The sequence below is a fragment of the Schistocerca cancellata genome, chromosome 2, assembly GCF_023864275.1.
Source record: "Schistocerca cancellata isolate TAMUIC-IGC-003103 chromosome 2, iqSchCanc2.1, whole genome shotgun sequence".
In the NCBI taxonomy this organism is placed as follows: Eukaryota; Metazoa; Arthropoda; class Insecta; order Orthoptera; family Acrididae; genus Schistocerca; species Schistocerca cancellata.
This window is the reverse complement of record NC_064627.1, coordinates 1,081,694,640-1,081,766,728: the sequence shown is the minus strand read 5'-3', so window position 1 is coordinate 1,081,766,728 and position 72,089 is coordinate 1,081,694,640. Positions and strand designations below refer to the sequence as shown.

General features: G+C 42.7%; 1 pseudogene; it reads left to right on the top strand.

The window, feature by feature from the left end:
* Positions 1-36,899: 36,899 nt before the first annotated feature.
* On the top strand, positions 36,900-37,016 carry LOC126163444 (5S ribosomal RNA; annotated as a pseudogene).
* The last annotated feature ends 35,073 nt before the right edge of the window (positions 37,017-72,089 follow it).

The following is a 72,089-nucleotide window of genomic DNA, read 5'->3' as shown; positions in this document are numbered from 1 at the left end:
ATGACGCAGTTGGTACTTCCCTAACTGGAGAAATCACATATGAAATACGATTAGTTTTTAAATTCTGTTTAAAAGTTTGTTAATTAAGCAGTACTAAAATGGTGCAGTTTATGAAAAGCTTCTTCCATGATTAGATGTGAGTTTCTAATTTTTAAGTGTTTTTTGCGGAGCCTCACCTGGGGACCACACACGAGAGACCAGTGCAAACGTATTAGCAAACAATTCAAGAATAGCAACGATTGTTGCCACGCCCTTAGGGCTTTCGCTGTAAAGACGCACTCCCCGTCACAACACAACTATTTCACTACACCACCATTCAAAATTCAGGACTCCCCATCACCTTCCAAATAATCTATATATTTGATTTATAGCTGACGTGAAAGGTAACAATAAGGTGTTGCTATGGACCAGAACATCCCTAAAGGCAAACAAAATTTTTCTGCAATTATTTCAGCAAATAATAATGATTGTTATAACTATAATTTCCTTTACTTACCACTGAAGATGTCTAGGCCAAATAGGTAACAAATGTTTCTGTCAAAATAAAAGTAAAATGCGGTAGTAAAACACGAACCACCTACAGCCTCTCGAAGTAATTAACACCTGTTGATAGCCCATATGTTGGCAAGTGTGGACACCATGTTTCGAATTCGGAGGATTTTTATTCGACGGCTGAAGTCTTTGAGATTGAATCCTTCGGAATTACTTGTAAGTTTGGGCCATCCTGGAATCACATGGAGAGAAGCATAGATTTGTAGCCTTTATGCCTTATTTTGGTGGCATATCATTTAAGATTGGAGAAATTTTAAGGAGTTTTAACATCAAGGGTGTGTTCCATCTACGTTTCAAGATTAGTGCAAATCTTGGCTCTGTCAGGTGATTTTGAAGCTAGGAAGCCTGGTATACACAAAATTCCATTCGATTCCCACTGTTAGGTACAGATGTGCGATACATTGCCGTCACGAAATACTAACAGAGCCTTAAAAATCGTGGTAGCACAACACTGTTGAAACGAGGGATACAGAATGCAATTTAGAGAGACTCATAATTGCAAGTACTTCCGGTTTCTGGGACAGTGTAAAGGGGAGATTGAAATTAGGCTGGCAGAGTATTTGATTAATAACGACAAGGGTTTTCTTCTTAGCAGGACATGGGACCCTTTACTATCTCACATCAAAACACAACGACCTTTGGTGGGGCCGTCCCGAGTATTTGATGGTAGCCTCTGAGAGCGATACACCGTTGGCACCGGTTCCATACAAGAGGCGGCAACAGCAGTGTAGTCTACATCTACATCTACATCCATACTCCGCAAGCCACCTGACGGTGTGTGGCAGAGGGTACCTTGAGTACCTCTATTGGTTCTCCCTTCTATTCCCGTCTCGTATTGTTCGTGGAAAGAAGGATTGTCGGTATGCCTCTGTGTGGGCTCTAATCTTTCTGATTTTATCCTCATGGTCTCTTCGCGAGATATACGTAGGAGCGATCAATATACTGCTTGACTCCTCGGTGTAGGTATGTTCTCGAAACTTCAACAAAAGCCCGTACCGAGCTACTGAGCGTAGTCTTGGGGGCAGAAGCTGTGGTTGGCGGCGCATGCGCCGTAACGGTAGGGAGACCTATATAGGACGACGATTTGCGGCCTTGGAGTCAGGTATCAACACGACTCAACAGCAGAAGCGTTCACTTGAACATGGCGAACAGATGTATCGCCGAAACATTTAATCATGTTGATTTTAGAGCCCGGGATCAAATCCTAGCAGCCCTACCAACAATTATGACCCCGGGAAAGCTTATAAAGTCATAATTTAAAATATTACTCAAACACTTACATTCTAAGCACAACAATATAAAATGCACAAAGGTGTTTCGGAGTAATTCCGTAAATTTTTTAGACCTACACATAGGGATTCAGACTTTCAAGATTTAAAGGAATCCCGCCACCAAGGACATTGCAATACTAGCTAATTCTCAACACGGGATGACACATAAACACGCTGCCTTTTGTTCAATAATGCATCGCCAGATGCCGATTCCAGTTAGTAATTGCAATTTTCCATCTGAACTAATTACAGTTAAACAAATAACGTCTTACAGTGGTGACTCTTCTGCATCGGTGAACTTCATATTTAATAAAAAACTTCTTTAACCCATGCTGGGCCCACCACCTCAAGATCTCACTAAATGGTGTGCGGTTTCATATTTCAAAAACATATAGGTAATTCAAAACATCAGTTTATGTGCACGACATGTGGCCGTCCTCCGCTGCAAAGCATAAAAATATTTGTTTTGTAAATAAAATCTCCCTTATCTTGCTGCTCCGAGTTTTATTTCTCATAGGCGCTTTTGGCTTTCTTGACTTAACAGCATGATGCCTTAAAGTGAGATATTCCTAAACGCGTCTGGAACAGATAAAACACAGTCCGCAAGAAAAGGCGGTTTTTATTTACAAAACAAGTACTATTGAACACCATCACCATCACCATCATCATTTAAGACTGATTATGCCTTTCAGCGTTCAGTCTGGAGCATAGCCCCCCTTATACAGTTCCCCCATGATCCCCTATTCAGTGCTAACATTGGTGCCTCTTCTGATGTTAAACCTATTACTTCAAAATCATTCTTAACCGAATCCAGGTACCTTCTCCTCGGTCTGCCCCGACTCCTCCTACGCTCTACTGCTGAATCCATGAGTCTCTTGGGTAACCTTGCTTCTCCCATGCGTGTAACATGACCCCACCCTCTAAGCCTGTTCGCCGTGACTGCTACATCTATAGAGTTCATTCCCAGTTTTTCTTTGATTTCCTCATTGTGGACACCCTCCTGCCATTGTTCCCATCTACTAGTACCTGCAATCATCCTAGCTACTTTCATATCCGTAACCTCAACCTTGTTGATAAGGTAACCTGAATCCACCCAGCTTTCGTTCCCATACAACAAAGTTGGTCGAAAGATTGAACGGTGCACAGATAACTTAGTCTTGGTACTGACTTCCTTCATGCAGAAGAGAGTAGATCGTAGCTGAGCGCTCACTGCATTAGCTTTGCTACACCTCGCTTCCAGTTCTTTCAATAAGTTGCCATCCTGTGAGAATATGCATCCACCTGTTCTAACTTTGTTCCTCCTATTTGGCACTCAATCCGTTTATATTTCTTTCCCACTGCCATTACTTTCGTTTTGGAGATGCTAATCTTCATACCATAGTCCTTACATTTCTGATCTAGCTCTGAAACATTACTTTGCAAACTTTCAATCGAATCTGCCATCACAACTAAGTCATCCGCATATACAAAACTGCTTATTTTGTGTTCACATATCTTAATCTCACCCAGCCAGTCTATTGTTTTCAACATATGATCCATAAATAATATGAACAACCAAAATATCCACGGGTATGCTGCCGGTCTATAGTGTCCAACGGGCACAATATTTCGGCGATCAAACATGTCGCCATCATCAGGTGAACTGACGGACTGAGCTCCTGTGAACGTGCCGGCACGGAGATCCGTACGCTATGGCTGCTCAGAGGGAACTGGGTTCGGTCGCGGCGGCGGCCGATTTAAATACCCTCCGCCCGCGGCGCGCTCCCTCCGCCGTCCGCGCCCAGCGCCACGGTCGCGCGGTGGAACAGATTGCGACGGCGTCTGAGATGACGTCGGTGTGATGGCTCTGTCCGCCGTGGTCGTCACAACTATACGTCTGCTCGATTTACTCTTGATTAACCCGATCGCTGGTTCCCAAGCCTTGCTAAGATTATAGCCACAGTCCCGGTTTATGAGGTCGTCATTGGTGCGAATTTCGATGGCCTCTCTAACAACGCTGTCCCAGTATCTCGACGTCTGTACCAGAATCCTCGTGCGGTCATACTCCATGGCGTGATTTTCCGACAAACAATGTTCAGCGACCGCCGACTTGCTCGGATACATCAGTCGAGTGTGCCTCTGGTGTTCACGGCATCGATCCTCGACGGTACGCATCGTCTGACCAATATACGACTTGCCACATTGACACGGAATCTGGTACACGCCGGCCTTCCTCAAACCGAGGTCATCTTTGGCGCTCCCCACTAGTGCACGAGTTTTATTTGGAGGACAAAACACAGTTCCGACCCGGTGTTTCTTCAGAATGCGGGCGATTTTCCCCGAGAGTGCGCCTGTGTGTGGAATAAATGCAGTGCCTACCTCCTCCCTCGTGACTTCATCCATCTCAACAGGTTGTGCTGCAGTGGTTGGGCGGAGAGCACGTTGAATCTGCCACTCTGAGTACCCATTTTTTCGAAATACAGTTCTCAGATGTTCCAATTCCTGGGGTAGACTCTCTGCGTCAGAGATAGTGCGCGCCCTATGTAGTAGAGTTTTAAGTACCCCATTCCTCTGTGAAGGGTGGTGGCAGCTGTCTGCATGCAAATACAGATCAGTGTGCGTAGCCTTCCGATACACCCCATGACCTAGGGTGCCGTCAGCCCTTCTCTTGACCAAGACGTATGACCGCACGAGGATTCTGGTACAGACGTCGAGATACTGGGACAGCGTTGTTAGAGAGGCTATCGAAATTCGCACCAATGACGACCTCATAAACCGGGACTGTGGCTATAATCTTAGCAAGGCTTGGGAACCAGCGATCGGGTTAATCAAGAGTAAATCGAGCAGACGTATAGTTGTGACGACCACGGCGGACAGAGCCATCACACCGACGTCATCTCAGACGCCGTCGCAATCTGTTCCACCGCGCGACCGTGGCGCTGGGCGCGGACGGCGGAGGGAGCGCGCCGCGGGCGGAGGGTATTTAAATCGGCCGCCGCCGCGACCGAACCCAGTTCCCTCTGAGCAGCCATAGCGTACGGATCTCCGTGCCGGCATGTTCACAGGAGCTCAGTCCGTCAGTTCACCTGATGATGGCGACATGTTTGATCGCCGAAATATTGTGCCCGTTGGACACTATAGACCGGCAGCATACCCGTGGATATTTTGATTATCAAATACGCCGGGAGAAACTCAAGAATCACAATATGAACAACAGTGGAGACAGGTTGCAGCCTTGTCTTACCCCTGAAACTACTCTGAACCATGAACTCAATTTACCTTCAACTCTAACTGCTGCCTCACTATCCATGTAAAGACCTTTAATTGCTTGCAAAAGTTTGCCTCCTATTCCATAATCTTGTAGAACAGACAATAACTTCCTCCTAGGAACCCGGTCATATGCCTTTTCTAGATCTATAAAGCAAGGATACAATTCCCTGTTCCACTCATAACACTTCTCCATTATTTGCCGTAAGCTAAAGATCTGGTCCTGACAACCTCTAAGAGGCCTAAACCCACACTGATTTTCATCCAATTGGTCCTCAACTAATACTCGCACTTTCCTTTCAACAATACCTGAGAAGATTTTACCCACAACGCTGATTAACGAGATACCTCTGTAGTTGTTACAATCTTTTCTGTTTCCATGTTTAAAGATTGGTGTGATTACTGCTTTTGTCCAATCTGATGGAACCTGTCCCGACTCCCAGGCCACTTCAATTATCCTGTGTAGCCATTTAAGACCTGACATTCCACTGTATTTGATGAGTTCCGACTTAATTTCATCCACCCCAGCCGCTTTATTGCACTGCAATCTATTGACCATTTTTTCCACTTCCTCAAATGTGATCCTATTTCCATCGTCATTCCTATCCCATTCTACCTCGAAATCTGAAACATTACTGATCGCATTTTCACCTACATTGAGCAACTCTTCAAAATATTCCCTCCATCTGCCCAAGGCATCCACAGGATTCACCAGCAGTTTTCCTGACCTGTCCAAAATACTTGTCATTTCTTTCTTACCTTCCTTTCGAAGACTGCTAATTACACTCCAGAATGGTTTTCCAGCAGCTTGACCCATAGTCTCCAACCTGTTTCCAAAGTCTTCCCACGATTTCTTCTTGGATGCTGCAATTATCTGTTTGGCTTTGTTTCTTTCTTCAACATAACTTTCTCTGTCTACCTGGGTTCTGGTATGTAGCCATTTTTCATACGCCTTCTTTTTCCTTTTACAGGCTGCCTTGACTGTATCATTCCACCAAGCTGTTTGCTTCATCCTACTTTTACACACTACTGTTCCAAGACATTCTTTAGCCACTTCTAGTACTGTGTCCCTGTACCTTGTCCATTCCTTTTCCAATGACTGTAATTGACTACATTCAACTAACTGGTACCTTTCTGTACTATTGAACAGTGTTTGCATAATCGTATGAGCAGCACATCAACTTTGGAAGAGAGTGGAATATTCAAAAGCACTAGTAATGGTAAAAAATTCGATATAGGGCAGTGTGACGGTGATGTCTGCCCGCTCGAAGGAACAATATAGAGGTTGGCGACTCAAAAAACGAGCCTCTACCTTTACAGACCACTTGGTTAAGTAAGACCCAAGTTACAACGTGCTACAAAAATTCCTACAAGTCGTCCACAGACGGAAGAGAATGAACTACCTTGAAGTAACGGAAATTGTAAGATGCGGTCAAAAAGTATCCGTTCGGAGGCCGTACAGTTCCAATTGGGGAAGAATGGCGGTGGGAATTGAGGATATCATACCACCGACGCACGAGGTTGAAGATACCCATCTAGTAGAATACCGTGTTCCGCTGCATGGAGAAGTCCGTAACTGCCTGCTGTATATCCTCGTACGACAGGAATCGTCGACCCTTCAGGGCCTTTTTTAAGGGACAGAAGTTGTGATAATCGCATGTGGAGAGGTCAGGACTTAGGCTCGGTGCTCGAGTGTCTCCCTTTTTAGTTGGTGTTACACCATTTGCGGTTATTGGGACATGCGTCTTGTGTCGAATACCGACGAGCATAGAATAAGGCGTACCATTCCCCAAAGATGGTTTTCGACAGAAGTGGTGCCCCACACACATTCTTCATTCTCCGCTGTATGTCTGGTGGTGTTTGTCCTTTAGTAGCCAAGAAAAGAATAACAGCACGTTGGTCGTATTTCGTCGCCATCCTGAACCTCAGAAAACCACGAATGCCCCACTAATCCCTGCCAACATGTCGGTGCTCACATACCCACAGCGGAATCACGGTCAATAACGCCATCAAACGGAAACTTTGATCGACCATTATAATGGGCAAAAAAATGGTTCAAATGGCTCTGAGCACTATGGGACTTAACATCTATGGTCATCAGTCCCCTAGAACTTAGAACTACTTAAACCTAACTGACCTAAAGACATCACACAACACCCAGTCATCACGAGGCAGAGACAATCCCTGACTCCTCCAGGAATCGAACCCGGGAACCCGGGCGAGGGAAGCGAGAATGCTACCGCACGACCACGAGCTGCGGACTATAATGGACATATTGATACGTAATACCGAATGATCAGACACAGTTCCTATATTCACGACTTCTAATTGCACTTACTAAAAATGCAAATAAATGCATCCAGCCGGCCGGAGTGGCCGAGCGGTTCTAATCACTACAGTCTGGAAGCACGCGACCGCTACGGTCGCAGGTTCGAATGTGTGTGATGTCCTTGGGATAGTTAGATTTAAGTAATTCTAAGTTCTAGGGGACTGATGACCTCAGAAGTTAAGTCCCATAGTGCTCAGAGCCATTTCAACCATTTTAACCAAATTCATCCAGACCTCTGAGTAAATTTCTCCAACCACTTGCATGCCCCATGTTTTATTTTGTTTCGCTGATTTAGCGTATAACTTTAAATGCTATAATTGTGGTTATTTCAGTTTCTAGTTTAGTTCCACGAGTTGTCTCACTTGAAATATTATACTTGATTGTAATATTACGGTTGTTCTACTTTATCTCGTTCTTTCATCCCCTTGAAATCTATAATTAAAGTTTACTGTATTTTGCTCAATTTGTGTTTCATCACTGAACAATTGAAATTAGTGATGTAGATCTTTAGCTCAATGCATCATAATTTTAACTAACATAACATGTATTACTTAACATTTTTACCGAAAAATGTCTCTCACATTAACAGTTGTCACTTTCGACAGCCAACTGTTACAATTTTTGTATGGAATTGGTTTAGTATCTTTGACAGCACAAAATTCGCAGACTCACTTACTTATCTTTGTATCTCCTGATCGCATAACATCTGAAAAACGGTTAATTAAATATAAATATCGTGGAATACTACACAAGTTCGGGTAGTTTCTTCATAGCAGTGGACGTAAACAATAAGAACTACAGGATATGATTGAAATGGATGTTGCCCCACAGTCTGGGTACACATGTGGTGTGTCTAATATGGGTTCAGGATAATGGCTGAGTGTGGGATACCAGACAAGCTGATAAAGCTAACTAAAATGTATGTGATGGAATCAAAATGTTGAGTGAAAGGGGAATTCTCAGAAACAACGAAGGTAAAAACAGTGATACAGGGAGATATAGCATCACCAACCCTGTTCAATTTGGAACTCAACAACACCTTGAGGAGAGCAACACAAGAATGTGCAGGAGTCATCATAGGGGAAAAGGATAAATGTTATTCCTTTCGCGGATGATGTTGTGCTGGTAGGAAATGGAAACTGTACTGATGCAAGACGCTAAGAAAGTAGGTCTACATACAAATGAAAATAAAACAAAGTTCATGGTAATAGAAAGAAGAGCTCAGTTAGGACTAAACCATCTCTCAATCAGGAACCTTACAATACTGAAGACATAAATTCACGTATCTCGGTGTCAACATCACTCAACAAAAACTTATAGACCAAGAGATCATAACGAGAATTCAAGTCTGGGGAAGATGTCTAGGAGTTATACATAACACCGTAAGATCTAAGCTACTACCAAGGCAGGAAAAATAACAATACATCAATCCATAGTCAAACCAACAGCATGCTGCGCAAGCGTGACGTAGTCGCTTATAATAAAAAAAAAAAAAAACTGAGGAAAGTACATGGACGAGCGACAGAAAACGAACAGTGGACATTAAGGAAAAAACAGAGAACTCAGACGATTACATACATTGACTGACATCGTAGCGAGTGTGAAAACTAAAAGACTCAGGTGGTGAGGAGAAGAGAGAACAACACGATAATAACGGCTGTAATGGATGGAGGAACCAAAGGAAGGAGACCACTCCGACGACTGAGAACGGTATGGAAGGGTAACACCATGGGAGACATGCAGATACTGGGTGTGGGAGATGAAGATGCAGCTGACAGGGAGGTGTGGAAGGTTCGACTGAGTGAGGCCAAGATCGGGCTACAGTTTGTGTGGCCAGTATAAGTGTCTATGTACACAAAAATTCACAAATTATTTGGAATACACAGTTGTGCCAAATACGCCAGGGTGGAGCAGAGATCACCAGGATTTTCCCTCGCAGAGCTGTTCAGATTGTCATGTTAACTAGCGATTGAATTCGGAGTTTTCGAGTAGTGCACCACTCCCGTTTGTCTCTGGTACTGTTGTTGAGACGACGAGAAGGTGGAATGACAGCTGGAGCAAACAGAGCGGTGGGGTACGTCAGGAGAAATCCAACACGACTGGAAACTGTGAAAGACAGTGCACTCCGCCCAGTGCAGCGAGGAGCGCGACTCGAAACCAGTAGTAAACAGAGATCAGATATGAGCTCTGCGTAGTTGATTTAGTGACCAGGGGGTCATATGAAGTCCTCTCAGACCCCGTCATCTACATATGACCGGAGACTCCACTCGCAGTCTCTGCCATTGCCGTTTAACTACGAACTCCTGACTTGAATCCGTTGCCAGGTAAAAGTGGTGTGTACCAGCTTAGAAAGAAAAGTGAGTAGACGTGATCAGAAGTGTAATCGAAGACTCGCTTCATTGCTGCTACATAAGCAAAAGTTCGGCATAACGAATGTCATATGCCAATACAATGGATGACTGGTCAGCAGTTAATATTGCTCTGTTTATAACTAAATTTATATAGATGTGAATGTGTTTAATTGTATATATACAAGGTTTTAAGGGCATAAGTGGAGATATTGTGATCATTCGTACCTTAATATGTACCCACTTCAGTGTGTTGTATTTTCTCTTTGTGTCACGGTATTCCCGCAAACACGTCACATAATTTACTCCCTGATATTTTCTGCGGAGCTGTAACTGCACTAAGTGGCTTACGCCTGTCGGTACCAACCAACCGTTTTATGTCTAGGTACCCATACTTCAACACCTTACCTGCTTTCCAGAGGCTTGCTCTTTCCACATGTTCTTGGAGGTACTAACCAACCTAAAACACTACTGCTAAGAGCTAAAATTATTAGCCTGCAGATGAAGTAAATGTTGCTGTAATGTTCAGTACACTGTCCTCAATTACCAGTAAGAACATCTCCACTTATACCTCTAACTCCCGGTATATGTAATGTGTGTATAGATATGCATGTCTGGATACTTTTATGTATGCGTGTATATATGTATATGTATGTGTGTATATATGTGAATCTATGAAACATTGTCGAATATTTCAGTAAAATTGTTTTGTTATCTGTTCAAATGGTTCAAATGGCTCTAAGCACTATGGGACTTAACATCTGAGATCATCAGTCCCAGACTTAGAACTACTTAAACCTAACTAAACTAAGGACATCACACACATCCATGCCCGAGGCTGGATTCGAACCTGCGACCGTAGTGGTCGCGCGGTTCCAGACTGTAGCGCCTAGAACCGCTCGATCACAGCGGCCGGCGTTATCTGTTCAGGTACTGTGTAATGATTACATTGATATTTACTCCCTTTGAAACATCACTGAGTCTCTGATGACAGTGCAAGAATAAAGGACATGAGGATGAAATGTATTCCATGGTGATTATTTGCCAAAATAAATCTACAGAATAGATGCAGAGATGAATGCTAAGCAATAAAGCTCGCCTTTAGCGAATAAGTGGAAGTTGGCAAGAACAAAAGAATACATTAAAGCGCACTTTTAGGTCGCATTTACTTTACGGTGTGTAGCCTCCCCTTCCTAATCGGCCTACAGCTGCATTGCGATATGACATTGTGATCGCTTATGCCTAATGAAATTTTACAGTGAGTAAGGCTATAGTTAACGAGGCAAAATAGCACCGGTTTGTTGGAGGAAAATGTATAACAGACCCTCCTGAAGGCAGAATCTGTTCTAAACCTCAGCTAAATACTGTTGATAATTTTGAAATGGGTAAAATATAGTGCAATTACTCACGAATCACATAGGGAAGAAAAGGGTAGCACGTCATATTTACTACAAAATTTACTGATAATACAAAGAAAACACTGATTAACTAAGAAGGGGATATCTGAAGGGTCGCCAGCCCTCTAGGGCAATGAATCTCCGGAATCTTAAGAAAGGTAATGGCAAAGAAATTTAAGCAATAGTCACTGGCGTGGCAACAGAAGTTTGTCACGCTTTTCCACAGCACAACAGTTCACGGGGGAAAAAAAAGAATCAGAAAGTGAGTTTGCATTTACTTATCCCGAAATACTAAATTTTGAAAGTAAAGCCAAATGAAGTTACTGGTTGCATAAATGACTGACCTAACTTAAACATTATTATGTGCAAAAATGACTTTCAGTGACCTGAGTGTAATGTAATGCAAAATTTAGAAAAACGAAAGCAATTTACTTTTGGTTATTGAAAGATTGAATTGAATTTATATTAAGCAAATGAGAAACTGTGATTCTTGAGTTTCTCCCGGAGTATTTGATAATCAAAACATCCACGGGTGTACTGCCGGTTTACAGTGTCCAACGGGCACAATATTTCGGCGATCATAAATGTCGCCATCATCCGGTGAACTGCCGGACTGAGCTCCGGTGAACGTGTCGGCACGGAGATCCGTACGCTATGGCTGCTCAGAAGGAACTGGGTTCGGTCGTGGTGGCGGCCGATTTAAATACCTTCCGCCCGCGGCGCGCTCCCTCAGCTGTCCGCGCCCCGCTCCATGGTCGCGCGGTGGAACAGGTTGCGACGGCGTCTGAGATGACGTCGGAGTGATGGCTCTGTCCGCCGTGGTCGTCACAACTATACGTTTGCTCGATTTACTCTTGATTAACCCAACCGCTGGTTCCAAAGCCTTGCTAAGATTATAGCCACAGTCACGGTTTATGAGGTCGTACTTGGTACGAATTTCGATGGCCTCTCTAACAACGCTGTCCCAGTATCTCGACGTCTGTACCAGATTCCTCGTGCGTTCATACTCCATAGCGTGATTTTCCAACAAACAATGTTCAGCGACCGCCGCTCGGATTCATCAGTCGAGTGTGCCTCTGGTGTTCACGGCATCGATCCTCGACGGTACGCATCGTCTGACCAATGTACGACTTGCCACATTGACACGGAATCTGGTACTCGCCGGCCTTCCTCGAACCGTAGTTGCCAGGCATTGGTTGTGTTCTGGCGAGGGCATAAAACGATGCAACAATGGACCCACTGGTCATCCCTTAAAAGTCGCTTAATTGTCTCACCAGTGGAATTGAAACATTGGGCCACTCTTCTACAACCATTTGTAGTGAAATCTTACAAAAGATTCGTTGTTGACAATGACTCCTCTTAATGATTTTATGTCACAATTGAAAAGTATATTCTCAAACTGTTTAGTAGATGCCCCTGTACAGTACCACGTATCAAAGCTTTCTCTCAGTGGAATAACAAATTCTATGAGCAATCTGTTGGTATGTTACGGAAACCATTCAGAGTTCAGAGCAGTTGTAGCGAATTTTTATATAAAAATATTTGAAGAAGGAGCCTTTTAGATGGCGAAGAGGAAACGTGTGTGTTGGTTTCAGTACGACGAGGATACTTTCGTTACATGTCCTCATGGGGGAAAAAAGTCAGAAGTTTCAAGTTATCTCAGCAACGTTAGCTCTAATTTAAAGTTCACTGCGGAAAAAGGGGAGAAAGGTTAAATTTCATTTTTGCATCTAAAGATGCTTAAAAATCACGACCGAACTTTTGAGTACAGTGTGTACATAAACAACACTCACAGCTTTAGATACCTCTTCAGAAGTTCCAGTCACCATCCCAGGCAAAAAAACAGAAGTTATCACAGTATTTGCTGATTGGGCTAAGAGAAGTGCTTTCAGAAGAAACTCCTCTGACAAAGAGGTACACAGAGCACTACAACCTAAAAGATTTGGGGCTTCTAAAGTATAAGTTTTCATTCCGTTCGTAGAAACATTCACACAACGAATCCGCAGACTAGTCAGATGGAACGGTATGGACACAGAGTTTGAACTAAAAACGAACGTACGTGAATACTTGAGCACTGTGAAAGACACATCTCTCCCGCTTGCCACAGCAGGAGTATATAAACCCCTTCCACATGTGGTCAAGTGTACATAAGAACTACGAAACGAAGCATTAACGCTCGCCTTAAGGAACACAGAAGCTATTGTCATCTGGAAACATAGATAAATCGGCAGTAGTACATCATGCATAAGAGCCAGAAAACCACCAAATTCGTTTCTCTGATATCATGATTTTTACGAGGTCTAATTATTTCTTTCCTCGGATGTACAGACAGGCCATATAAATTCAAAAACATAAAAACCTGTAAAGGTAAGGAAGAAGGTTTGAAATTAGACAAATTCGTGGTCTCAACACTAAATAAATAAACCGTTGAAACATGTGTCAGCACGACCCCACGACGTTAGGCAGCACTCTGATGATGTGGTTTCTATTTCCCTCTGCGTCAAACAGTCTTCCCACAAACGTGCTACAAACTTTACGACCTGATGTTTTCTCCATGGTCATAACTGCACCAAGTGGACTATGCCTATCAGTATAGACCAACCTTTTGCGTTCAAGCATTCACACTTCAACATCTGACCTGCTGCCCGCGAGGAAATAAGCATTAATGGCTTGCTCCTGTTGTAACCACCCCACACAAAAAATAATAAAATAAGAATAATATTATCGACAGCGATTCTAATTTTTGTGTAACCTCAGAACAAAACTGTTTCCCATTTAATGTACCCACAAAATTCTTTTCTCGTTTAATGTAAGCTCGAAACAGAATAATTCCTAAACCTCGTAATAATAAAAAAAATTCAGTAACCTGGTAAATTTTTGGACGACAGCAGTGCTGCGTCATGGCTCTGTAAGATCATTCTGAATAAAAAAGCAAAAATTCTTACCTCAATACAAACGGCGAATATATCTGCTCTTACCTAAAAATTTTTCGGCACAGCTCTGTGCAATGCTGGCCTATACATTTGTTACTCATGAAAGGAAGCAAATGATTTTCCTTTTGCAACAATCGGAAAAAAATATAAAATTCTTTAAATTGAAATGAATGCTTGTTATTATTAGGACATTTTTAAAAGATATACATGGTTGTTTACATAATATTACTAGATATGCGCGAGGCTGCTTTTTTTTACCTTATACAATAATACTCAGGCTCCGGCATCGCTGCACCGCGACCGGCCCAGCCAACATGATACACCAGACAGGACTGACAAGCGCAGACAGGCGACTGCTCGCTAGCAACAACTTACTGCTACTGCTACACAGTTCGTACTGCAGTCAACACTGCTCTTTGGTCTGAGATTATCTTATAGCTTACATATTGCAGGTAGCGCATACCTCTTACATAACCCTCCACTGGGGGGGGGGGGGGGGGGGGGGCCAAATTTGGCAGCGATGGTGAGTCAATTTGACTTGCCATGAGCAAAAAATTTTTCTAAAATGTACTTAATTAACTAATTTGACAGTCACAGAGTATATACATATATATAAGTACTGAACATAACATGAAATAGAGTGCACATGCACTGAGTACAGAACATATCAAGCAATGACAAAATGTATACGAAATGAGTACAAAACATATTAACAAATGACATAATGGGCATACACACTGTAGTATTTTTTGTTACCATTTTACTAGAACTAGGATAGGAAAGGGAAGGATTGAATCATGGTTGTAGCTGATTAGGTTGCACGTAGCTGCACTGAAAGTCCATATCTTTCTACAGAAGCACAACACCAAGTGAGACAATTTGAAGTTCTCCTCCCTGAAATATTAATCAGTGTAGCCAAGACACTGAAATCTCGTACTAATATTCCATTTGGTAGTACATTAGGTACACCAAACAGTGGAACCATAGTAACATCTCCATTGTTCAAGGTGGTGGACACCATGATGTGTCAACACCACACTCATTCACCAACGTAGAATTAGTGCAGAAACCAAATATAGTGCTCCATGAACATAAGGATAGACAGGACAAACGTATATTGCAGTAATTTCTGGTAATTAGGTCAGAAGGTGAAGGACATTAAGTCTCATGCTAGTCATAATTGAGAATTACACTATTCTATCAACCGATTTGACTAATTGTTGGCACCCATTGCCTAGTTACTGAACACTTCTGTACTATGTATGAAGTATTACAGAACAATGTTCATAAATCATCTGATTACAGTGAACATTGGCACTCATTGGCCAGTTAAAAACCATCAGAAGTCATCATTCAAAACAGGAGCTAATGAATGGCATAATATTAACATAATTCAGCTAGTTATAGTAATCATTGGCACTCATTGGCCAGTTACAAAACATATAGCAAGTATCGAAAAGTACAAAACATTTTTCATCATTCAAGTGACATACGACATATTTAAAATAATTATTGGCACTCATTGGCCAGTTACAAAGTATTCTTATATTTTTATAAAACTTTCTTCAGTATTATTCAGAAGTTATCATTCAGAATGAGAGTTAATTATTGGTGTAGCATTTATAGAGTATAAAAAATATTATTTACAGAAATTGTTGGCATAGTATTTATGCATTATTACAAAGCATCATTCAGTATTACTCAGAACTGATCATTCCAGTGACATAGGACATACTGAAAATGTAACATGCTGTAACTATTATTCAAGGTCTGTGACTAGAAAACATCATTCAGTATTACTCAGAACTGATCATTCCAGTGACATAGGACATATTGAAAATGTAACATACTGTAATTATTATTCAAGGTCTGTGACTAGAAAACATTACTCAGAATTACTCAGAACTCTCTTAAACTGGTAGCATTATTTGGGACTGGTAATACATTTTTTTGTGCTAGCAATGCATTGCGTTGGGATCGATAATTAATTGCTGGGGCATAAAAATATTTGTTTTTGACTTATTGCTGCAAATAAAGATTATTAACGTCATTCGTCATGAGTCAGTTGTAGCAAGGTAATGAAACAAGTAGAGTATATGTGATCACATTCATGAATGACACGCACAAATGGGTAAAAAAATGCAAGTACTAGAACAGGTTTAATGATTAACTGCTTATAGCATGTTAATTTCGTGAATATCTTCTCCTAGAAAAAATACAAAATGGATTATTAAGCTGAAAGAAGAAACGCGTATTATGCTGAAAAGTAGTGAACTTCGAATTAACAGGTAATGAAATGTGTATTCAATATATATGTACTGTAGCTGTCCTTTCCAAAACCTTCAGTCATTATACCATGCGACATAAGACATACTGTCAAAACGAACTGCAACAAATTGCAACAAATACTTAAATAACTACATAGCATTTCTTAACTAACAGTAAATATATAAACTTCACCATTATTCTCATCTGCAAAGAAAAACTTCATTATTTATATTACCATAACTTCATTGCTATCAACACCTGCAAAGAAAAACTTCATTATTCATATTACCATATTCTTCATCACTATTCATCATCATTCATTATCATCTGCAAAAAGACACTTCACTATTCGTTATTCATATTACCATTTACTTCATACAACTATTCATAGTATAGAGTTCCTTATTTCTATCATATTTCATCACTAAAACTATGATGTGTAGTTCTGTCTGCCAGCCTGCATCAATCGCCTCGTATTCTGAAAGAAAAAATTAGTTAAGACTGCTATCATACGATGTTTATAGTATATTCATGTTAATGTTTGTTAATTCTGATCCATTTACTCTTCGTGACGAGGTATTACATCTTCTTTCGTTCATTCCGAAGGTGAAATTCCCATTTCATAGTAATCCACTGTGGTTTGTTTCATTTATTTCTTTTACACGTTTTGCTTTCTGAAAATGATGAACAATGATTAATGTCTTGCATTTAAATCATATACCCATTAAACAAAAACTGGTTTCTAGTGATATAATAAAACATACAGCATAGCATGACGGAAAACGTAATATGTCAAAAACACAGACAGTGTGCAGGTGCAAAAATATACACAGAGTATCATAATGTAGTAGCAAAAAAATGTAAAATAGTCACGATATTGAGATGTCATAAGGCAAAAATGTCAAAGTCAACTGGTGTTTGTATGCACTATGAAATCTTAAAGATTTCATAGTGCATACGAAGAAACAGGAAAACAATCATACATTCATAAAAAATGGAAAATGTTCATGGTCTGATATATAACGACAAGAAAAGCGACCTGATAACCTTACCTTGCCGGGCACTTGAGAAGAAAAAAATACAATAATCAACAGTAAGTAATCACATAGATATAATTGCATAAGTGGTCATATAAAAATCATGAAATGGCATTACAGTGTGATAAATCATACAGTATGTTCATTCAATAAAGGGTTTAATATTGGAGACATGGTGATTGCCTTTACTTTTTCTGGTTCTCAGAGTTTCGACGTGTACTACATTCGGGTGAGGAATGCTGCGAATTCTGTATGGTCCTGCGTATGGAAGCTCAAATTTACTACATCTACTCTTTGCTCTGTTAGATAAATAGTGTGTACGCACTAATATCTTCTGCCCAATGTCAAAGGCACGGCGTGTACAAACCTATTTTAGCTGTCTTCTCCGGCGCTCTGCGGCACGTTTGATGTTATTCAGAGCAATGTCAATTATTTCATGGTGTCGTAGTCGACGAGATATAGGAAAGGATACTAATTCTTTAATTTTGTTAGGTGGTTCAACATTTTTCAGTATAACAGTCGGAGATAGCATAGTAGATTCATTTGGTATGCAATTAATTACATCCTGGAATGAGAGTATTTGTGTGTCCCAATCAATATGTCTTTTATGGCAGTATATTCTACACAGTTTACTAATTTCTTTCATTAATCGTTCACAAGGGTTCGAAGAAGCATGATACTTGGATATATAGATCGGAGAAATGTTTCTTGTGCGTAACATACGTGTCCACATAGCAGATCGAAATTGTGGTCCATTGTCAGAAATTACTTTCAATTCATGCCCTACATGAAATAAAAAATGATTTACAAATGCTTTCGAAACAGATTTAGCAGTAGCTTTGCGTAACGGAGTGAAGGTAACAAATTTTGAAGTGAGTTCAACAGCGACAAAGGCGTAGGAAAAACCTCTATTAGTTCTGGGAATCGGACCAAAAATGTCTACAGCGGCCATGTGTCTCAATTTAACAGGTACAATGGGATGTAACGGAGGAATATGTGAAGTCGTGTCTGACTTAGCTCTCTGGCAGATTTTACATGACGCTAAAACTCGTCGAATACGTTTCTCCATGTTGGTAAAATAACAGTTCTGTCTCAGTATTAGAAAACATATTCTGGCTCCATAATGTGCGTAACTTAAATGAGTATAGCAAATTAATTTATTAACAAGCTCGTCAGGAATGCATAGTAACCAGTTGCTGCTGTCAGGGTGAGAGCGGCGAAACAGAATATTATTGCGAACAGTGTAATGGTTTCTAACGGTAACATTATTCCTATCTTGCCAAAGGTGTTTTATTTCTTTCCATAAGTTGTCTTTACTCTGCTCTTGTGCTATGTCTCGTAATGACGACGAAATGAAATTTTCAAATGCAACTTGTTGAATATGCATGAGGCTGAAATTTGCTTTGCAGAAGTTGGTTGCGACGTCTTGCTGATTGTTGCTGAGAGATCGGGATAGTGCGTCTGCTACAATATTTTGTGTACCGGGAATGTGAACAATTGTAAAACTAAATTCCTGTAAATAAAGTTTCCATCTGCTTAATCTGTCGTGTGTAAATTTAGCGGAAAGTAAAAACTGTATAGCTCTATGATCTGTGTAAACGGTAGTGTGTCTTCTATAAAGAAAATGCCTAAATCTCGTAAATGCCCATACAACACAAAATGTTTCAAGTTCTGTAAGAGAATAATTGCGTTCAGTAGGTGACAGAATGCGTCTCGCAAAGGCGATGTTTTTAATTACTGTACAACCATCTTCTTCAATTTCCTGAAAAACGTGTACGCCTAAAGCGGTGTTAGAACTATCGGTGGCAATGGAAAAATTTCTAGTAAGATCTGGATGTGATAAAAGTGGTGCATTCAACAAAGGTTGTTTCAGATTAGCAAATTCAGACTATTGGTTTTTCATGTAAAAGTGCGTATCGGATGCCGTCAAAACTAATAACATTTTCGTGAACAAGATTCTGCATATCTGAAGTATTGCTTGCGTTGCTGGAAGATGCAACCTGTACCATATCTAGTCAAATTCTATCTGACGTATTATTATTTGCGGGAGGATGCGGTGGCATTTCGACTATTTGTACTGTTCTGTTATTTCTTCTTGACGTATTACGTTCGGAATGATATCTACTGTCTGGTTCATTCATGATAATCTGTTGTTGCGGATGATTCTGCTGCTGGTAAGACCGACTGTTATTAAACGTACGCTGAAAATTGTGCTCATTACATTTACGTCTGTCATGATAATCATTGCTATACGGCGCGTTGCGATACGAGTTAAAATGATGTGTTTTCTGTACGTAGTTATTTCCTTGTTGCGGTGCGTTGCTATTAAAGCTTGGTTGACCTTGCAGACTACATTGTTGGTTAGGGATGCTAACCGGCTGGTTTTGTTGCTGTTGTTGGGAAAAACCTCTATTGTTACCAAAATGTGGTTCCTGTTGCTGATAATTTTGACGATACTGGTAATTAAAATTTTGTCTGTTATTAAAGTTCTCGTGGTTGTCATTTCTGGAGCGTCTAATGAAAACTGTCACTTTCGGTAAAACTCGTCATATCAGGTTTCTTTACTCCTTCTTAATCCTAGATAGATCGATAGTTGAAGAGCTGTTTTGATAGATATAAAGGATAGTAGAAGAGAAGGCAGCAGTGCAGAAAACTAAAGATGAAACAGCACTACTACGGCTCGGGGCCCTGTGCACGCTACGGCACATATTCATCGAAGCGTAATGAATCCCCTGAGGTAAATTACGCGCTACAAATAAATTTTAGTTTCTGCGTTACAGGCAATGCCGGTGAAAATTCAAAAACAAATTGTATCCAGTCCAATGCTAGTTTCTGCATTACAGGCCAAGCTAATGAAAATACAGAAGCAAATTGTCGTATCCAGTCCAAAGCGTGAATCTGTGTTCTGTCATTATTAAGTACCTTAAATTTTCTCACGGATAGAAAGTGTTTGTAATAAAAATTATCGTCTCTGTATGTCTTAGCAGGTTCAGGATTGCAGGAGAATCTGTTTGTCTGTGTCTCTTTGGATTCTAAGTCGCGTGGTCTCTGTAAATTACTTAAGTTATACTGGCTGTGTGAGTGTGACAAATGTTCGGAACGTGGAGTATGCTGTGACGTGTTAGTGACTGAAACAATTTTCATCTCTGTCACTTCTTGCTGTAAAGTTGACAATTTTCTATGTAATGTATTATTGGACGAACCTATCTCACTGATCGTCTGTTGTAAATTTTGAAATCCGGGTGTTTGATTAAACGAAACAGGTGACATATCGTCTGATTTGGTGTCATTATTACTTTCGATAACATCAACACGACTGGCCAATTCATCATATTTTTCAGTCAGTACTTTTACCTGATCATCGTTTTTATTATCACAAGCATTAATTTGTTTTTGTATTTTACGAGTGGTTTCGTTCAATTTTTTAACGTCTGCTTTGATGGCATCGGGATCCTGTATTCGTTCTAATTGTTCAAGTCTGTCGGTCACTGTCTGAAACTCTAATGTGTGTGTGTCTGTTTTGTTTTAAGATCGGAAATTTCATCATGCAATTCGGTGTTTAACTGTTTGATTTCGTCTGATGCTGTAGCAATATTGTTGTCTACGTATGTTTTTGCTCTCGTAAACAATTTACGCTTATCTTCCTGTCTCTGTGCAGTAATTGTTTCCATGACTTGTAGCTTTACTTTATTCTGTTCCTGTATAAATTTACGGTAACGCGTTTCACTGTTTTGTAGGTGGTGATTAAAACGTTCGTCAATTTGGCTGTTCTGTTGGTCAATTTTCGTATCTACTTTCGCGTCCAGTGTGTGTGAAAATTCTGCTGACATTAATTTAAGCTCGTCGCGTAACTGTGTTGCGTTTTCAGAGCATTGTTTAGCGACTGCACTAATTTCGTCTCTAAGTATTTTAGTTGTGGCTGCATATGTATTATTTAATTCTTCTGCCACAGATCTAATTTCTTCGCTACTGTTCCTAGCACAAGCCTTAATTTCCTCACGTAATTGTTCTTTAGTATCATGACATTGCGCGGCAACGGCTGTAATCTGTTCACTAAGTTGTTTGTTCTGTTCATTAAGTTGTTTGAAATTGTTGTCTTGCTTATCATTCGACTGTTTGGAATTGTTATCTAGTTTTTCATTAAGTTATTTGTAATTGTTGTCTTGTTTTTCATTGTTTTCATTAAGTTGTTGTTTGTGTTTTTCATTAAGTTGTAGCAATAATGCCATAACTTGATCCATGCCAATATTACCTACTCTATTCTCTGTGCTGTTTGATGGCGTACCTGCAATTGTCATGTTTTGTGTAACCATTTGGTCATTCTCCGATTCTCTAAAAGGTTTGCCAATCGGATATGCTCTGTTGGTCACCACCTCGGAATCAAATAAATCTGACGTATTCTGACTACATTGTTCACCCTCATTACAAACAATTATCTGTTCGTTACGTGAATTTTGCAAATTAGGTGTGTAAAACTGGGCAGCGTTCATTGTAACGGAACATGTCGCGTCATCAATTGTTACTTTTACTCTGGACATAATTAGATTTGTCCATCATTAGGATCAAGATCAATATTAGTGGTCAGTACGCACTGATTATCTGTAATTAGGGGATTATCACTATTACACTGAGTGTCACACGTATTATCGCCCAAATTATTCGAGTCGGCTATTTCACTCATTGCACATCACGATGTACTGTTAAGAGTTTTTCGCGGCATTTTTTTGCAAATCAAAATTAAGCACAAAAATTAAACAAAGTCAAAGCAGAAATGGAACAAATACAATTACAACAAAGAGCAATAAATTGCCGATGATCCTTGAAAGAAAAAGTGACAAATTAGTAAATGCGTAGCGCCAGATGCAAACTATATTAAGTAAATAAGAGCAGATATATGACTACTTCTCAGAGATTCACAAAGAAATCCGATCCTGGCAGGGTCGTCAAGTGTAACCTCCCCACACAAAAAATAATAAAATAATAAAACAAGAATAATATTATGGATAGCGATTCTAATTTTTGTGTAACCTCAGAACAAAACTGGTTCTCATTTAACGTACCCACAAAATTCTTTTCCATTTAATGTAAGCTCGAAACAGAAAAATTCCTAAACCTCGTAATAATAAAAAAATTTAGTAACCTCGTAAATTTTTGGATGACAGCAGTGCTGCGTCATGGCCCTGTAAGATCATTCTGAATAAAAAAGCAAAAATTCTTACCTCAATACAAGCGGCGAATATATCTGCTCTTACTTAAAAATTTTTCGGCACAGCTCTGTGCAATGCTGGCCTATACATTTGTTACTCATGAAAGGAAGCAAATGATTTTCCTTTTGCAACAATCGGAAAAAAATATAAAATTCTTTAAATTGAAATGAATGCTTGTTATTATTAGGACATTTTTAAAAGATATACATGGTTGTTTACATAATATTACTAGATATGCGCGAGGCTGCTTTTTTTTACCTTATACAATAATACTCAGGCTCCGGCATCGCTGCACCGCGACCGGCCCAGCCAACATGATACACCAGACAGGACTGACAAGCGCAGACAGGCGACTGCTCGCTAGCAACAACTTACTGCTACTGCTACACAGTTCGTACTGCAGTCAACACTGCTCTTTGGTCTGAGATTCTCTTGTAGCTTACATATCGCAGGTAGCGCATACCTCTTACACTGTCACATATACTTGGAGGTACAAACGAACTAAAAAACATAAGAGTTCTAATAGCTGTAATAATTAGCCTGCAAATGATGTAAATACTGATGTAATGTTGTTCATTATGGAGTGCTCAGTCACCAGTGTAAATATATGCAATCATATCCATTACATCCTGTATAAGAAGGGCGACAGAAAGATACAGAATTACGACAGAGGATTTCATTACTGGCCATCAGGTGCAAGATACTCTCTAGATTACTGGTGGCAGGGATGGGAGAGGAGCTCTAGTTAAGAACCAGACACCGTCAGACTAATTTCTGCAAAGGGAGGATTGTCCTGCAATGGGTTTTTGAACTCAAAAGCCTATCAGAACACTTCACAGGAAGGGTTAAAACTCTATAGTGATTTTCGTGGTCTTAACGAAGCTTACAATTCTGTAGACAGGAATGTGTAGCTGAATGTCCTTCGTGCCAGGGGACCGCCGCTGTAACACACGAATTAGGAAGGAACCTTGAAATGTGCAGCTGCCAAGGTCAAGTGCAGTAGCTCATTGTCAAAAGAGTTAAAAACAAACAAATGGTTCGGCATCGACCCTGTTCAGCTTGTCGCTGGATGAAGTGATCCAACGGTGGAGACGGATGCACAACACCAAGCCTATGCGAGTTGTACAATCGAGTACAGAATAAAATGTAACAGCACAGTAGACTGACTACGCTTTGCCAATGATATGGCATTACTAAATTGAAAGGTCTCTATCGGATTTCTTTCATGTTAATTTCTGAAAACTGTTGTCATTTATGGCATACATTCCACTTCTAAATATTCTGTGGTGTTTCTGACTATCTGGGAGGAAACTGAGCAGTGGAACGTGTTATTTTTACACATAATCAAGAACGATCTGTCACCCTACTACACTTTAAAACACAGTTAATATGTAATTCATGACACACAGTCTCATACGAAACCTACATCCGCTTTCTTTTATATACTGTATACGATAAGGTACTGTCATCCCCCTTCCCTTCTGTGTGAAAGGATGAACGAGCAAATGTATTTCTAGTTGCATGCTTGATGGTAGCAGACAAGCCTGTCTGCTAGAGAACAGTAGGACCAATGTCGCAACAGGTAGCTACACTTTCTAAAAGCAGAGAGGTTTGCATTCTTAGTATGGTCCTGTCCGTCCCTTGTCATGTGGGTATAGGAATCTGCCTCTCTGGTCACTTCCATTTGTATCTGTTAAGCACTCTTGGTAGGGGCCCACGGGTAGTCTGACCGCGGTGAGCGTCTGAAGTGGTAAGATCTCCGGCTAAGCGCGTCTCTGCAAAGTCCGTAGGACAATGGATTTCTTAAGTTCAGCCTAACTGAAAATTTAATCACCATTATTTCAGGTTTAGATCTAAAATATCTAATCTTATCTTAAATTGCAACGCAGTGTAATTCGAGTGTGAAGTTCAGAATATCTTCCAGTAGTTGCTTTGTCAATACTTTGTGAGTAAAGTGGAACCACGTGTGGATGATCCGTAACTCTAAGATCATCAGTCTTAAGTGCGTATGTGCGTGAGATTATAACGTCTCGTCTTGACAATATTTTTCGATATAGCAACTTTTCTTTATGTTCAACCCACGTGGGGTGTACTTTGTGAGACCACTACCACGTGCTTATACAATTGTTTGACCCATCAGGCTAATAATAAGACGATAGTAACCAGTTCGAGGTTTTTCTTTTGTAATTTGTGTTTCGATGTAATTTATTGTAATTATCAAAATTATTGTGGAGTTACACTCTTTGTGTAAACCAAGCTGACCACGTGAAGCATGTAGTGTAATCATCAAAATAGCCCTCAGATATTCTTTTCGGGAAGATTTCACAGAGAGTTAGTATGAATTTAGTATACCAATGTGTAGTAATTTCATGAGAGGATAGGATTGCGCTACGAACGTAACTTCTTTGGGCGAAAATTGAATCCGTTGGTTGTGGTTAATTTCCTCTTGCATATGTTTCAACGTTCTTCGTGTGTTATTTTATGAATGCAGTGTTGTATGCAGTCTCCCAATCTTGGCCCAATATTTGATGTGTTCCGTAAGATTACAAACTCACATTTTCACAATCCTAAATAAGGCACCAGTTCAGTTATGAATCAAGTTTAATATGCTGAAATTTTAACGGAACAATGATCAATGTTAAAATAAATGTCCAAATATAAACTGATTTATTTCTTTTTATTTAAATTCCCTTTTTATATATATATATGCCACCGGTTATCGTAAGATGAGTACTAAAAGATTACAATTAATGTTAGTCCGGTTGGGAATTTGGTAAGCTAGACTGGATACCTGGTGAAACAGTTGCTCAGTAATGCAAAGTTAACTACCCCAGATAGCTCACAGCTTTTAACTCGGTTTCACTGTCTTGAATATCAGCACCGCTTTCAGAACAAATTAATGCAACAACATTACAACATGTGAACGAAGAACATGAAATATGAATCTTGATATAGTTCCAAAACCCCGGATGGATTACAACGAGACTAATGTTCTGAATGCATAGCTCAATTGGATGTTGAAGGCCGGCCGCGGTAGCCGAGCGGTTCTAGGTGCTTCAGTACGGAACCGCTCGACTGCTACGGTCGCAGGTTCGAATCCTGCCTCGGGCATGGATGTGTGTGACGTCCTTAGGTTAGTTCGGTTTAAGTAGTTCCAAGTTCTAGGGGACTGATGACCTCAGATGTTAAGTCCCATAGTGCTCAGAGCCATTTTTTTTATGTTGAATGACAAGCGGTGTTACCTGTGGAAAATCGTGAGAGGCAGCATACGGATCAGCAAGAGCATTACAAAAAATTACAAACGCTGTTGAAATTACTGCATGATGCAGAAACTATCAATAGAAATGCAAATCTGCCTGAAGCGCCAAACTGACATATTTCATGTCACAATAAGAAATGCCGGATTGAATGCAAGAGAACAACTCTGGTGGAAAAGAACCTGTATCCGGTTCTACAGGGAAAGATAGGGATATTTGGTGCACAAATAAACAATGTGAATTATGCATACGTAAATCAAGGCAGGGGCTGAAGGAGAAGGTTGACTAATTTCTGACATGGTACGGAGGAGACGACTGAGATTTCTCGAACATATCATGAGGATGGAGGGCAAGATGTTAACCAAGAAGATATGGAAGGTATTATACTTAATGGGGAGCAACTGCATGAAATAAGTCAGGGCGAACTGGAAAACAATGGTAATACAGTTCGTATGCGGCAGTGCAGGACTAAAGCGATAGGGTGGCAGGTCATACGACGCACGATACTACAATGAAATTAAGACCATGGAGGTATGGAGAAGAAGGTTGAGTGAGAGAATTAAGAGGTATTGGGACGACAGAAAATGTACTGAACAAGTCATTTGTGGTCCAAAAGAATCAAAACGAATCAAATAGGCGAGTAAAAAGGCTAATGAATATAGTCTGCTTACCCGAGCGTCTTTCTGGGTACTGAGAACCCGCATATGCTCCTCCATATTCAAATGACAGACGCTGGTATTATTGGAAAAAAATCAATAATTGTTAACTATCTACCAAATACGTCTTAAATGTAACAGGTATCATATCGAAAGGGTGGTATTTGGCAGGGTTAAATATTGCTACATTGATAGGAAGTGTGGATGCGTATTATTTGTGTCATTAGATGTAATTATAAAAAACAAATTTGAAAAATAATGTGTAACACTGTTATCTATATTACCTATAACGGTCTTATCTACCTTCTTTGTCTGTCTTTACTGGCTATCACTTCTGTATAATCATGATGTTTTTTGTAACATCGACGTAAATTTTTATTACTATTTATGACAATTTATGTAATTGTAATTAAACTATGAATGTAATTTTGAAAGTATGTGCTGCAAAGGAACGTAAAAGTTAATACTGTAATTGTAATACTGGTTCATGCACAGGGAAAGTAAGCTTTTTATCATGTAAAACTTGGAAGGAATCCCTCCGCAAAGGAGCTATCTGGGCAGAATATAAAAGATGGATCTGGCGGTGCAACTGAAAAGCTCCTTTGCGGCTTCAGTCGATGGCTAGCAGACAATGGGTGTGCACCATGTGAACTGGAAGAGACGAGAAAAACTGGAAGATTATAAAATGTAGTCTCGGATGCGGAAGTAACGCGGCATATTACTCATGGTATCCTCTTGTTAGCCATGTACTATGAAAATCCGACGATAAGATGAGAATTATCGGAGCCTATTGTACATAAAGAGCCATGGATATTTTCGCTGCCTTTTTTGAGTAGCACAGGAGATCGACGCTTCCGACATCTTCATCTCAAATTACCAGTTGAGCACCGTAGAATCTCACGGACCAAATATGTGGTTTCGTTTCCAATAATAAGTTTGTGTTCTATTCAAATCAAATGTTTGTGAAATCTTATTGGACTTAACTACTAAGATCATCAGTCCCTAAGTGTACACGCTGCTTAACCTAAATCATCCTAAGGACATACACACACACCCATGCCCGAGGGAGGACTCGAACCTCCGCCGGGACCAGCCGCACAGTCCATGACTGCAGCGCTTTAGACCGCTCGGCTAATCTCGCGCGGTTTGTGGTCTATAAACAATGAGAAACTTAACATCTGGATTCATGGCCACGAAGTAGATGGAGTTAAGGAAATCTGCTAAGTAGGCTGCAAAATAAGCACTGACGGACGCAGCAAGGAGGACATCAGACGCAGACTAGCACTGTCGAAAAGCGTTTCTGGCCAAGAGTAGTCTACTTGTATCAAACATGGGCCTTAATTTGAGGAAGAAATTTCTGAGAATGTACGTTTGGAGTACAGCACTGTATGATAGTAAAACATGGACTCTGGAAAAACCGGAATAGAAGAGAATCGAAGGATTTGAGATGTGGTGCTGCAGACGAATGTTGAAACTTAGGTGGACAGGTAAGGTAAAGAATGAGGAGATTCTGCGCAGATTCCATATTTTCTCCTTAGTCATTTACCATTGACCTAGATACGGTACTATCCCAAGTGCTACTGCGGTGAACCCGAGTATACTATTTTACTGAACTGAAAAGCAAAGTTAATAAACTTTGTGGAGATTAAAGTACATAATTATTTAGTGAGCATAAGTTTTGAAATACTCCACCCAGTTTTCATAAATGGGCAGTCAGTTTAAAGATTTTTTTTTTCATTGAAATAACAGTTTTTGCAATTTCATGCGTTATGTAATTAACAGTTCCTCCCATATTGTGTTGTGACTAAGGTTTTCAGCCACGATCTGAATCTACAGATAAATTAGTTTGTGGGTTCCCATGCTAACACTTGGGCCAAATTTTAATGTAATTTACAAAAACAGCAATCAAGAGTAAGCAGCTACCTACACATATTCAAATTGCACTAGATCCATGTGTCACGTGTTTCACTTGTGCTAAATAATATGAGGAAGTTAATGATACTTGATAATTCAAATAATAATCATTAATAAAGGTACAATTACTCCATAACTATTTCAGTAATAGTAATTTCCGATAATTAAACTCACAAAAGAGCCTCTCGTCCAAGTTACTAGCGACTCACCATAAGTAATCATTTCCCTGTAATTATCATTATCTACCTACTGTAACGTACAGATGGTGTTACTGAGAATCAGTTGTTGCCTAAACGCATTAATATTCCTCCTGTGTAGTTTAAGTAAAATCACTAGAACACTACTTTCTAAGTTGTGCTACTATCTAGTACATAATTAACAGTTCAGTATCCAGTAAAGTCAACCCCAATACTTAACTTCCTTTATGAACCATGGTAGTACTGGATACAACTTCTCCTAATTATTCTGGCAAACCTTTCTTTTAACGTAATTACATTTTATTACTTTATTAATGAAACGTTGGTTCGATTCACGTTTACCTTGCTACGACTTTCTTTCAATAGAAACCTTTAGAGAAACAAAATTCTTCCGAGACCTCATCACTATACACGGTCACGGTCACAAAATGAAACCTCTTTCACAGGGGTAACGTCATCGGAGTATACTGTTTACATAGTAATCGGTAGTGTTATGAGGGGATTAGCAACTTCTAAAGGAACAGTGTCAGCAGGTTGTCCAAGTGAACTAGCGCACAGCCATCCCTGTGGAGTGAGTAATGAATCGGTGTTAATTTTCTGCTGCAGTGATCTGACATACGTCCACTGCAGATTGGTCTGCCGAATACAACCATCACGCAAGAACGGACCGCTAAATTGCAACAAGAGCTCGGCGAGCAGTAGCATCCAATCAACTCGGAACAAAATGTGCTAGTCACGTTTTTAATTTATCTGGTAACGCTTTTAACTAACTTTTAATTTGTATCATTTTGGTCTTATTTCGCGCATTCCATATTTCGCTTTTGAAGCTACCGTTAGTACACTGTTTATCGGGTAACTCTTGACTACTGCCTGGTAAATCATACCTTATTCGTAGCTTACCATCTGTTATTTCTCCATCGAATATCGCAAAACATTGTTTCCAGACTACAGCGGTGTCCAGCTCCAGATCTCAATACAGTTAAACTTATTGGCAATAGATACATTTCTATAGCTCGCCGATTTTTTTTTTTTTTTAGAGTGGATAAAGCAAAGTGCAAGAGATGCTGTAAAATATTAATCTGAATCTGGAAAAACTGGAACACGAATGGTTCTACTCATCTGACGTACTTACCCGTTGTACTGTGTTTTTAATTGACATGTCTTGCACAGGAGGTGATCGAAAAACTTTCTTTTCATCATTTATTTGAACTAAACCTAGCAAAAAGGTTAATCTCAGGCAAGCGGGAGGCACGTGGAGACGTCCCCACAGCAACTATTAAGAAACGTCAGGGAACCGCAGTTGAATTATCCCTCCCTCTCCCCTCTCCCAGCTCTTCCCACCGTCCGTTACGCAACTGATCATGTGTTATTGCCTTTTGCCTTAACCAAGCCACGTTTCAGAATGAGAAAGGGAAATTGGTCGCGGTTCACTGGACAAATATAATCTCTGAATCATGCGTCTACTTATCGAGAGCTGTGTGCCATAAACTGTCCTCAGCTGCACTACAAGTAATACCAAATTATATACGAGGGTTGCCCAGAAAGTAACGCAGCGCATTTTGTTTTCGCAGCCGAAAACAATGCTACTAATGCGAAACGTTAAGTATGTATTATTTCCAGTCTCCTGAGTGAGCGCGCCAAGTTTCCATCACTTCCTACAGATAGCGTAGCTGCCAGACAGTTTCAAAATGGCGACTGTAGGTGGTGTACGTTACAAGCAACGTGCCTTCGTTGAATTTCTCAGTGCAGAGAAAGAAAGTGTTGGCAGTATTCACAAACGCTTGTGCAAAGTCTATGGAGCATCTGCTGTCGACAGAAGTACAGTCAGTCGCTGGGCACGGAGGGTGAAAAGCGGTTCGGCGGAGCTCCACGATTTGCAGCGGTCGGGGAGACCATCCACTGCTGTCACATATGCCATGCTGCAGCGAGCTGATGTTGTCATACACGAGGACAGACGCGTTACGACATTTTGAGGACGGTGAGGAGGTGATCCATACAGTGAAGCACTGGCTTTGCCACGAGGACAAGGATTGGTACCGAGTGGACATACACGACCTTGTTTCGCACTGAAGGCCATATAATGGGCTGGAGATTACGCGAGAAGGTAGGGTGTGTAGATAAAACACCATTCTTTCTTGTGTGTAATTCTCATTGTGTTCAATAAAGAATAGTTGAAGAAAAAAATGCGGTGCATTACTTCCTCGGCAAGCCTCGTAACTGTATTCACTAACAGTGTACTTGTGATTTATTCTTTTTTTTTTTCTCCGCATTTACCTTCGTTTCAGTGAAAACATCTTCGCAACGTTGAATAAGCCTGTAATGTGCAATCGAAGTGTTGCACAGATTGACAACTTTCTTTAAACGTTCAAAACTATGAAGCTGAGAACTTCACAAAACGAATGAAACATAGCATGCGCTGACTGCAGTACAACGATTCATATTTGGAATCTGTACACTGATACAGTTCTTTGTAGTGATATGAAATGGAAGAATCACATAGGCTCAATCGTAAGTAAAGCAGATAGCAGACCGGTTCATTGGGAGAATTCTGCGAAAATGCAGTGTGTGCACAGATTAGACTGCCTACGAATAACTACAGTGACCCATCCTAGAATATTGCTCAGCTCTTTTGTACCAAACAGAACATACAGGGGATACTGGATGTATAGAAAGAACTGCATCGCGAATGGTCGAAGGTTTCTTAGACCTTTGTGTGTGAGCCACAGAGATGCTGAAGAAATTGAACTTTCAGAAACTTGAAGATGGACATAAACTATCCTGAGAGGAGCTACTTACAAAGATTCAATAATCAGCTCTATATGATTGCCCTAGGAATAACCTATAACCGTTATGTATTACTCCAGTAGGGATTTTGATGACAAGAGCGGATTAAGTACAGCGTACACAGAGGTATTCAAACAGTGAGTCTTCCCGTGCTGTATACGCGCATGTAACAAGAAGAATCCCTAACAACTGGTACAATGTGACGTACCCTCTGCCATGCACTTCGGAGTAGTTTGTACAGTACAGATGTAGGTGTACATGTAGGAAGGAATTATTACTGAACGCTGAGTAATGCAACACCTCACAGACAGATGAAACAGCTCCCGACGTTGAGGGAACAGGTTGCTTTACATTTATACGTGGTGTCTGTTCTTTCGGACATATCTGCAATACCTTTTTGTCTTCTATTGTCAAACAGCATTCGATTGCATTCACTAAAACCCTACAAGGCGTGAAGACCCAGTGTTAATCAGTAAAGCTATCCATATTACTTTGTACCACTGTTTACGTACAGATAAGACTGTCGGGAAATGAAACCTAAGACCTAAGCCAGCACTGATGAATGAAAGTTTGACAGTGAAGTGATAACTGGGCAATCTTTTTGTCAGTAGCAAATACCACAAGCGAATTGAACAAGTGTGTTTCGAAACAAGAAACGCACCACATACCGTCAACATTAACAGATTTACAGAGATTTTCAGTACAATACAGACGTAGAGACAAGTGGGGGTGAGAAATCAAACAAAATGCAACGTCTCTGTAACGAGTTACCGGAGAGCATTGGTCCTTTATACCAAAATACTCAGAAAATAAACACCAACAACGACCGAAATTTTGTCGGAGGAGTTTTGGATCGCCCACTATTTCGTACCAATGTTACTTATTTTCTGTCCTACTCCCGTCACTTACCGAGTTGAGAAAGAAGACTGTACAGCTCTGTTGTCCTCATCTCTGTTACAATATTCAAATAATTGGTACCCAATGTATACGATGTTGCCACCAGGACTGTCTTACAGTTATTCTCGAATACACGTCCTTTTAAATTTGCCCGTCAATCGTCTTCCTTCCGAGAATTCCCAATCAACTCGCCCAAGCATCTGTGTACGTCAGCGATCGTAATAGGGCGTCTCTGAATTTTGTCGGTGTCTGTGGTCATGTCTACTCGGTAAGGCCTTATAATACTTTCTAACTGGCTGTACTAGTCTAGTGTCTACATGAGCCTAGTGTCTACATGAGTACTACACGTTTCCAGAATTTTCTCAACAAACTACATGAGCCTAGTGTCTACATGAGTACTACACGTTTCCAGAATTTTCTCAACACTTTCTGATCAAAAATAACCTGACACCTAAAAGAGGTCTTTAATTTGGGGTGTGCACGCCTTCCGCCATTATGATTGTTTGAACTCCGCCCCAAAGTATTTTAAGCGATTTTTAAATTTAATGCTTTTCGTGACAGTGCATATACTAAGCTGACATGTAAACGATTTGCGGAAGGGAGAGACAGTCTTTACTCTGCAGTACCTGAAGTCGATTCCCCTGCAGCTGTGAGGCCATCACAATTGGAACTATATCTCAGAGAAACTTTCTTTCCCTGGTGAGTTACGAAGTCGCCCGGACGTAGTGGAATGCACTTCTCTCTGGCAGATCGACATACCCCGTGTCACTGTCGGCAGCTCTCAGAACTTGGCGAACTGCTTTCTTAACAGAGATGGAGACTGTGCCAGCAAGAGGAACTTAGCAGAAGTGCCACGAAAAAAATTTCTCGAGATTCCATAACCTTCTAGGCACTCATCTCCGAGACAAGGAACACAAATCTCATGATCTCTGCATTACAAATATGTTACGATATCACATTAAGTAATCCTACATTAGAAATATAAACATTACTTATAATGTAATAAAATGGCGTCTCTCACAGCAGGACCATCTTGCAGTATTCCGGAACCAGTTCCTATAGTGTGCTTGGCGTCCGAATCATCGCTCAATAAGCAACTGTAACAAGGCTGCGAAAGTCCGAAGTACATACGGTTCTCTAATGGAAATATCACGGGTAGGAGTGTAATGGGTAATTCGGCACATGGAAAGAGAGAAACAAGCATTTTGGACCACATTTGAACTTTCGCTGTCGGGTCACAATACATCAGGTCCCTTCATACGCCACATGACTTGTTCTCCCCTCAACCTCCCAACGCCCCATCACCTCCACCTTCTCCTCCACTACTCGTCCTCATTTAATTTTCTAGAAATAGGACAGTTAGAGATACATGTACTCCTAACTTAGCATTGTCTGGTGCCTCAGGTTCGTTGTTTATCATTACATAAATGTAATTTTTGAATCAAGTGATACTGTCATGTTCGTTGATATTCTCGACACTGGAAACAAGCGATTTGTCGAAATCTCTACTTTAAGCGTTAAAAATCCTCTAAGTTATGATCGCAAATATTTTTTTAATTTTAGTATTAGTCTCAGCTACACACGAGCCATCTTCCGATCGTAAAAACATTGTTGAATATTGTAACTTCTATGATGGCTCAAAACATCATTAAAATATTGCGATACAATATTGCAATAACGTACTCATGATGATGCATGATATTAGATAACACGAATACTGATTAAATTGTTCCAGTTACTAAGTTTTAACTTCATGGCTATCGTTCTACTCCACTGATTATCAACGATATTTGACCTATACCTTATACGTTCTGTATGGATGCAGCCACTTTTTTAAAAGGAAGATATCAACAATGAGTTGAGTCATGATGGCAATTACCCTTATCAAAAATGTTTTTATAATCTGAAAATGGCTCTCATTTAGCTGAAACTAGGAATCAAATAAAATTTGCGATGATGACTTCGAGGATTTTCAACCAATAGTATAAAAAAATAATTAAAAACAAGTTACACTATATCGGACTCTTTGATTTATCTCAAATTTTTTCTTGTCCTGTGAAGTTCGATACCGATATTTTTGTAAGTGTTGTAGTCCTGAGACAGGAATAATTGGGAGGCAAATTGTCAATATTTGTAAAGCATTATTTCTTAGTTGGCGCAACAGTTACGTTTCCTCATGTAGTTAAGGGCTGAAGTTAACAATACCAACGGAATGTTCCATCAACTAAGCATACAAGCGAATGAATGTGTAGAGAAAAAGCTGCTTCAACCAGTCAGCTTCGTCAATTGTATTTTTATTGTGTGGAACATCATACATTATCATCTCCTCCCCTAAAGTAGTGATTGGTAGAGTGCACCAGCTGGAAAACTTCACAAAACAACAGATGATGGGAGTTACTTTTTCGTACTCACTGTTCCTCGAACATTATTTGCATTAAGAAATGCTGCCTGATTTGCAGATGAACACACTATCAAAATTCAGCACGTTTTTCTTGGAGTATAGTACGTTAAAAGCAGAGAATTGTGGTACATGTTAAGTAAACAAACTATTTCAAATTTTTACTCGCAAATACATAACGTTCACATTCACATATAGCATCACTTTCAAGGGACGAAAAGACTGATTGCTGATGTAGCTGTGGATATGGCTGTAACTTCAAACACTTATCATCGTATAACGTTAAAATACGAAATAAACACAATTAAAGCATTATCCTACGCCCGCCACGTCAATACCCATGTGTTTAGGCGCTAACAATAGCAAAATATGAAGAAACTGCAACAATAAGCCAGTAATGTCCTCAAACTACTCATGGTACAATGTTCCACTTTTACGACAAATGAACCACCATTGGTCATGGCAAGTGTATGTCCGACTTCATAGAGACATACCACAATTTTCATCACTAGTGGATGAGAATGATCTTCTCTTCGACCCATTCTTGCCGTAGGAAGCACTCCGATTCGTCTGTTTTCAGTAAACTAACACGAATGTGGGTTGACTTAGGGAGGAGTTGAAAACGTATGTCGCTGGTCGAAATGATAAGGCAGTAAGATATTGATTTTGTTGGAAGAGCTACATGTCGCACAACTGTCATAGAAATTCTATAACTTGCTTATTTCGAGAAATGAAACTGTTAAATAGTGGTTGTGGTGAGTAGGTTTGGGGGAGGCATGAATACATTATGTGTTTGCTCCGGCATGTAATCAACCTGATGGTCAAAGGTCATATTTGATACTAAATACCCGATGTTCTCCTCCCGTGGCTCGAAATACCATTACGTTCCTACTGTTATGGACCATAAATATGCGTAAAGAAACAGCAACAGTTCGTTCAAGAGATATGTGGGTAACCAATTATCTTTGGGTTGTCTGTCGATGGAAACTAAACCCTTCGTAAACACAGAAATTATCTACGAGTTCTACATATTATGAGCAAAATTGCAGCTATTGGCAAGAATGAATTCTATCTACGTGCAAAGATCATCACAATACATCACAAAGCCGAATTTTCTTTCGTAGTAGGTTGTGTCGCAATAACGTTGGCACATAGGATAAGACTAAATAAAGAATCTCTACAATGAGTGCGTAAAAGCATACTACGGGTTTACTGGTCTCTACATCTATGAAAGCACTTCTGGAAGTATTAGGGATATTACTCGTAGACCTAGTAATCAGAAAGAAAGCATAATAATGTTTACGAAGAGGATAAACTGAAAAGGGGATAGAAATATTAGGTCAAAGTTAAAAGAAGGAATCACATCGTACATAAAGTGAGACTGGCAGCAGAACTGGGATGCATCACCTAACGAACGACTCTTCTGTGAGTTCCTTTCGAGTGTGAGGACTGGACTTCACGGTCACATACTTACTTTGAGAGATATTAAATATTTTCAGTCAGAACATGCACCTTTCTCCATGTATACGACGAGGATACAATGCTAATTATGACCGCGGGGAATCTGGAATGATGGATCATTTTGTTGGACAGGAGGGCATAACCGTGCACAACATCATATGTAATGAGCGAAGGTGGCACAAGATTCAAGGAGAATTAATTATACGTACAAATGTAATAGAAGATCCTTGCATAGGGATGTGGCAAACCTCATGCCGCTAGAGGGGGTGGTATGACTGGGTTGAGCTGTGAATAGTCTGTTATCCTTAAAAATTTTATTCAACAGATTCTCACAATTTATTTTACACCAAATATCCAGAAATTTTGTGTGACCCATTCTAACGTTGCACTACACAACGTAATGTCTTTAACACTTCAACACTGAGATGAGTTCAATAAAATATCACAAAAAAATTTCAATTTTATGAAGTAAGTAATATACTCCTGGTGTCCCAAAATAATCTTATAGCACAAAAGCAACATGTTCCTTGAATAATTTTCCACATTTTTGCAGCATGAAAAACGTCCAACGACAATCAGCAAAAATACACAGTGACAGACCTTTATATACAATTAAAATCCAACTACGGGAAGAGTATAAGGGTGAACACAAGATTTAACAATAACAGTAATTATTCTTGCGTGTAATTACTCTTGCATGGAATTCACGGTCTGACCACCAAAATAACTTCAACCAATGGACCATCTGGCAACGGCCTTGCCGCAGTGGATACACCGGTTCCCGTGAGATCACCGAAGTTAAGCACTGTCGGGCGTGGTCGGCACTTGGATGGGTGACCATCCAGCCGCCCTGCGCTGTTGCCATTTCTCGGGGTGCACTCAGCCTCGTGATGCCAATTGAGGAGCAGGTTCGCAGGAGAGCTTCTGTAAAGTTTGGAAGGTAAGAGACGAGATACTGGCAGAAGTAAAGCTCTGAGGACCGGGCGTGAGTCGTGCTTCGGTGGTTCAGATGGTAGAGCACTTGCCCGCGAAAGGCAAAGGTCCCGAGTTCGAGTCTCGGTCGGGCACACAGTTTTAATCTGCCAGGAAGTTTCATATCAGCGCACACTCCGCTGCAGGCTGAAAAATCTCATTATGCTACGGATATGTTGCCACTATAGTCATACATGCCAGATAACAAGTGCAGAATATGTGTAGAGCGCGGTATACTACTACACTACTGCAATGACTGGCCAGTGCATATTGCACACAGTAAACGTGGAACTCATAGAAATTATAGATCAGCCTAGTAAAGTTCATAAATGTTGCACGTGGAAATCACTCCACTCTCTTCAGTCGAACACAGTACTAATTACATCAGGGAAGAACTAACCATTACTGCTGACATAATTTTCCAAATTTTTTGAGAAGGTGATGTATTCTAGAATAGTGGCACACCTTTGCAACAATAATGTCCTGAGCAACTAAAGGTTTGGTTTTCAGAAGGATTGCTCTTGTGAGAAAGCCATTTACATGTTCACTCAACAGATTTTACAAGCGTAAATAATTAAGTAGCGGCGGTTGGTATTTTTTGCGCCCCATCATTTGACTGTATGAATCACAGTATTCTTCTAGATAAATTGAAGTTTCGTGGGTTGATGGTATACCCAGCCAATGGATAATGCCACATCTAACCAAAAGAGTGCAGAAAGTTGTCCTTAGTTATTCGATCAATATAGTCCGGTGACGCAATTCTGACAGTTCGTAAATCACATATTGGGCTCCCCAAGGCTGAGTCTTAGGCCCTCTCTTGTTCCTCATATATATGTGAACGATCTGCCGCTTAATATACAACAAGCAGAATTAGTTTCTTTTACGGATGACACTGGTATTGTAATCAGTCTAATAATACACACAGAAACAAAATAAATGGTAATCAGTACTCGTGAAAGTATCGTTCACCAGTTTTCTGCGGATGGTCTCACCCTCAGTTTTAAACTAAGCAGTATTCCGAGTTCTGCACATCGAGCGCTACTACACCAGTGATAAATATGACACGTGGTGAGGAAATAATAAATAGGATGGAAACTTCAAATACTTAGGTGATCTTGTTAATGGGAACGTAATTTGGAGAAAGCACATTTTCGAACGTCTAAAAGAATTCAGTTCAGCGACATTTGCACTAAGAATCACTGTAAATCTTGGGATTGCTGAAAAATTTGCTGCGAGAATAGTGTCTAGTGCTCACCTATGATCATCTTGTAGACATCTACTTAAGGATTTGGATATTCTAACTACTTCTTCACAGTATACTTTCATTCTCTCATGAAGTGTGTTGTTAGTAATCCGCTGCATTTCAAAAGGTACACTGACGTATATGATTAATGATTAGAATACCAGAAGAAGAAATGACTTTAATTACTCCACTTAATCATGTCTTTAATATAATAAGAGTTCACAGTGCTGCAACAAAAAAATATTGATCTCTTACCAAGTGATATAAAGTATCTGACAGTCATCAAAGTAAATTTTGAAAACAAATTGAGAAAGTTTCTCCTTGACAACTCCTTCTATTCTGTAGAAGAATTTCTATTACAGTAATGTGTAAGAGATGGTGAATCTGCATCACTAACTAACTGCATATCTGTTTCCTTTTTTAATGTAAAAAAACCTTGGAAATGTTCATAATATAGCCATGTTGTTGCTGTTGTGGCCTGGAGTCCGAAGACTGGGTTGATGCAGCTCTCCATGTTACTCAATCCTGCGCAAGCCTGTTAGTCTCCAACTAACTACTGCGACATACATCCTTCTGGATCTACTTACTGTATTCATCTCCTTGTCTCCCTCCTCGATTTTTACACCCCACGCTAAATTGTACTAAATTGATGATCCCTTGATGTCTCGGAATATGTCTTATCAACCGATCCTTTCTTCTAGTCACGTTGCGCCACAAATTTCTTTTCCCTCCAATTCTATTCAGTACCTCGTAATTAGTTAGATGATCTATGTAGAAATCAATTTGCTATGTGAATGTGAAATGACAAGTTCCGCATTATTACTATCTATTGTGCAAAATTATACATGGAACATGTTAGTAGCCACTATTTCCTGAACGACAGAATAGCCCTGTCTGATCACGCACTCACACAGATTAAGTCGCTGTATCCCATAATGCCTTTCAGAAACAGGCCAGACAGATAACCCTAAAGCAAACTGCACCCATCGTGCCTTTCCAAAATCGTTCGGCCAATCCACAGTTGTCAGTACCAGCCGACTCTACCACGGCTGTCCCGGTACTATTGTTTAATCCATAACATCTGTGATATGGTTGGGAGCAGGATACAGGGGCTACTGGAGTGGAAGTCTGAGCAACAAATGGAGGATAGAATACACTCCTGGAAATTGAAATAAGAACACCGTGAATTCATTGTCCCAGGAAGGGGAAACTTTATTGACACATTCCTGGGGTCAGATACATCACATGATCACACTGACAGAACCACAGGCACATAGACACAGGCAACAGAGCATGCACAATGTCGGCACTAGTACAGTGTATATCCACCTTTCGCAGCAATGCAGGCTGCTATTCTCCCATGGAGACGATCGTAGAGATGCTGGATGTAGTCCTGTGGAACGGCTTGCCATGCCATTTCCACCTCGCGCCTCAGTTGGACCAGCGTTCGTGCTGGACGTGCAGACCGCGTGAGACGACGCTTCATCCGGTCCCAAACACGCTCAATGGGGGACAGATCCGGAGATCTTGCTGGCCAGGGTAGTTGACTTACACCTTCTAAAGCACGTTGGGTGGCACGGGATACATGCGGACGTGCATTGTCCTGTTGGAACAGCAAGTTCCCTTGCCGGTCTAGGAATGGTAGAACGATGGGTTTGATGACGGTTTGGATGTACCGTGCACTATTCAGTGTCCCCTCGACGATCACCAGTGGTGTACGGCCAGTGTAGGAGATCTCTCCCCACACCATGATGCCGGGTGTTGGCCCTGTGTGCCTCGGTCGTATGCAGTCCTGACTGTGGCACTCACCTGCACGGCGCCAAACACGCATACGACCATCATTGGCACCAAGGCAGAAGCGACTCTCATCGCTGAAGACGACACGTCTCCATTCGTCCCTCCATTCACGCCTGTCGCGACACCACTGGAGGCGGGCTGCACGATGTTGGGGCGTGAGCGGAAGACGGCCTAACGGTGTGCGGGACCGTAGCCCAGCTTCATGGAGACGGTTGCGAATGGTCGTCGCCGATACCCCAGGAGCAACAGTGTCCCTAATTTGCTGGGAAGTGGCGGTGCGGTCCCCTACGGCACTGCGTACGATCCTACGGTCTTGGTGTGCATCCGTGCGTCGCTGCGGTCCGGTGCCAGGTCGACGGGCACGTGCACCTTCCGCCGACCACTGGCGACAACATCGATGTACTGTGGAGACCTCACGCCCCACGTGTTGAGCAATTCGGCGGTACGTCCACCCGGCCTCCCGCATGCCCAGTATACGCCCTCGCTCAAAGTCCGTCAACTGCACATACGGTTCACGTCCACGCTGTCGCGGCATGCTACCAGTGTTAAAGATTGCGATGGAGCTCCGTATGCCACGGCAAACTGGCTGACACTGACGGCGGCGGTGCACAAATGCTGCGCAGCTAGCGCCATTCGACGGCCAACACCGCGGTTCCTGGTGAGTCCGCTGTGCCGTGCGTGTGATCATTGCTTGTACAGCCCTCTCGCAGTGTCCGGAGCAAGTATGGTGGGTCTGACACACCGGTGTCAATGTGTTCTTTTTTCCATTTCCAGGAGTGTATAAATTTTAATTTATTGCGCAAGAAAAGTCATGCAAGGTACTGGTAACAACATATTGACATATAGCTTGTTCAATTCAAATGTACATGTGATGATTTAACAGGAATCATCAGCAAGTTATCTAACATCAAACACTCTGCAAATATCGCATTTAAACCTTTCCCAAAATTGTAATGCTTGTAAAATGTTATTACGAAACACAGAAAATTACCAAATTGGTCACTGTATTTAAGCCTTACATAACCTAATGGGCACAAAGACTTACAGGATATAATATCACAGACGTACAGCAATATTTGTCCACTACAGCACTGTCTTACATGACCTTGTGGGCCACAATGATTCACACAACCAACTCATAGTTAAATGGTAAATATTACCCACAATGGCGCTTGCGTTATGATATTACGTAGCACACCGATTTACCAATACAATGCAATTAATGCCAAGTAGAGTCTGGTCCAGAATAACGAGTGCCCTACCACTGATTAAACTACTCAGAATCAGTAGTGAACTGTTTTACAAGGCAAGCACATTCAGTTCAGACAAGTTAACAAGACAGTGCCTCTATTTGAATTTTACCGCAGAAATCCATTAATAGTCGTAGGCCAACAGGTAAACAGTGGTGTCACAGTAGACTTAAACTTTACTTGGCTAACGTGACAATTTGGGCGTCCCTTAACTGACATAAGTTCAGTAACGAACTGAAATGCGATTTAAAGACACTCAAGTAAGGGTATTGTGAAACACTTCATCAACAATTTAAGCAAACACGCCCACATAGGCACTCCAATTCATACGTAAATCAACCAGGGCACAAGTCAGTATTTCGACATGCGACGTGGGAACACTCACTGCTCAGCAGCGCAAGCCAGAATACGACGGAAAGAAGTCTCGCTGTAATTCCACCAAATGAAGATGCACCAAACTAACAGCTCACCTATTACACTATTAATCCAAATGCCGCTAATAAGGTAATGGCCAGAATAACACCAGACCGTAGCCGCAGCGTGAGGAAGGTTGAACTCGTAAACAGAACGAACGACAGTGAGTCACTGCAGCACCTCCAGCTCCGCTGCTGGACCGGCCCCAATGCAACTGCCACACACACACACACACACACGCCACTTGCCGGGGCGACTTCCGCGGTCTTCCGGCGTCGCTCAGCCCAGGCCCGCTCGTCTCATTCTCTGCTCGAGACTCCTTTTCGGCTTCTCGCACTGAATCCCAGAGGGCGCAGCAACCCACACACCAGCGAATCGAAAGAGATCTAACACACTTACCGGAACAATCAAATCGCAGGAGCACACGGAACAGTATGCTTCTCTGTTGGTGTCCCCAGCTTCATTCTTGATGTTTCTCGTTCGGGCGACCCCACAGTTCTCTCTGAACTTTTGCTAGGTGATCTCTCGGTCACGTCTGGACAGAAACGTGGACCCTGGGCCCAAACTCACAGACCATTGCATAGGCATGTGTTAAGTCTCATGCGGCGAGGTGATGGGGAATAGGGAGTGCCAGATGCTACAGTTTCTCTGATCTCCAGGGCTGTGTCCCGCGACGTGGTAGAATACAGCGAGCAAAGGGCACGAGAAGGCTATACATCCGCCGTCACGGTGCCAATTTCATAGCCTGAGGACGTACGATACTCTTAGCTGCACAAAGTTGGACTACTAGCAAGAGTTGAAGATCAGTTGAAACTTTTAAAGCACTGGAGAAGTTACGGGATTCAAATGAGGGGGCACAAAATTACCACAGAGTCAGGTAAAAAATTGTTCAAATGGCTCTAAGCACTATGGGACTTAACATCTGAGGTCATCAGTCCCCTAGACTTAGAACAATTTAAACCTAACTAACCTAAGGACATTACACACATCCATGCCCGAGGCAGGATTCGAACCTGCGATTGTAGCGGCAGCGCGGTTCCAGACTGAAGCGCCTAGAACCGCTCGGCCACTTCGGCCGGCCGAGTCAGATACACAGGTATGTTTTGAGCACAAAATGTATTTATTTAAGAGTAAATAGTATTACTTTTAATATTATCTTGATTTGTATACTTGCTGCAGTATCTGTTCTTGCTACAAAAATGAATATTTAGCGTTCCTTTCGTGCTTTCTCTTAAAGCACGTTATTAATAATCCATACAATCTCAATTTTGTGGGAAGTAAACATTGAAAAATCAATTTGAGCTTTCTGAATAGTATAAACACGTTAAAACAAGGCATCTTCTATTTTCAGTAGTGTCAACACTGTAACAAAACGTTTCTAAATCGTATTTTTCACCACATTGCGTATTTTTTACCTGTAAGGTAGATGAAACCTAGTACTAAATTTGCTACTGATAGAATTTTAAAAAAGTTGTCAGTTACAGGAAAGCTTAATGGCAGTTCACCAGGCCACCAGCATTTTGAAACCGAATGCAGGGCGAAGACAAAGGATAGAGAACTTAAGGTATTTATGTAAAGATTTTTCTAAAATCACGATCCACTTCAAGTACTACGGCAGTTAGGCGGTAGGTGAGGAAAGTATGTAGTGATAGTGGTTGGGGCGCGAAGGAGCTTAGCGAAGAATATATTGGTGTCGCGAGTCAAAGAAACTGTCTTGCCTATGTCATCATCTACAGGGTGTTACAAAAAGGTACGGCCAAACTTTCAGGAAACATGCCTCACACACAAAGAAAGAAAATATGTTATGTGGACATGTGTCCGGAAACGCTTACTTTCCATGTTAGAGCTCATTTTATTACTTCTCTTCAAATCACATTAACTATGGAATGGAAACACACAGCAACAGAAAGTACCAGCGTGACTTCAAACACTATGTTACAGGAAATGTTCAAAATGTCCTCCGTTAGCGAGGATACATGCATCCACCCTCCGTCGCATGGAATCCCTGATGCGCTGATGCACCCCTGGAGAATGGCGTATTGTATCATAGCCGTCCACAAGACGAGCACGAAGAGTCTTTACATTTGGTACCGGGGTTGCGTAGACAAGAGCTTTCAAATGCCCCCATAATTGAAAGTCAAGAAGGTTGAGGTCAGGAGAGCGTGGAGGCCATGGAATTGGTCCGCCTGTACCAATCCATCGGTCACCGAACCTGTTGTTGGGAAGTGTACGAACACTTCGACTGAAATGTGCAGGAGCTCCATCGTGCATGAACCACATGTTGTGTCGTACTTGTAAAGGCACATGTTCTAGCAGCACAGGTATCCCGTATGAAATCATGGCGGTGAATGGAGGAAGTACAGTACATACTGACGAAACTAAAATGAGCTCTAACATGGAAATTAAGCGTTTTCGGACACATGTCCACATAACATCTTTTCTTTATTTGTGTGTGAGGAATCTTTCCTGAAAGTTTGGCCGTACCTTTTTGTAACACCCTGTAGATGATGACATAGGCAAGACAGTTTCTTTGACTCGCGACACCAATATATTCTTCGCTAAGCTGTCCCAGCTCATAATCAGCTACACATTATATATTTCCTGTAAATACTTGGATCTTTCCTTTCAAAGAACGCTGTCGATTTATTTCCTCATCCTTCTTAATCCTAGCATCTGGTACGTCCCTTCCATATCCCAGTCAATGCAAGGGTCTCGCTGAGGCTAAATTGTCGCACGTCGCCAAATTTGACAGTAACCGAATAGACCATAGTGGTAAAACGTAAAAATATTTAAGACCGTCGATCTTCCTGAATATGGAACATAATTGATGTCGAAAAGTACCAAAGATAGCTGGTGGACGGCCATGCGGACGAATAAGGAAATGAATATTCCGCCATTTTTCGGAAGATGAATGTTTCCAACAGGCTGCAATCCATCTGCAAGAGGTAAGAATTTCCGTCTAGGGCGTGGCTATGACGTAATCAGGCTCCCGCCAAATGTGTGGTTCGATGACCGGTTAGAATGCTTCAGTCTCTATTCACTATGTGATCAAAAGTATCCGGACACTTCCGAAAACATACGATTTTTATATTAGGTGCATTGTGCTGCCACCTATTGCCAGGTACTCCATATCAGCGACCTCACTAGTCATTAGACATCGTGAGAGAGCAGAGTGCGGCGCTAGGCGGACTCACAGACTGCGAATGTGGGCAGGAGATTGGGTGTCACTTGTGTCACATGTCTGTATGCGAGAATTCCACACTCCATAGGTCCACTGTTTCCGATGTAAAAGTGAAGTGGAAACGTGGAGGGACACGTACAGCACAAAGGCGTACCGGCCGACCTCGTCTGTTGACCGACAGAGACCGTCGACAGTTGAAAAGGGTCGAAATGTGTAATAGGCAGACATCTATCCAAACCATCACACAGGAAATCCAAACTGCATCACGATCCACTGCAAGTACTACGACGGTTAGGCGGGAGGTGAGAAAACTTGGATTTCATGGTCGAGTGGCTGCTCATAAGCCACACATCACGCCGGTAAATGCCAAACGACGCCTCGCCTGGTGTAAGGAGCGTAAACATTGGGCGATTCAACAGTGGAAAAACATTGTGTGGAATGACGAATCACGGTACACAATGTGACGATCCGATGTTAGGGTGTGGGTATGGCGAATGCCAGTGAACGTCATCTGCCAGAGTGCGTAGTGCCAACAGTAAAATTAGGAGGCGGTGGTGTTACTGTGTGGTCGCGGTTTTCATGGAGAGGGCTTGCATCCCTTGTCGTTTTGCGTTCCACTATCACATAACAGGCCCACAATGATGTTTTAAGCACCTCCTTGCTTCCCACTGTTGAAGAGCAATTGGGGAATGGTGATTACACTTTTCAGCACGATCGAGCACCTGTTCATAATGCACATTTCTGTAATGGACTGGCCTGCAGAGAGTTGCACCGTGTTCCCAAACTCACATTACGTACTATGTCCCTTCGCTAACGACCGGTGTTTGTTAGGTCCTGACATAGGTGGATGTCGTGGCAAGTCGACTGCCACTAGAAACGTTTCTTACACCAGACACTTTATAATGAACCAATCGAAATGTAACGTCTTAGGGCACTTATTCCTTGGTGAGTTGTTGAAAATATTGGTGCTGGACTGGGATTCGAACTCATATCTCAGGATCGGACGCCTTCGGGACGACAAAATTCCATTATGTACTTATTTCCCCAAGATTCAATACTCGTCAAGTTCTCCACTAAACTGCGTGTCTCGTTTCGAATCCTCGTCGAATTTTCGTAGTGTCATTTGGAACCGTTGTATGTAAAGATCACAAAAGTGAAAAAATAATTGCGATTTTTGACGTGTCGGAGTGCTCTTTCAACACGAACGAATGGTGCCGGTTTCGACTCCCAGTTAGACAAAGAATTTTCATCATATCATTTTAGGTTCAAAGATAACACTCGTAGCTACTAGTGAAAAAGCTTTCGACAGTTAACGTTCATTCGAGAGTAGTCAACAACAAAGATATGTACGGGAACGACTCTCAGTCAGCACACAACTGTTGGCCAAGTTAATTCGAGTTAAAACATACACACACCTCACTGCTGGAGAAACGACATTTAGCGTTAGCCTGTGGCTAGAAAAGAACGGCGATAGGTCAAAAGGTGAAACCTCTTCGTTGTGTCATTTCAGTTTGTCACCTCGCAACTGATGAGAAATTTCCATATCTAACATTTGATTGCGCTTAATTTCCAATCGATTAGGGGCTGGGCCCGAGTCCCCTTGCAGCACAGAGCTCTACCTACATCACGTCATTTACGGTTTAAATACGTGACGAGTTCCTTGTTTGTGACTCAGAAAATATTAAGACATTTGTCGTGGTCAGATAACAAGGAGAATATTTACTACTTAGAAGTACAGGTTCCTGAAACGGTATAAAATTTCTTCACATATTTTCAAGTTGAAACATACTTTGAATGTACAAATGTTAATGGATGTAGCACCTCTAATAACGCCCTTCTGATATTTTCACTATCATGATATTCATTTGCACCTGGACCGATTATCACACAAAGCTAAATTCTCTAGTGGTTTTTGTAGAAGCCACCCCGTACAGTTAAATGGCTGTAGCTAAAAGTGGCCAGAGGACCTGCAACATGTTTCTGTTATGTGCACTGCATCCAAAACATGCGGAAGTAACCGTGATCGCTCGCAAACTTTCGAGCATGACAGCGTAGTGTGTGCATTCACGGGTACATTACATTCGATATAATGTCAAAGCTCACTTCTGTCCAGAAACGATATTCACGTACGAGATTTCATTTTAACTTGATCAGATACAGCTTCACAGTCAGCTCATTTGTGTTGTCGAGAATCCTCACGACGTTATGCAGTCCCATAATCAACAAAGATTTTCGGTGAAAATTTGGGAAGGGCTCTGCTGATGACTGTTTTTGAGGGCCTGATGTTCTCCAACCCAGCCTCAACGATGAACGTACCACGGTTTCTTAGAGGATACTCCACCTGTTGTGCTACTCGTAGGACATGTGCTTTGCGAGTGGGACAAAACGGGTACTCAACGCACGACGGACCGCCTTCTCGTTTCAAACATAATGGTTTTGGCTTTTAAATAACAGATTGCGTGGCGGATGGATAGGTATAGGTGGACCAATCCCTTGGCACCGTGCTCTCCAGACATAAATCCACTACACTTTTTAAAACTTTAAAATTTAATTTTTGCGGTTATCCACAGCCTCAGCGTGTTTCTTGAATGAAAACGTGGTCTTGGAAGGCTGTATTATTTCTTTTTTATCTGTGCGATTGGCCAATTTCGGCCTTCAGTGATTTTCAAGCACGTATCTTAATCTGTATATTATAATGTAAACGAAGTTGGACCGTAAATACGTGCTTGAAAATAAGCTCGAAACTGGCCAATCGCACAGATAACAAAAAAGTAATACAGCCCACCTGGATTATGTTTTCATTCACAAACCATTACACTTTTGTTTGTGGGGATATTTGTAATCTCTTCTATAGGGAACACCGGTACATGATGTACAGTGTTTTCGTGCTCTTATTGTGTAGGGCTGTGAAACTATATGCACGTTTGCATCAGTGACTCAGTGTGACGGAGGGCCGATGTATGGATATTTCTCACATCCGTTGGACAGCAGGTTTGTCTCCGACCCTCTTCGCGGTCGTGGCTGCAATGCTAAAGACATTATTAGTGTCCACGTAAGCGAGGACAAGTAGCCGAGCGTATATCATGTTTTCGTTTCTTTAACGTTTCGTCCCCTCTAGTTACGCTGTTTTTATGTCTCTGAACTGCCGATACTTTCATTTTCACTCTACGTCTTCTTCTTATCGTAAAATAATATAGTAGCCACTACTGCCACACACAAAATACTCTCTCTCTCTCTCTCTCTCTCTCTCTCTCTCTCTCTCTCTCTCTCTCTATATATATATATATATATATATATATATATATATATATATATTCTAGCCTTTGTATGCTGTATGCTGTACTACTTTCCTTTGCTGTTCCTTCTAACAAAACGTTAAACTATTCGTAGATGCAGCAGGGGAAGTCGCACAAACCTGTGTCCTCTTGAGTAACTGTCTTCTTTTGACTGTTTTCAGTACCTATACGCTTTGGAACTCATTTGTATTTTTCCCCCTTAACATTTGACATTCTTTGATATTACCATAATTCGAATGTTAGGCGTTTCACTTCCATACAGCGCAGTTGTGTTCCAAACGTCTACTTTCAAGAATGTCTTGCTTCACCCGTGTTATTGTTACTTACTTCAGAAAGCTTTCATTGACTGCGCCATTCTACCCGCGATATTTTCTTTGATTCGTTTATACTGTAGAATTTTCTGCATGTGTAGAATTCTTTTCCTGTCAGTACTTGTTTTCCCAATATTAATGTCAAGCAAGTTGCCATTGTTTGTTCTGCTACTGTTCATCATTCTTATCTTTTCTTATCCTTTAGTAGCAGTCTGTGGGCAATATGCCATCTAATCCTTGAAACAACCATTCTGTCTTTAGACACCCGGCCACAGTGGCTACGTCACCTGTGAAACTTGACGTTGTTGTGTTTTCCTCTTACACTTATATTGTTCTCCTGTTTCTTTTTTTTCATTTGCTTTATTGCCTATTCGATATGCAGAGCCACCGACAGGTACCGAAGCCTTTCTGTGACTCGCCTTCTGCAACAAAGACAGGCCGCTTCTTCGGCAAGATACACCATAATTTTCAGCGATGGTCAGGAACTGAAACCCTGCCCTTTACGATCATGAGGTTAGAGTATTCCAAGGAGATCTACTCCAGTCAGGAGGCAGTTTGATACTAAATCGGACTTCTCTGCAGAAAACTTCGGTAACTGGAGTAACCGATACGTTTCGGTCACATGTGGTGGAAGGCCCTGCGATCCATCATAGCCACACATCGGAGCTGCCGGACGCTGCCGATCGGTTTTCGCCAAATCGGTTTCAATCTGTTTGCGGACAGCTCCATAGGTGACAGTCCACAGCGACGTGTATTGACAACAAAGTAAAGCGTTACTTCACTTAAGTTTATGAGGTGAAAGGAAAGCAACTAAGCTTAATCACTTTTATTACTCAAACTACTACACTACTCACACCGACTAAGATAGGGAAGCAAGATTCACGACCTGTCCTCACAGCTTGACTTCCATCAGTACCTCATCTCCTGCTAGAAAACTGTGAAGTTGCAGAGGTAGGAGATGAGGTACTGGCTGAAGTAAAACTGCAAGGACGGGTCGTTAGTAGTGCTTGGGTAGCTCGGACAGTAGAGCTCTTGCCCGTGTAATGCAAAGGACCTGAATTCGAGACTCGGTTTGGCACGCAGTTTTAATCTGCCAGGGAGTTTCATATCCACACACGCACTCCGTTGTTGAGTGGAGTTTTCATTCTGAAGTAGTCATACATTTCATGAAGAAGTAAAGCAATGAAACTCGACAGAGAAGCTAAACGATGCTACGATTTGACACAGGTCGTTTGAGTGCTACTAAATTGTAATAGATTACGTGATTCGATGTTAAGGTTGACAAGGATCGAGGAATTCGGTAGACTGTGTACTGCTTTTCAAGTTACACCGAACTACACAAATTTCATTGCTGGCCATTCAGATTGCAACACTCTGAAGACGGCATACGAGAAATGTCAAAGTGTCACAAAGAGTACTACATACTTCGGTTTGGAGATCATTAACAATTCAAAATCACTGCACGAAGTAGATAACGCCATCTACATTTTGCGTTTAAGGAAATGTTAGACAACGGGTTCCTAATTCAGAAATCGCATTTGAACGCAGATTGTTGGTGATTAGATCGTTTGAATGCGACAGCTGTGGTATCGTTCCCCAACGAGACTGTGGTTTGTCGTTTCATGATACTGCTATTCGCTTGGTTCGGGATACTTCGAGCATCATGCGAATGTGGGGTCGACCCGTTCAGGAGGGCCGTACATACTACAGGAACTCGGTATCGCCCACGCGACTACTGCCCGAGAGGGCAGTACGTTCGCTCGGCTGTGCTACACCTTATGGTCACATCAGGTATCCTGATTTAGGAAACGGGCTTTTTTGTAGCAAGACGAGTACTCACACTGGCAGTACGTTGTCATGTAGATTTAGAGCACTAGTACAGTGAAGACTGGTCACTGTTGTGACTTCCCCCGATGCGCCTTCAGAGAGAGGCACGCTGGCAGTGGCAACACCGTAAGCAAAAGTGCATCGCATCGTCTTTTCAAACGAGTTCCCATTCACTGTACAACATCACTGTAAACTGTTCAGTGTCCAAACTCCGAGGAGAACTAACGTCGCTATGTTGCACTTCCGATCAGAATACCGACTAAGCACCTAGTTTTCTTGTATGGGTTGCCACTGGACATACAATAAAATCACTTTTGGTTACCGTAGTTGGTAATTACGACGCAGCCGTTATGTTCCTGGGTGAAGACTGGCGGTTGTGCTGTACCTTATAGATCCGCGAGATGTTTGCTTCCAGTAAGATAACGTGAAACTCATGTATCCGGTATTGTCCTGACCTCCTCGATACACAGGCAATTTCTCCAGATGTCTCAGCTATTGAAAACATCTCTTCATGCGTTGACCGAACTCTGGCACGCCACCCTCGCCAGCCGCAGCTATTGACGAACTCAGACAAAGACTTGAATCAACAAGGAGGGACGTCCCCGTGTCTGTCATCGAAGTTAATTTCGACGCGGTGTCCAACGGGGTTAAAGTCGTTGTTGCTGACAGAGCTGGTAGATATGTGCACTGAAATTCTCAACCAGTATACCCCTGTAAGTAAGGAACCATTAAGGTCAAAAATATTATTCCAAGTAGCACAGTTTATGAGATAATCAGTGACGCTTCACAAATAAGAAAAATCATATAAAAGAAATTTTTTTTAAATAAGATGGAGAATGGTAACCAGCAAACCCAAAGAAATGATGGCAACAGAAAATAGTGTACTTAAAGTGGAAAGTTCTCGTCATATGACATAAAACGCACTACCAAAAAGTGTTTGTGCAGTAACCAACACTAGGTCACTACTGAACAATAATAAGGCACGAAACTCCGAATGCTTAAACGTACAGGATTTGGGGAAACAGGAAAATGTTGACATACGAATTCTTCTATAGTACTGGGACTGAAAAGTAATGGTAATACTGAATACAAACTAAGATACTATTGAGAGCTCTAACTGAACTGATATAATTAGGAAAAGAGGAATACAGTTCTGGAAGTTCATACGGTCTGAATAACAACAGACTACGCGAACATAGTAAGCAATTTTAAGCCAGCTAGCGGACGTTAATTACATAATAGCATAAAACAACACTCAACGCTCCCTTGATACGCCCCCGTGATACCAGTACAGGACAAATGCTGAAATAAGAACTTCCTAACAACAAAATGGTACGAAAAATACTATCAATTTCCAATCACATTCCGTTCCAGTACCTGGTGATCGAGCGGGTCCCCACATATCAAAAAAGTGATCAAAAATCCCCCCTATGTGGTCACCTGCGGGATTACGTAAAACTGAGCAGCTACCTCACTTACCTAACCAGAAGTGAAAAAGAACTGGTAAAGCCCCAGTTATTCAGTCATAAATTATGCTTCATTCCCCCAAGAAATCCAATGTAAAACTACCATGATGTGAAACAAGGCTGAATGTCCTGTCGTACTTAAATAGCACACTCGGTAGGAAGTAACGCACTGTGAAACCAAACAGCAAGAGGCTGCACTTCCCACTGCGCAGTGCGCGCACTGAATGTATACTAACAGGGGCGCGTCCAGACGAAATCGAAGAAATTTCATAAAGCGAAACGGAGAGAAGGTTCATGTGGATCGCGCATGCGCATCTGCTGGTAGCTAAACTTGTAGAAAGATGGCTGGGCTGATGGGAAACTGGCGAATCCTTTACAGTGTGTTAAAACCAAGGTAAATTTTTAAAACTATAACTACTACCAATATTGTCCACAGGAAAGCAACACGTTAATGGTTGCAAACTGGTTATGTAGGGTACAAATCAAAACTTCTAAACTATGACATGGAACGATAATATATAAGAAAGTTGAGCTCCTGCCTTATTTAAGACTGAATAATTGGGGTTTTTACAAGTACGTTTTTCAGATCTTCTTTGGTAAATGAGAGACGGGTGCTCCTTAATTTTGCATAATCCAGCAGATGATCATAAACGGTGAGTTTCTCATCACCTTTTAGGTATATTGCGACCCGTTATCTTATCAGATACGGATGCTCATGGTTAGCGGAAATTGGTAATCTTTTAACTGCCAGGCACTTTATTGTAAGGAAGTTTTAATTTTAGCTTTTCTTCTGTCTAGGTAACACGGGAGCGGACAATGTTGTTTTATGATATTTTACACTCGACGTCTGCTAGCTATAGCGTAAAATTGATGACTATCAACGCTGGGCCATTCCTTTCTCTTTTCTCGATCAGAACATGACTTTATTTTTTGTGTACGCTCATCCCGTACATCTTTTCATTTCAGTTATGTTTTCTTGCCTTACTTGAGTTTTTGTCCTTTTCTTTTTTTTTGGTTCTTCAGTCTTCTGACTGGTTTGATGCGACCGTCAAAGAATTCCTCTCCTGTGTCAACCACTTCATCCCCGAATAGCACTTTCAACCTGCTGCGGGGCGGGGTCGGTCTTCTGCATTCTCTCTTTCACTCATTGAAAGCCCACCTATCTCGATACCTCCACTCTCTAGTAGTAGATACGTGCTAGGCAGTGTAAAGCAGCGTTGATAAAACCACTACCTAATACCTACCACACAGAGGCCGCGTAACTTGAGTTGAAAGCCAGTTGCTGAAAGTTCATATTTAAAAAATCGGGCCTTCGGAGGATGCAGTCTACTTTCAGAAAGCATTTAAAAATTAGATTGAATCTACTTTTCATTTATATGGAAACACGTGACATGGCTATCAAGTCCGTATTTACAATGTCAGTACTCTGTCATTCAAAGTTAGCTCTCTGTACAACATATTTTCACTCGAAAAGCAGCCAGGATTTTTGCAATTCCGACTAATTTTCACGTTCTAGCAGTCACAGACCCACAACTAGTCGCGAGTTATACATTTGGTCGTTTCAGTGGTATTCGTAGTAAGAAGTGCTCGCCAAAGTATTCTGTACAAAGCATGAAATACGCCACACGGAATTGTTACTACGACCAGAAAGTTCACACGCTCATAAATCTCCAAATATTTAATTTATAAACACCAAACTTTCATTAAAATGTTCATAACTGCAGTCGCTTCACCGACGACACGTTCTAACCGAAATGAACTCACTAGTTCTTCTTCTTACAGACTATTTTTAAGGAGCTATCTAACGTGATTTTATCTGTAGGCAGGTTAGCAAGCGACTATCTGGGGCCCCTCTATTCTCAGCCCACCTCAGTATATTCTCATGGGAGTAGCTTAATTCTGATTGGCTTCTGATCTAAACGACCAATCAGAATTCTCCTCCCAAATCATTCTCGGGGCAAAACTTGCCTTATCCAGTCAATAATCTGATACTAGTTAACGCCATTAAAACTTCAATTTCTAATACATTGTTTAATCAAAATAAGCGAAGTGCAAAATGTTCTCCAAATTGATAAATAAACTTATTCTGCCTCTAACTTTTATTCTGGCTGCTTTTATACAAAAGCAAGCTGACACCGACATAAGTGATCTGAATTGTGGTTGCGTCATCACTTTCCCAGGGTTCTTTTGAACAAGGTCTTACACAAAATGACACATTAAGTTCTAACGCATGTCTCACATACACCGTCTCAATCGTTCCCACGCACTCACACAACAAAATTATAAGCAAATAATAATTTTGAGCCATTTTGTGTATTACGTAATATGAAGGAACTAATGTTTTGAAAAGAAAATTCTAATTAATTGATTTTATGCACTGATAACTTTGTAATGGCTTCAAATGATAATGAAAGTCAATTTGTTATTGTTCCTAACTGGGTTTTAAAACATAAGCGTCGGTTTTAGTACTTTTAGGTAATTTCCACTATCTCCGGAAAAATACAAAATAAAAATCTGAAATTTTGACAGCATTATTCCATTAATATCAAAAGGCTGTGTACCAAATTTGAAAAAAGTCGAATAGCAACTAGTACTGATTATTTAGATTCGTAGAGGGTGTGAATTTCCGTACCGACTGAAGGTTACTCTATGCAGTTCTCACGGCAGGCAACGTCAGCTGCGCTGTGAGCAAAGCTGAAGTGGTTTTGGCTGATATATCCAGGTTGTGGTTGCCATGACTACAAGGTCTTCAATCGATATACATAGACCTCCTGTAACTGAATCACTCAGAGAAATGGGATACGTTTAATGACGAGCTATAACAATAAAATTAATGTTACACCACCCCCTTTAACTGGGAGCAATCAAAACTGAACACAATGAAGCATAGCCAAAGTTGATTTACTGTACCAGAGAAAAGGATTAATCGAATGAATGAATAAATAGATAAGTAATAGATATGTAAACCAGTTTCGCACTGTGCCTCGACCTCTGTGCCAGTGTGTCCTGATTGGTGTGCACCACCCGTGTGAGCTTTGGACACGGACACGGATGATAAATTGTGGCTGCACTGAGCGTGAAATGCGGAATCGTCTCGACACCACTCCGCGCCCAGAGAGCGGCCGTGACAAATGGGTGGCGTGTCATCGCACGTCTGCAGGGGCGCACCCGGCGGCAGTGTCTGAGTAGCGGCCCCCTCTGTTCTCCATGTGTTTGAGCGACTCAGCTCGCCTGGTGCTTCGAGTATCACACTCTTTGGAGCCAATTGCTTTCACTTCACAAGATGCCATTAGACATGGGAAGTTTTGAAAATGTTGCTTAGTGCTACGCAGGAAACGGTTACTTATATTTTGAGTACTTCTATATCAAACGACATGTTGTAACCTCCCCCTCACTTATCGACCTTAATGACAGTGAAAAATGAAACCGCGTGTACCTAATGGGAGTTTTGGAAAAGCAATCGCCACCGAAGTTAACCTGTCGGTAAAGAGGGAGGAAAGGGTTACATCTAAATGAAAGGAAAAATGCAAATGAAACTGGCGGAAATTAATTTTGGAAAAGGGGTAAAGTTAATAAAGAAAGTAAATGTGCGGCCGTTACGTTAACAATCAACTAGCGGTAATTAGATATTTGAGATTTGGGGGAAATTACGGTCGCCAGTCCTAAGGACAATTACTATAGTAACTGAAAAAAAGGTTATTACACATATAATTAGCACTAGCAGCGTGGTAACTGAAGGTTGACACGTGCAATGTGAAAACTGAAAGTTTGTCAGAAGTAATAAATTTCGCTACACTCTGACTTAATTTAGCAAAAGAATTAATAAAACAGGAAAATCGAAAGTTAATTTAGTGACTGAAGTTAATAGTGAGCTTTCTTTCTGAAGCACATCGAAATTCAGTAAAACACGGTTAGTCTTGGACTACCTCAACAATCATTTCAAAAGCTACTTGAATCTACACAATTTAGAAATAAGAGATTTCACTTTGAACTTGAATTAAATGATTCTGAACAATAGTAAAATTTAGTACGTACCGTACCGTACAGGTAAGCTAAAATACGGTAACAAAACTCGCACTCTTAATTTGTGCTTGTGTAATCTAAATATTGTGGCCAGCTATGAATACTTTAACTGAACTTCGAAATTAAAGCAGTGACATAGGATAATGTTACCTTAATGCTGGCGTTTGAATTTCAACGACACTCGGGTTCATTCCGGAAAAGGAAGGGACCCTGCTTGGTAGTGCAATTGGGACAATGAGCAACAAAGGTTCATTCTACGTTGCTGTAATTTTGTGATTTGAACCATTTTAAAAGCTGAGGTCTGCCATACAGTTCTAAAACTTTACGTGCGTCCAGTCTTCCTTGTCGGTTGATTGAAGGTTTGAAGCCGTCGATGGAGGAGGTGGCGACAGTCACTCATTGTCGGCCGTCGCTGTTGCAGAAGCTGGATGTTGGTGCGCCTTCTTCTCGACACGGTCACCAGGCGAAACGGGCTCTTGATGTGCGCCAGCTAATGCTTCCCGTACGCGACACCATGTCCGAAACTATCATCGCAAGTCGAGCACAATTACATTCTGCCAAACCCCGAAAGCGCGGCAACTCGCGGGAGCTTCACACAACACACCTGCTCCACTCGCTACTCCAGCCAGACTCTCTTTCTCTGCTCTGCCCGCGCTCCACGCGGCAGAGTTAACACTACCAAAGATCCTACACACTTTGATTCTTCACACGACCTATCGATGTAATCGTTCAATAGCAGTTTTCCCTAGGCAAGACCCAGCGTAAAAATACAAATAATATTTACGAAACAAACCAATTATACATCTACATAAATGCATAAATATATATATACAAATAGTAAAAGAATTACAATATACGAAGACACAGAAATGTTATATATTCAGGTAACAAAAATAAGGAAAACAAATTTATAATACAATAAATGGAAATAGGAGGATATGCATTTCCGGCGTTACAATGTGTGTCAAGTTTGAAATCTGTATGATGTTAAAATACAGAGATTCCCGTAGGATTTGAAAATCTATTGATAACAATGTCTATTTTATCACGATCGCGTCCGTTTTCTCTCTTAGTCCCGTGGTACACATTTTGTGCGGCGTACATGTTGTAGCTGTCAGACGCTAATCGGACACAGTTTTTGGTCGTATTGGACACTACTGTCGTGGAATGAAAACATGAAATTTCACATCAAATCGTGCAGAACCGTTACATGTAACGACTGCTGCATAAGATACCTTCCTGGCAGATTAAAACTGTGTGCCGGGCCGAGACTCGAATTCGGGACGTTTGCCATTCGCTGACAAGTGTTGTATGATTGAGCTACCCAAGCATGACTCAACGATCTGTCTCACAGGTATACTTCCGCCAGAACCTCATCTCCTACCTTTATACTGTAATATACACTCCTGGAAATTGAAATAAGAACACCGTGAATTCATTGTCCCAGGAAGGGGAAACTTTATTGACACATTCCTGGGGTCAGATACATCACATGATCACACTGACAGATCCACAGGCACATAGACACAGGCAACAGAGCATGCACAATGTCGGCACTAGTACAGTGTATATCCACCTTTCGCAGCAATGCAGGCTGCTATTCTCCCATGGAGACGATCGTAGAGATGCTGGATGTAGTCCTGTGGAACGGCTTGCCATGCCATTTCCACCTGGCGCCTCAGTTGGACCAGCGTTCGTGCTGGACGTGCAGACCGCGTGAGACGATGCTTCATCCAGTCCCAAACATGCTCAATGGGGGACAGATCCGGAGATCTTGCTGGCCAGGGTAGTTGACTTACACCTTCTAGAGCACGTTGGGTGACACGGGATACATGCGGACGTGCATTGTCCTGTTGGAACAGCAAATTCCCTTGCCGGTCTAGGAATGGTAGAACGATGGGTTCGATGACGGTTTGGATGTACCGTGCACTATTCAGTGTCCCCTCGACGATCACCAGTGGTGTACGGCCAGTGTAGGAGATCGCTCCCCACACCATGATGCCGGGTGTTGGCCCTGTGTGCCTCGGTCGTATGCAGACCTGATTGTGGCGCTCACCTGCACGGCGCCAAACACGCATACGACCATCATTGGCACCAAGGCAGAAGCGACTCTCATCGCTGAAGACGACACGTCTCCACTCGTCCCTCCTTTCACGCCTGTCGCGACACCACTGGAGGCGGGCTGCACGATGTTGGGGCGTGAGCGGAAGACGGCCTAACGGTGTGCGGGACCGTAGCCCAGCTTCATGGAGACGGTTGCGAATGGTCCTCGCCGATACCCCAGGAGCAACAGTGTCCCTAATTTGCTGGGAAGTGGCGGTGCGGTCCCCTACGGCACTGCGTAGGATCCTACGGTCTTGGCGTGCATCCGTGCGTCGCTGCGGTCCGGTCCCAGGTCGACAGGCACGTGCACCTTCCGCCGACCATTGGCGACAACATCGATGTACTGTGGAGACCTCACGCCCCACGTGTTGAGCAATTCGGCGGTACGTCCACCCGGCCTCCCGCATGCCCACTATACGCCCTCGCTCAAAGTCCGTCAACTGCACATACGGTTCACGTCCACGCTGTCGCGGCATGCTACGAGTGTTAAAGACTGCGATGGAGCTCCGTATGCCACGGCAAACTGGCTGACACTGACGGCGGCGGTGCACAAATGCTGCGCAGCTAGCGCCATTCGACGGCCAACACCGCGGTTCCTGGTGTGTCCGCTGTGCCGTGCGTGTGATCATTGCTTGTACAGCCCTCTCGCAGTGTCCGGAGCAAGTATGGTGGGTCTGACACACCGGTGTCAGTGTGTTCTTTTTTCCATTTCCAGGAGTGTATAATCGCTGTCGTCAGTAAGACTGTGTAGTAGTCTCGGAAAACAAAGGGCAGTACTCGAGAAGCTTTGATGAGTGACGTACTGGTTTCACGTTTTAACAGGGTTAATTTTTCGAGAAAATGAGTCTTTTGAAGTACTTATACGAGGTACAGTTAATATACGTGGATATGTAGGGTCTGATTTTTAACCAAATTGGTTGTTCAGTATTTATCAGCGTAAATCCTCACAGCACAAACGGAGGTTTTGTGACCATCTCACTTCACCAAATAAGAATAGGACAGGAATTAACTGAAGCCATCGATGGAGAACCATTAAAAATTTATTATTTATAATGAACACCATGCTTGGATAAATACACAGAGCAGCAGAATTAAATGGCCGGTTTGTTGATACAACACAATTGCCTCCCATTGTGACACGTAAGTGAAACTGAAAGCGATCTCATCCCTAGGGAATGCAGTGCGACTGGAATTTTTGCTTTGCTGTACAGGGTGGAATCACTATTTACCACAGAAAACCATTCGACGAAATTTGATCTGTAGCATGAAAGAGTGCTTGCGCTTTTTTCGCTACTCATGCTTCATGCCCTTCTCTGGCGTCATCACAGACCGGTTACACAATGACACATCCTTGAATACACAATCAAAAAAGTTTTGCATCACCTCGGTTCCGAGAGTTCCGGAACCTGTACAGAAAATTGGAATAGAATTCAACATAAATACCATTTCTGCCCTTTTTATTGCCCATGAAAACCACACATTGCATGTTGTATCACCACACAACGAAACCTTCAGAGGTGGTGGTAAAGACTGTTGTACACACCAGTACCTCTAATACCCAGAAGCACGTCCTCTTTCACTGATACATGCCTGTATTCGTCGTGGCATACTATCCACAAGTTCATCAAGGCATTGTTGGTCCAGATCGTCCCACTCCTTAACGGCGGTTCGCCGTAGATCCCTCGGAGTGGTTCGTGGATCACGTCGTCCATAAACAACTCTTTTCAATCCATCCCAGGTATGTTCGATAGGGTTCATGTCTGGAGAACATGATGGACACTCTAGTCGAGCGATGTCGTTATTCTGAGGAAAATCATTCACAAGATGTGCACTATAGGGGCGCGAACTGTCGCCCATGAAGACGAATGCCTCGCGAATATGCTGCCGATATGATTTCACTATTGGTCGGAGGATGGCATTTGCGTATCGTACAGCCGTTACGGCACCTTCCATGACCACCAGCGCCGTACGTCAGCCCCACATAATGAGACCCCAAAACGGCAGGGAATATCAACCTTGCTGCACTCGCTGGGTAGTGTGTTAAAGGCGCTCAGCCTGATCGGGTTGCCTCCAAACACGTCTCCGACTATTGTCTGATTGAAGGCATATGCGAAAATCATTGGTGAAGAGAACGCGATGCCATGCTGAGCAGTCAATTAGGCATGTTGTTGGGTCCATCTGCCCCGTGCTACATGGTTTCGTGGTTGCAAAGAGTTGCGCATCATGCAGCCTATTGCGCACCGTTTGAATCGTAACACGACGTCCTGCGACTGCACGAAAGCATTATTCAACATGGTGACGTTGCTGTCAGGGTTCCTCCGAGCCATAATCCGTAGGTAGCGGTCGTCCACTGCAGGAGCAGCCCTAGGGCGGCGTGAGCGAGGCATGTCATCGACAGTTTCTGTCTCTCTGTATCTCCTCCATGTCCGAATAACATCGCTTTTGTTCACTCCGAGACACCTTGTTGAGAGCTCTTCCTGGCACAAAGTAACAAAGCGTCCGCAATCGAACCGTGGTGTTCTATATCTACATTTATACTCCGCAAGCCACCCAACGGTGTGTGGCGGAGGGCACTTTACTGCCGGATAGCCTCCGTGCGCGCTCGAATCTCTCAGATTTTACATTCGTGATCTCCTCTGCTGGTATAAGTAGGGGGAAGCAATGTATTCGATACCTCATCCAGAAACACACCCTCTCGAAACCTGGACAGCAAGCTACACCGCCATGCAGAGTGCCTCTCTTGGAGAGTCTGCCACTTGAGTTTGTTAAACGTCTCCGTAACGCTATCACGCTTACCAAATAACCCTGTGACGAAACGCGCCACTCTTGTTTGGATCTTCTCTGTCTCCTCCGTCAACCCAATCTGGTACGGATACCACACCGATGAGCAATACTCAACTATAGGTCGAACGAGTGTTTTGTAAGCCACCTCCTTTATTGATGGACTACATTTTCTAAGGATTCTCCCTATGAATCTCAACCTGGCACCCGCCTTACCAGCCATTAATTTTATATGACCATTCCACTTCAAATCGTTCCGTACACATACTCCCAGATAGTTTACAGAAGTTACTGCTACCAGTGTTTGTTCCGATATCATCTGATCATACATTAAAAGATCCTTCTTTCTATGTATTCGCAATACATTACATTTGTCTGTGTTAAGGGTCAGTTGCCCCTCCCTGTACCAAGTGCCTATCCGCTGCAGATCTTCCTGCATTTCGCTGCAATTTTCTAATGCTGCAACTTCTCTGTATACTACAGCATCATCCACGAAAAGCCGCATGGAACTTCCGAGACTATCTACTAGGTCATTTATATATATTGTGAGAAGCAATGGTCCCATAACACTCCCCTGTGGTATGCCAGAGGTTACTTTAACGTCTGTAGACGTCTCTCCATTGAGAACAACATGCTGTGTTCTGTTTGCTAAAAACTCTTCAATCCAGCCACACAGCTGGTCTGATATTCCGTAGGCTCTTACTTTGTTTATCAGGCGACAGTGCGGAACTGTATCGAACGCCTTCCGGAAGTCAAGGAAAATGAAATATACCTGGGTCTCATTAACAAATAAACCGAGTTGGGTCTCACACGATCGCTCTTTCCGGAATCCATGTTGATTCCTACAGAGTAGATTCTGGGTTTCCAGAAATGACATGATACGTGAGCAAAAAACATGTTCTAAATTACTACAACAGGTCGATGTCAGAGATATAGGCCTATAGTTTTGCGCATCTGCTCGACGACCCTTCTTGAAAACTAGGACTACCTGTGCTCTTTTCCATTTAGGCATGGTTGAACAACAGACAACAAGAGCCATGTACCTCCTTCAAGCTGGAATGACTGGAACTGATCGACTGTCGAACCCCCTCCGTCTAAGAGGCTCTGCTCATGCATGGTTGTTTACATCTTTAGCCATGTTTAGTGAAATCTCGGAACAGTCAACAATAAGCACAGTCAACCTCTAGTTCTGGGAACCGGGGTGATGCAAAACATTTTTATGTGTGTAGAGTGGCAAGGAGGTCGCCTAAGACCCACAGTTCAGCAGTAACCTCAGTGGCGCCCACCCCCATTTACCGAGAATTTTAAGAATATGCCTATGTGTGTTCATTAAATACTATTAACGACTTCAGTCAGTGCTTCGTCAAATGAGTGTGAATCTCTGCTTTTTCGAGGATATGCAATGGTCCGTCTTCTTCTGCGTTGTGATGGATGGTGATGTTTTGTGAGGTCATTAATGTTGTGGATTGGCAAGAGAGCAAACCCGGTTTTGAGAGGAAGCCGAAAGGCACGCGTTTTAGCTCACGCAGGCTGGCGTGAGGTCTGGAACAGGTCAAGGAAATTAGACTAGCAAAAAAGGACGTAGCTGTGAAATACTTAACTTTAATCCATAAATGGTGAACATCGCTCTTGACGGTACATGTTTTATAGCATCATTAGTGACTGGTAATGGCGCCTTGCTAGGTTGTAGCAAATGACGTAGCTGAAGGCTATGCTAACTATGGTCTCGGCAAATGAGAGCGTATTTTGTCAGTTGTCGGTTGTACCACTGGGGCGAGTGCTAGGAAGTCTCTCTAGACCTGCCGTGTGGCGGCGCTCGGTCTGCAATCACTGGTAGTGGCGACACGCGGATCCGACGTATACTAACGGACCGCGGCCGATTTAAAGGCTACCACCTAGCAAGTGTGGTGTCTGGCGGTGACACCACAATTATAATATTTTTTAGACTCTACTGAATGAGCACCAAATGATGACCAACTGGTTTCACTAATATTAACATGTTCGTTAACGGCGATAGGATGTCAAATGGGGTGACTTGGAGTAAGAAAGGCACCACAGGACATTTTAGTTTCCACCGTTTATACTTTTAGAAATAAGTTCATACAACTTTGTCAGCATGACAAGGAATGATTCAGGATTTACACTCATAGCAATGGAAATTGAAAAACAGCAAAATAATTTTTTACATGTGAAATTTCATCATTTTTCACTTACTATTGGCTGCATTTGCTGCTATAGGTACACCTTTCTTCATAAGTAAGAGAGATTCTTCGATGAATTTTGCACAGCATACAAACCATAATTACAGTTGTATGAAACTCTAGAATTTATTTAATTTATGAAAAAATGAATGAGCTGTTAGATTTTAAACTTCATGTTTAGAAAAAACCCAAATATTATAGTTAATTATCTCAATTTTTACCACGTTTTTAATAGATTTGGAAAATTCTAGAGTTGCGTACACCTGTAATTATGGTGTGCAAAATTCATCGAAGAATCTCTCTTACTTAAGGATAAAAGTGTACCTATATCAACAAATGCAACTAATAGTAAGTGGAAGAAATGATGAAATTTCACATATAAAAAATTTATTTTTTCATGTTTTTGAACTCCCACTGCTATGAGTGTGAATCCTGAATCCTTCCTGGTCATGCTGACGAAGTTTTATGATTTTTTTTGTAAAAGTATAGACAGTGGAAATTAAAATGGTCTGTGGTGCCTCTCTGGCTCCAAGTCGGCCCGTTTGACGTCCTACCCCCCTTAAACCTCTTTTAGAGTTTGTAATTCCAACCTTTTGCACCTGGAATCGTTTCGGGTGTTTTTTCAGCTATAGAAATAATGTTCCTACAGAGGAATTATGGGTCAGCGGCAAAATATGAAGATACTTTTGATATAGCCATGTCAATGCGGAAAACTAATAGTTTACCTCGTAAGTGTTCTTCTTTATATAGCTGTGTGTTTGTTGAATTGCCCCCTCTGTTTATTGAATGGATAGCCACTGAATTGCTATTTATTTATTTAATGGGATAATAATAATTATTAAAAGGTGGCAATTTTATTTGAGCATTGATTTTACTCTTTCGATTGTTGCGAGTCAGCGATAGTGCAATGCTGCTCGCTTTGGAGAATACACATTTTATAAGAATTATTTGGTTTAGGAAACACTTTTGTGATCACGGTTGCGATTTAGACGGTATTCGCATAATTGTACTGATTAAAAGTTATCGTTTCCGAAAGACGCAGGTTCGACTGAAGCTGTGTGCACTTTTGCGCGTAAAATGAAAATATTCATTACACGTCGCGTAACAAAAAGAAACATAGGAATCATAACCGTGATCAAACGAAGAAAATATATGATAACATAAATGTTTTCGCTGTTATTCAGGACAGGCTCAGATTAGACCTTGCAATTTTTAGTTATAGGAAATCACAAAGCGTTACACCTTCGAGATATTTGTTTTGAATAAATTGTATTTACCTTCTCTCTATCTCCTTTTTACAGCGTTTATACCTTCATATCGATTAAGGAACTTTTCCTTCTCTACCGACCAGTACGAGAACAAAATTCAGACTCAACAAAATGTCTTACATCGAATTATTACATGCTTAACCCTTAACAATCATATATAGTTTCGTAGTAAAAACACTGCTAATGTCTTCCGTGCACTAGAAACTCTTTGATACACTGAGCACAAAAATGAAAATAATAAAATTATAATTACATTTTTAATATCATGAATACTACTTTAAATCATGGAAATAAGGTTTGACATCGCCGTAATATTAATTTTCAGCGTTGTAGCACTACAGTGTGTGTATGCGTAGTGTAGAGCATATGTACACAAAACTAATTAAAGAAAAATGTGGTTTTGTACTGTACTGTACAGTCGATTTAACAGTGTTAGGTCACCTGACGTTCAGTTTTCAACATGTCATAGATACGTCAAAATAAAACCAATAAAATTACACATCAAGTGAATTATTCAAGGTCTGAATAAATGATCCATGTTAGTTTTATTAAACTCTACTGGCGATTTACGTAGTTAACATGCGAAGCAAACTCAGAATCCTACAAATGTTTTCTAGACGGATATATCACATTGTTGCTGAAACGTATTTTGTACAACAAGAAAATAACTTCCACATTGAATCTAAGCTATCAGTCAGTGATTGACTTTGCAATGACATTGTTCTTTATGTACAGCCTAACTGTATGGCTATGGCCATGTACTATTCTTGCAGTGAACTCGATAAAGTAAAACTTTTCTCTCGGTTGTGATACATAGAAAGCAGCGCCACAAAAAAGCTGAATTGGAAAGGTAAGCTAAAAATGTCATTCAAAAGCGTTTGTGCTGCCACTAGCAATAAGAATACAAGTAACAACGAATTTCTTGCATGGAACCAATTTTGGTTAATAATGTTCTACAAATGACTTTTCTAAAACAATTTCATTGCAAATAATTACTTTATAACTTCACTTTCAATATCTTGAACAACATTGGCTTTGCAGAACAGTCAGTGATTTTAGAAACAGTTCTGACTGATTGATTATTCAGATACTTATTTTGAACCAAAGATTAACTTACCGAATATGATTTCTGTTGCTCCTTACAAAATGTATGACCTGTACCTGCGAGAGATTCATGAAATAAATTTTTCAGCAAAATCTCCATAGGATATTTAAGTTTTCAACGGAACGCTAAGTACGAGCATCTACCCAAGCGGCCGATTTACCTTGAAACAGACTTATTCACAAAACTATTTTGAAAATCCTTAAATACTGTCATCATGATCTTATTGAATCATTTCCAGTAACTCTATCTTCAATAGTTAGCAGCTCAAATCCAGATAAATATGTCTCCTCTCCAAAATCCCTTGTATAACAATAATTTCCCTCTTTCAGCGCCCTTAGGCAGAGACGGTGTAACAACACAACCAAAGATAACGGATGAACATCGTTTTCTCTCAGATATGTAGATATCGATATATGAAAGTAAAACGTTAACAGATCTCACATCTTACAGCGATGAGCAATGTGTTATTCAGTTTGGTCGTATTTTAGCAGTAGGAGTCTTTAGTAGTTGTGAAAGTGCACTGTGATAAGTCTTTAAATAGTCGGAGGCGCCCTAAAGGGGTAGTTGTTACAAGGAATTCTGTACACCGTAGAACAGTAACGCAGAGACACATAACCTGCTCAGTTCAGTCGCCGGTGCACCCTCGTTCCTTAGGTGGCTATGAGAACGACACTGGCGCCAACCACTTGGCGAATTACTTTCCCGTAATTTGAATAGGCATCAAGTGTTACAAACGTCCATAAACCTGCCAGGCACTTGCGGAATCTACGCCACGCAGAACCGCTGCTGTATTTTACCCAACGGTGCTCCAATACGCCATTAAGCAAGTTCTCATAGTTTTCAGGTCACATCCCCAGACTTACGGGATGGGCGAAAAATCGGGGGACTCGGTAGGGCAATCATGGATCCTTATGTTCATCAAGATGGTGGGAGAGTGACACACAAAGTTGGGTCTTGAAGCATTCAGCAAGAACGTGTCACTTGGTATTGTGGTTTTGAAGGAAATGACGATAGTTTTTACAATTATTGTCACATTCTGTCTAGCATTTAGCGTCCATTAAGCCCAAATCAGTGCTTCTGTCATATCCAGTTGTTCTCCAAACCATGATCCCAGGTAGAAGTACGGGGTTCTAGAATGTCTAGCTTCCATGACATTTCAGCTGCTCGCCTACAGAAACGTTTTAGTCGATGTGGAAACCACGAACAAACGATGGACTCAGTGGTGAACACTACAGAATTCCTCTCAGCCCCCGCCCCCCCGCCCCTTCGCCCCCCCGCTCCCCGCCCCCAGCCCCCGCCCCCGCCCCCCCGCGCTCCGCCCCCCGCCCCCCGCCCCCCGCCCCCCAGCCCCCCCGCCCCCCAGTTGACTCTGGCGCTGTACCATAAAAATCACTTTTTGGTACTGTAACGCATTGTAACTTCGGAAACGGGTTGGCGAGCGGCTCTCTCCTGCTGATAGGTGGGAGTGCAGAAGGCGTAGGTAGCCAGTCTGTTGCCAAAACGACTAAAAACTATATATTAACGTAGAGCAGTGTACCTGTAAAATGCAGGCAGCAGGTGGTGAACGACGGTCGTCGGACACGAGCGCGCCGGCACAGACGAGCCAGCTTCGGGGAACGGGGTGGTGGGTCAGCGACGAGACGCCCTGTCGCGATGTCCAGGCCAGGCCATGAACACAGAACTGCAGGCTGGAGAGCGATAGCAGCGGACCCCCACTACGCGGAGCTGGCTGGAACTCACTGCGTGGCCTTTATCGTGAGGTGTTCACAGATTTGCAGGTGGATGGGCCCAGGCCGTCACAGGGCGGTTATCGCTTTGCAGCCCTGGGACGGCATTCGTGGATGCGTCATAAGTTTGGCGATAACTGGCACGGGCTGTGCGCCATAATATTTGCTTGCAGTTGATCATGATGACTATCCTGTGTAACATCTGTCCGGATATCAGCTGTTCTCCTTCGTCTACTGATACCGTTACAGCGTAGCGTCAAGCACCGGCACGCCAACCGTGAACGATAGAGCAGAGATGGCTGTGAGAAGACGTCAGCCAATCGCACTCTGACGACCCCTCTCCAGGACGACAACACGACAGCAGCGGCCACTATGTGAGGAGGACATAGGCGCCGCACCAGACTGGTGGCGGCCCAGTTCCACTGCGGCTTCAAGACTAGCACCTTCGATACAAGCGTCAACTCTAATCACTTCCTTGGAATATCTATGTGACACGGGCTTGGGAATTATTATACTGAAGAGATTTCTTATTTTGTCTGTCGCCCTTTGCTTGCGACACGTCTGTGTAACACAAAGTATTGTTTTTGTTCATTTAATAATAAAACTCATTAATACGATATGTTTGATTGTTGTCTAGCGATTCGAGAAAGAGGTATTCTAGACATCCCATATTTGACGACTAGGCTGTATTTAACAGATATGAGCCAGTGAAACAGTTCTGTGAGCTCACAATCCTTCCGGATGAACACGTGCCGACTTGTCTCGTCTCTCGTAATCACTCGTTCTGTAGCCATTCACCACTCCCAATAACTGTGTAATTTGTCGGTATGATGCTCCCAGTTCTCTCAAAAAATGAAGCAGTTTTTCTCACAGTCTGTAAGATGTCGACAAGCTGCACGTGTATGTACGCTGCGCATTCTGTTCTGCGATCTCCAGCAGAAAATTTCCAATGAGGTCTAGACACACCCTTCAGTCATCATGTGTGCGCATCATCCTTCATCTGTACAAAATGATCTTTCTAGCCACCGATTATTATGAAAATAAACTCGCATGAGGATGACATTTTAATCGATATATCTCACCTCCATGGAAATACTGGAGTATGTTTTGTAACGTTCAGCCAATGTGTTCATGGTGTAAAGCTTTCCAGATCCGTCTAAACAATAGCAAACTGCTTTTCCCACCTTGATATTTCATTAGTTGCGGGTCACATACTGCTACATGAGTATCGTTAAATCGCTGAGGTACTTACAGTGTTGTAAGTGACGTGAGTTGCAACGTGAAACTTAGTAGGCAGAGCTGGTTTAAGCCCCAAGTGGCAAAAGTGACATCTTGTGGCGCCAGTCGAAAGGGCGGCAGAACCTCCCAACTGCAAAGTGTGTAAAGCTCTTAACAAGACACGATGTTGTTGGCAGACAATCTTAATTCGAGAACTACAAAGGTGGAAGAGGCAGCCAGACGCCTTTTCAAGTTGTCTCGTAGAATCTATGAGTCTGCATTGTAGTGGATGGGTGCCAGGAGATGCCATGTTACAACTGAGCGAGAACATTCCAAATGATTTAATCGTTTCCACTACAGTGTTCCGTTCACCTTGATCTGTGTCACAAGGCTCCACATGCTGAGGAAGCACCGCAGTGGCCAGTGCAATGCAATGCTGTGTCAAGCTGGCGTTGGTCAGCTGGAGAGTTCCGATTATGTCAGGATGACTGCGCCAGCAGCCCACTCAGCAGCCACTGTCCTAGATGTCTCCATACTGCTATGCTGGGAGCCGCCGCGTGGCCAGCTGACAAACGCAAGGCGCCCGGGCCGCGGCGTCCTCGCTGGCGTGCTGGCGTGCGCCGAGTCGCAGAGCCAACAGGCACCTGCGATCCGGCGTCTGAATCTGCGGCGCTCGCCTGGGGATGTCTCTGGCGTGTGTCGGGAGCCGAGACGACTGCCCACAGTAGCGAGCCGGAGAGTGGCCTGCTGCTGACTGGCTGTGGACCACGCATTGGCCTCAGAGGGTAGCGAGCCGGAGAGTGGCCTGCTGCTGACTGGCTGTGGACCACGCATTGGCCTCAGAGGGTAGCGAGCCGGAGAGTGGCCTGCTGATGACTGGCTGTGGACCACGCATTGGCCTCAGAGGGTAGCGAGCCGAAGAGTGGCCTGCTGCTGACTGGCTGTGGACCACGCATTGGCCTCAGAGGGTAGCGAGCCGGAGAGTGGCCTGCTGCTGACTGGCTGTGGACCACGCATTGGCCTCAGAGGGTAGCGAGCCGGAGAGTGGCCTGCTGCTGACTGGCTGTGGACCACGCATTGGCCTCAGAGGGTAGCGAGCCGGAGAGTGGCCTGCTGATGACTGGCTGTGGACCACGCATTGGCCTCAGAGGGTAGCGAGCCGGAGAGTGGCCTGCTGCTGACTGGCTGTGGACCACGCATTGGCCTCAGAGGGTAGCGAGCCGGAGAGTGGCCTGCTGCTGACTGGCTGTGGACCACGCATTGGCCTCAGAGGGTAGCGAGCCGGAGAGTGGCCTGCTGCTGACTGGCTGTGGACCACGCATTGGCCTCAGAGGGTAGCGAGCCGGAGAGTGGCCTGCTGCTGACTGGCTGTGGACCACGCATTGGCCTCAGAGGGTAGCGAGCCGGAGAGTGGCCTGCTGCTGACTGGCTGTGGACCACGCATTGGCCTCAGAGGGTAGCGAGCCGGAGAGTGGCCTGCTGCTGACTGGCTGTGGACCACGCATTGGCCTCAGAGGGTAGCGAGCCGGAGAGTGGCCTGCTGCTGACTGGCTGTGGACCACGCATTGGCCTCAGAGGGTAGCGAGCCGGAGAGTGGCCTGCTGATGACTGGCTGTGGACCACGCATTGGCCTCAGAGGGTAGCGAGCCGGAGAGTGGCCTGCTGCTGACTGGCTGTGGACCACGCATTGGCCTCAGGGGGTAGCGAGCCGGAGAGTGGCCTGCTGCTGACTGGCTGTGGACCACGCATTGGCCTCAGAGGGTAGCGAGCCGGAGAGTGGCCTGCTGCTGACTGGCTGTGGACCACGCATTGGCCTCAGAGGGTAGCGAGCCGGAGAGTGGCCTGCTGCTGACTGGCTGTGGACCACGCATTGGCCTCAGAGGGTAGCGAGCCGGAGAGTGGCCTGCTGCTGACTGGCTGTGGACCACGCATTGGCCTCAGAGGGTAGCGAGCCGGAGAGTGGCCTGCTGCTGACTGGCTGTGGACCACGCATTGGCCTCAGAGGGTAGCGAGCCGGAGAGTGGCCTGCTGCTGACTGGCTGTGGACCACGCATTGGCCTCAGAGGGTAGCGAGCCGGAGAGTGGCCTGCTGCTGACTGGCTGTGGACCACGCATTGGCCTCAGAGGGTAGCGAGCCGGAGAGTGGCCTGCTGATGACTGGCTGTGGACCACGCATTGGCCTCAGAGGGTAGCGAGCCGGAGAGTGGCCTGCTGCTGACTGGCTGTGGACCACGCATTGGCCTCAGAGGGTAGCGAGCCGGAGAGTGGCCTGCTGCTGACTGGCTGTGGACCACGCACTGGCCTCAGAGGGTAGCGAGCCGGAGAGTGGCCTGCTGCTGACTGGCTGTGGACCACGCACTGGCCTCAGAGGGTAGCGAGCCGGAGAGTGGCCTGCTGCTGACTGGCTGTGGACCACGCATTGGCCTCAGAGGGTAGCGAGCCGGAGAGTGGCCTGCTGCTGACTGGCTGTGGACCACGCATTGGCCTCAGAGGGTAGCGAGCCGGAGAGTGGCCTGCTGCTGACTGGCTGTGGACCACGCATTGGCCTCAGAGGGTAGCGAGCCGGAGGGTGGCCTGCTGATGACTGGCTGTGGACCACGCATTGGCCTCAGAGGGTAGCGATCCGGAGAGTGGCCTGCTGCTGACTGGCTGTGGACCACGCATTGGCCTCAGAGGGTAGCGAGCCGGAGAGTGGCCTGCTGCTGGCTGGCTGTGGACCCCGCATTGGCCTCAGAGGTTCGAACCAATGACCCCCCGTTGACCCCCCCGTGGATTGGGACACTGGCGCCCCATTTGTTGCTGTGCGTAGCCCAGCAGTGTGACACGCCCTGCCATCCAGGAGAGCTGCCACACTTGGATGAATCTCATTAGAAAACGGCACTCACCAGTGCGCCCCTGTTTTGCTAATCCGCTCTGAGTCACGTACACGTAACACACTAGGCTGACCAGTGGCCCCTCTTCAGCCTCCGACTTGCACCATGGAAACTGCTGTGTGTGCCTTCTCCGGCAGTTCTACGTCCTGTGACCTCTATTTGCCTTCGCAACTACTGTTATGCATAACCCACTGCAATCTGGCCCACACCTGGCTGTAACTTGTGCTCAGAATATCACACAAAACTAACTTTCCCTATCCTAAACGGTGGTGTAGCTACAGCACATACATCAAGATTATTTCCGAAAAATTCCATCAAAAGGATGCCACAGATAGAGGGGAGTGGTTCATGGTGTGGGTTCCTGTAGTCATGTCCTAGTTCATGAACCACGAGCAACGTATGAGTGGCCAAGTAAGTGGTCCCGACAGTCGGGATACCAGTTACTTTGGAATAAGGCTGGGCATCTCAGACATATTCTGAGTCGTGGTCACCTTTGTGCTCATACGGCAAAGACTACCAAATCCACCGGTTAGTCCCTCAGCCATTAGGGGTAAAACCCAATGGGACTCGGGGCAAGTAAGGCTAGCAACCTGCTTCCCTGGTACTTTAAATATGATGCTGGCAACAATCAGAGCAAAATGCCTCGGGCCTTTGGAGGTGACGGAGTCCCACCTCTAACTGACAAACCAGGGACTCCTAAGATACGACTTGGCAAACAAATGGTAATGAGATGGGGAGCTATTAATATCAATGGGGGCTACTCTGGGAAGAAGGTAGAAATGGCAGAGGCTGCAAGTAAGATGGGGCTGGACGTTTTAGCTGTTAGTGACATTCGGGTAAGGGGTGAGAAAGAAGAGGAAGAGGGAGAATACAAGGTCTAC